Here is a 72089-nt window from a genome sequence, read left to right as displayed (position 1 = left end):
TCTAAATTCTTATACATACAATGAGGATCCTCTGAGGGGGAACAATGATGTCACAGATTGCCAAATGTTGTTATCCACTGTAGAGACATCGGAGGAAGTGAAGGAATTACAGGATGAGGTACCAGAAACTGAAAAACAAGGATTGGTCAGAGCAGGAAGATGAGGTGTGGGTGTTCACTGATGGAAGTCCTGAACTACTTGATAGTTTGCTGCCTCCTATGGCTCTATACTATCCTGGTCCTGCACGTTGGGAGGAATGCTATGATGCGTCTCTTTCATAAGACATGGTGTAACCCAAAATTCAGATTAGTGGCAGAAGCCTTGTGTCATTGTTGCGTAGTGTGTCAACTACAAAATGTAGGGAAAAGAATGCCAGTTACCATGAGTCCTGTAGGGAAATCAGGAAGTCCTTTTATCCCAATGAAGCTCGAGTTTGTCAAGATGCCGGTTTGTAACGGTTTAAAATACACTCTTCGGATTGTGAGTGTGAGTGTGTGTGTGTGTGTTCGTTCGTTCTCAGGGAGGGAGGAGGCCTATCCAACGAGATGGAATGATAATCTCACAGTAGCTTTTGAGGGAGTTAATACCGTGTTTTGTACTTCTGACATCTTTGGAGTCAGACCGAGGGAGACACTTTAGCAAAGAGGTTCTAAAGATGTTATGTGCAGCATTACTAATTGATCAGAAGCTACATTGTGCTTATCGTCCAGAAGCCTCTATAATTGGTGAGCAAATAAATGGAAAATTGAAAACCAGATTGGCAAAAGTGTGTGCTTCTACTTCTCTGAGGTGGGCTGATGTGTTGCCTCTTATGTTGATGAGTTTGAGAAGTACCCAAGACAGAGGAACATGACTATCTCCTCACAAGATTATTATGTAGAGGGCCATGAAACAGCCTGCAGTTCCAGCCAATACATTGGTTAATTTTACAGATGATTTGGTACTCAATTACTGTAAAGGACCGGCTGATGTGGTACTTTCTATCTCTTAGCAGGTTGGGGAAGCTGCCACTTCACCTCAACAGGAGCAATGCCACTACCTTAATCCAGGCGCATGGGTCCTGGTAAAAAAAAACACATGCGCAAGTCGTGTTTGGAATCTTGTCGTGGGCCGTACCAGGTTATCCTGGTAACCACAACTGCTGTGAAGTGTGGTCTTCCAAATTGGGTGCATGCTGCCCATACTCACAGAGTCCCATGTCCTCTTGAGGATACAGTGCCCGTTTCAGATGTCACTGTGGTTACAGAGATAAAGCCCTCTCAGGTCAGCCAAACTGTATAGAGGGCTCCAGCGATTAGGATTCTGTGCACTGGATCTGAGGGAGACCAGAGAGTCAGCTCTTGTAGGCACTGAAGGGTCACAGGGGGAAAAGCTGGCTATGTGTAGTCCACCAAAGGGAACAGTGCACCTGAAATGCTAGTAGCACTTGGAGACTGTTGGCCCAGAAGTCAAGACAGACTGAGGCACATTCTAATAGAGAAGAGACCCACGTACAATTACAGAAGCCTCAAGTCAGTCAGAGCATAGCGACCATCAGTGAGAAGGTCCAAATGAGCAAGAGTACCAAGTCAGAAATACGCTGCACCTGAATGGACTTATCTGGCATTGAACAACTGGGAAAAAGCATTTCATACCTTTTGCTACAACAATCCGAGCCTGCATAAGCCACTGTGAGAAATCTCTGTGTTCCAGTTGAAATACTTAAAATAAATCTGCCAATAAAAGAACTTTTGCTGAAGAAATTTGCAACTTTCGAGAACTGTGCAATTGCTAAAAGGACCTGTATTAACTAAAAGAAAGTAGCTGAAGTCTTGAAAGGAACAATAGTCAGTTTCAAAAAAAACTTTATTCGATTCAGAACAAAAGAATCATAAAAGTCAAACAATTTCATTTACAGACATTATTTCAAATTCATTTTTAAAAGACAATCTTACAATTATAACACTAAACTGTTAAAATTCATTAGCTAAAATAATCACAAATGAAGACCCCATAACTTTTACTTCCAATCAAATTAGATGATTTCATAGATTCTTCGTGCCAGGGCATACATTGAAGGGCCGGTTGAAATAAATAAGAAAATCAGAAAATCACGATGCAATAATATACAATATACATAATCAAGGGTCAGCTTCATGGTGCCAGATTTAGCCGTACCGTTTTCTAATCAAAAGTGACACCCGTATAAAATTTAACATTGCACAGCAGACACCAGGTGAGGACAGAGATAGTAAATAATCATAACCCTCTTTATAATGGCATGGTTGCTTTTCCTTAAGGATCGGCTTAATAAACCTGATTCTCGGGTCCTTGTATAGGGAACAGAAAAGAACAATATGCATCGTGCTTTGGCTATCTTTGTCATTACAAGGACAGGGGGGCAGTCTCTCACACCAACCCCCCTGTTTAGGAAACGCAAAGAGAAAGTGCAGGATGTGTAACCTAAACCTTGTCAAGTAGAATCGCCATTGCACATGGTTTGTGAAGGATAAATAAAACTGGTGCTGCAAAGTAGCATAAGGGCTAACCAGGGAATTCACAAGCGGTGATTTCCAATAAGTTGTTTTGATTACAGCTTTGATGTCTCCCTGTGTATTTTCGGGGTTGTCAAAAATGTCACCCAGGCCTATTTTATGAAGCATTTCATTTACATAAGATAGCCAGGGGATCTGTTTCATGTTTGCCAGTTTTAAACAAGTGATTTATTTTTAGTTACTAGAGTTTCAAGGGAGTTGGCGTTAAGAGAGATAAGGTGTTCCAATTGGTCTAATTTTAGATTAACAATTTGAATTTTCTCTAAAACAGGCAGCAAAAGCATCTGAACCGATTTCTCAATTACCCCCAAGAGGCGGTCATTATTATTGGTGTTAAAAGAGAAAATTTTCTGTCCCGCGTCAACTGGGTGGGTGCCCTTTTGTTTAGTTGGATTTGTCGGAACTTTAGATGGCGCTGGCTTCGCTGACTTGGATCTGGTTCCTTTTCTATGATTTCCCCCTCTTTTACTTTTGTTCAGATTGTTTGGTTCCCGCTCACAGACTACTACATGATCTTGTATGTGGATGGGCCCATTACTGCTCAAATTGCCGTCTAAGGCGTTATCCCCCGTGATACCTGATGAAATAGGTATAAGAGTGAGTGTGGGTGCTTCAGTTTGGGAGTCCCCTGGGTCTGCTATCATGATTATCTGGGAGTCAGAGAGTGCCACTAGATTTGGACTAGCCTCTAGGTTGCTATCTGCACTTTTCTCGAGAGTGGGTGCCTTATTGGGGGTAATTTTAGAGGCAATATCTCCCAGGGATGAGCGTTTACCTGTTATTAGATCTAAGGACAAACGCTTTTCGGTAAGGGCTATTTCTTTTTCCAAGATCACAGTTGCCCGAGTTATAAAATCGTCTAAAGTTCCAGTTGCTTTCCCATTGTTCGTTTTTACGGTAACCTGTCTACCCTTCCCTGAGCGCAAGGACATCATGTGGGTTCTAGGAAACAACTAAATATATAGTGCTATAACTTACAATCAAACAGTTTAAAATAAGAGATCTGGGATGGAGAGGGAGAGCAGCCCAGGTGGAGCGGGCGCGGGTTCCTGGGACTCCTGGAAAATGGAGTCCCAGCCCTCTTGCTCGCAGCCCTCAGCCCCTGTTTTACCCCAACAGCAGCTTTAGCCCGGGAAGGAGAGCGCCCCTCTGCGAAGCAGGACCCGCACTGCGGGTTCCGCGAGGCGTGGAGAAAGTTGCAAAAGTGTCCTCAAGAAATCCAAGATGGCAATGGCAGGTTTGCTAGGAGGTCCCACGGAGTACGAGGCAAGCCGGTATTTGTTCACCCGGTCTTTGGGGGCGGGGGTGGGGAGGGAGGGAGAGCAGCCCGGGTGGAGCGGGCGCGGGTTCCTGGGACTCCTGAAAATGGAGTCCCAGCCCTCTTGCTCGCAGCCCTCAGCCCTCAACCCCTGTTTTATCCCAGCAGCTGCTTCAACCCGGGAAGGGAAGCGCCCCTCTGTGAAGCGAGACCCACACAGCGTGAAGGAAGTTGGAGTTAATGTCAACAAGCAAAGAAAGGGGGGAACAGAGAAGTGTAAAACGCTCCCACAGTGAGAGGCAACGGAAATGATCACAGTACCTTCATCAACAGTCCGAGTGGAGGGGCAGAATCCAGGAACATACAAGTTAGAGGGGTGGCCCTGCCCTGGCTCCGACTGGCGATGACGGGCAAGGACGGGCCCGCCCTTGGCCCGGGCTTCGCCCGGGCGCGGCCCGCGCCGCGAGGCTTTGCTGGCGCTTTTATGCGCGTCGCTGGTTGTTGCCGCCTCCATCCTGGGAGCTATGCCTCCTGGTAGGCGAAGTCCTGGTAAAAGTGCTGGTGCCTGAAGGTGCTTTGCGCGTCCCCTGGACACAGATAGTGAATCCCAGAATGGATGAGGGCTTGAATAATGTCTTTCCTTTATTTCTTGCTTCGGGTCAGAAAGTTAGCGCTCTTCCGGTTGCTCTCGCGTCCTCTCCAGAAACTTATTTTTGCTAACGCTATTAACATCTAATCCAAATTTATAAAAAGTTGTGAGGTCTGATTCTAGAGGCAATGGATTCTAATGAGTAGCATCGAAATGCAAATGTATATGTGCTTGCATACTTGCTATATTTTCTGGTTTATTGGTAATATTGCTTATAGTTTTTAATTTCCCCATCATATTTACACAAACAAGCCTGAGCCTACTTCTGTGCCTAAAAATAGTTTAGCGAACCATAATGAATTAAGCAATTTGGTTGACAAAATACAGCATGGAGATCAGTCTGTTGGTGATTTTTCAACAAATGTGTTTACAAAATTGTTGTACGAGTATGTCAGCACCATGGATGCTAGAGATTGTTATGTGCGCTTACAACGGTCTACAACAGTTTCTGAGGGGGTGACCTATCATCATCTACCCATAACATATGGCACTTCTTGTAGTGTGCTGACTTATTTTATGGCAAAGGACTATTTCAGTACTATTATCCTAACTATGAGCTAATCTTTTCCAAAGAGCCTGGGAGGAAACATTTCAATCCTGTGCCTGATACTAAAACAGCTGAAATTATGGGAGTATTTTTCAGGCCTACACAAAGTTTCGACACAGCTTATGCACACCCACAAAATCTAACATGCCTTGTCCTTAATGTAGAAAGGAATTTGTAAAGGGGAGACAGAGAGATTTTGGCCAAAGCTGGAAGTCATTCTAGGATAACATTCAGGGCACTTAGGGAACCAGATCTCAAAGCCCTTGGAAACCAAGCTGCTATGGTCCTAGATTGGTAACATAGAGGAAAGCTATGTATATTAAAGCGTAGAACTAAAGCGGATACTAATTTTGTTGGTTCCAGCAGATGTCACCACACATTCCAAGTTATGAAAAATTGTGGACTATTTTTGGGAGGTGTTGGTCCTGTATTCCCTGCAGTTTATTACATCTGTGGGGAAAATTCCTAGTACAGGCTGCCTAAGAAATAGTTATACCCAATGGAGGTTCTCATATGAGACTTACGAGATGCGCAAGTGCAGGAGAGATAGTAGGAGATTATATTTGGAGCCCTGATACCATCTGTTGGGGTGATACTAAATTCTCACAAAATACAGAAGCTGTCTACCCTGGTAGATAAGCTGTCTACTGAAACTTCTGGAGGATTCTTTTTAATAGGTACTGAAATGATTGCATGAGATCAATGGCTCCTCAAAACTGTCTTGCTTTAGGTGTCCTTCATGCAAAGGAAGGTGGGGTCTGTCAAATGCCGACGGTGCAACATTGTTCCAGACAAGAGTAAAGATTTAAAGGGTTACATTCAGAACATCACTCACCTTGAAAAGAACTTGAAAGATTTAAAAACAGATGTTGCTTGGGAATCAATTGAGAAAGGATTTTCCTCTATAGGTAAATGGCTTGCAAATCTGGGAAATGGATTGCTTGGTAAAATCTTGAAGCCCATCTTGATAATTGCATTATGAATACTTATGTTAGTTGTCATCTTTAAGGTCTATAGACGTTTGCATACTAAGAAAGAAACTAGAGGAATAAAAAGGAAACAATATTAAATAGATTTGGGGGATAGTCAATGTGGCTATTACGATGAGATGAAGGCTGTGGAAAACTCGTGATTAAAAAATATGAAGACTACAGAATTGTAATGTAAGACATCAGAAAATGTTTTTTTGGATTACTTCATTTACCAATTGGGGGCTTGATGAAGCAGATAAACTGCTGAATCCCTACTTGACACATGAAACTGATCTTGACACCTTTTGAGAGACAAATGACAAACCTGCACAGCGTGTACAATGTACGTTAAAAATTCATGAGAAATAGGTAATAGAGAAACTTTAGTTACTGCATTGTAAAAGCATGCAGAAGAGCGTAGATTCAATATAAATGCTTGTTTAAATATCATATGTTCTTCTTCTGCCATTTACTCTTCGTCTTCTTTTGAACCCTCCCACCCCCCCTATTCTGTGTAGTTTTTCTCTTCAATTTTACACTAATACCTGTATTGGCAATAGACTCTTTTGAGTCCATTACATTGTGCAGAACTTATATGTACGTTTGCCTTTAATTTTTCAATGGAAAATTACTAAACCAAAAAAAAACACACACACACAAATAAATATCATAAGTTTGTGTTTACCAAGCTTCCATGGTGTATTCTTTTAACATGGATTGGGAATTGTGAAAGTGAGGACTCATGTGTTATATAAGTTCTATTGATCCATTCTCTTTTGAATAATTATGTATGTGAAAAATTGACGGAACTAAATGCTAATTCAATTTAGGCGTGCATTTTCTTTTTCTTACTTGATTCTGTTTTCATGAGGTGACCCGGGAACTTGGGAAATTATATCACATGTTGGATTGACAAGAATGATATCAAAACCACTAAGGGAGGGTAGAGGCAAAGGGAGGTAGACTCGTCCTCCAAACTGAAACCCAATAACCAAAGAAGAGTCCCTCCTGCTAGAGAAAAATGGAGATGCAACCTCCTTGTAGGATGGGGAAAGAAAATTTTCTTTTAATTAACCCTCACCCACCAGGGTTGCCCCATGGTGGCATGCTTTATCATATGGTTCATCCCTGACCTTCTACGGACAGGGGCGTGTTACTACCTGCGAAGACACTGGAGCACTCCACAAACAAATGTCCCTTTACACCTATGTTGATTGGAATTATGGAGTGGGTTACTTATATATACAAAGAAAAGGTTAAAAATATCTAACTAGTGGGCAAAATAACTTTATTCACTCCCCTAGTCGATAAGTTAAAATCTGGGGATGTCAGGGAAACGCTGAAGGTATATGACCCACTGTTTCGCTGGTCTATTAGTTTCAAGCCCTACTCAAAGGCTTTTCTTCAGGACCAAAATGGAGGAATGCTTCCACTCCTAGAGTTGCATGGACTCATCATGAACACAATAAACAAAATGTGCAGAAATAAACGTTATACAGCACCTACTTGATCTGTTTAAATTTCAAAAATCCTACAGAGGTTGGGAGGGAAAGAAACAAAATAGTAAAAAAAATGTACAGCCCATGGCCATCTCAATGTTTAAAAATCATTATTGATTGTAATTGGTGAAAATAGTGATCAAAATAGTCCAAACACATGAGCACTCATATGCAATAAAAAGAGGGGAAAACTTACCCACCTAGATAAACTCTATATTTGGAAACAATGGCTCGCTGGGTGATACCATATATGAGGATTTGAAAGAGACTGATATCAAATAAAAACATTTTAAAGCCAGTGGGAGGGTGGGTGTTCCCTGGATTTTATGTGAAGTAGGTGTCTCACAGCTGCAATTTGTTACCTTAGAAGTCTAGGAAGAAGATGAAATGGAGGCCCAAATCAGTCGCGCAATTCAGTCTTGAGAAAGCAATGGGCAATATTACAGTAACTTGTTGTGGGAAGACCAAGAATGGGGAGAGAAAGATCCCAGCTGGAGAAAGGTATTTTTACCACTTTGTTAACTTGAAGGTGTAAAGTGTTGTCCAGCTTTGGCTCATATGTTAGCCATTATTGATTTGTTTCCAAAAATCATAATTTCAGTTTTATCAGGGTTATGATCGAGGAGTTTTCAAACATTATCAAACTATTTCAGGGAGGAACTCAGAGGATTACATTTGAGCTCAAGAACTATTAAAAATATAATTAATGTGTTATCCATGTAGTTGTAGCACATTTGTTAAAAACAAATTATATACACATTTCATTAAAGATAACAGAGTTTAGGTATATGATAAAAAGAAAGGGGGATGTGTGGACCCTTGTGTTTATGTTGCAGGCAGACATACTCAAAATGTGCTTTCTTTATTACACCAAAGGTGTTCAATGCATTTGATGAGGGTCACATGTTTTTTTTTTGTTGAAAACTTTATTTTTCGTTTTAATACAAACAATCAAATTCCACACCCCTCCCCCCGACATCAGAAAGAAGCAGTACATACAGGTCCAATCAGCAAACATATACATATGTGGTACCTTGGAGTGAGGCAGGCCACCTGCCACAGCGTGAGAGTAGCCGGGTCCGCCCCGCTCAGTGCCGCACAGGATCAGCCTCGCCTTCATCACGAGGGTCACATGTTTGATTGTGTCAAAGGCTGCCGCGATGTCTAAGAGGTAGACCAACCTTGTTATGGAGGTCCTTGTCCAAGACTTTAAAGATGTGGGCTACCAGGGCATCACAGAGATCTTATGACTGGATGATGAACGTAGAGATGCATTCTGGATTTTGTAATTTAGCTATTACTTTTTGCAGTTTCCTTGAGAAGCAGAGTTGGAGATAGGAGTTGAATATAATGTATTTTGTTCTCTTGATGTGGTTGCGTTAAAAGAGAAACAGGCCCATTGTTTTAAATAATCTAGCAGCAGTTCTATACACTAGAAACATTTTAAGTAAGCTGTCAAAAGGCAGTTTAAGGTAACACTGCATTCCAGATCACACTATAACTATATGCGTACAGTTGGCATGGCCGAGATCTCAAACATGGCGGACGCATCAGCAAGCCGCTCCGTCCCGGCCGAGCAATTTTCCTGGCTTTTTACTGACTTTGAGACCATGACAACTGGGAAGTGAGATGCTCCTGGTGCAGCAGTCCGGTGACAGAGCAACTTTACATCACAGTGCTGATCCATTGCCGACACCAAGGCAGCCCTACAACAGGATATTGGAGATGCCTCAGTGGGATTGGGGCTCCTACAGGCCAAGCACCATAAGCTGGCAGAGTGAAAGCAGTGGAGTGTTCAGTGGTGGAGCTTCAACCGGACAGTAATCCACAAGCTCCAAGTTAGAGGATCTCACGGCTAGGGCTGCGGTCCTAAAGAGGTGGGACGAAGGATGCAGTCACAGCAACAAAATCAGAGTTGTGGGTCTGCCAGAGGGGGCCGACGGTCCGGATATGGTTGCATTTATGGAAAAATGGCTGAGAACAGAAATGGCAACGGACGGTCTCTCCCCTTTCTTTGCGATAGAGCCGGGTCCCTGCCCGACCGTCTGTGCCCAGAAGACCCCCCTTGCTCTGTGGTGGTGAGACTCCTCCACTATCGGGACTGCAACTCTATCCTACAACAGGCCCAAACACATGGCCCATACCTACTAGATAACAGTAAGATATTATTCCCGGACTTTACAGCCAAGGTTCAGGCCCAACAAGCATACTTCACTGAAGACAAAGGGCACTTCGAGAAGCAGGTCTCCAATACTTCCTAAAGTTCCCAGCAAAACTCCAAATTATTCTTGATGGAACCGCCCATTTATGTGCCTCCTCAGATGAGACATGGTGATGGCTCGAAGCTTATAAAGCGGGAACACCTTTGCCAAAACCCCAATCGGGCACCCTAGACGGGAAGAACTTCACCAGGAAGAGGCAGAAGCACTCACGGCGACAACCACAATTGCAAAAACCCACAGCCTCCCAAACGGAATAAAGCAGAAAGGCAGCACTGCAGGCAGTGACACAGATAATCACTCCTCAGAACTAAGATCAAGATACAGATGCCTCCTCATACTCAAAAGAGGTGGCATCGGACTCGGAAGACTCCGCTGGCAGCGAGATACAATGGCCAAAAGTGACCCCGCTCAGCTGATAACATTATATAATCACTAACTGAGACAAACTGGACTCCACCAAAACACCTCCAGGCAAGATGCAAGACGGTATTGTGACATATGTGATTTGTCCAATAGAGTTTAGGAAGTAGAGCGTGAATAGCTTTCTGGGGGCTGCTAAAACAGATCCCTGAAGTAGAGGTGGGCCGGGACTGGGGTCCACAGTATTGTTTTACTCTAGTCTCTCTCCCACCCCACGATAGAGTGCCCCGCCTGAGTTGGAGGTGGCGTTCTAACCAATTTGTTTTTGTTTGCAGGTTTGGGTGGCAGGCTGTTGCACGGCTGCCCTCGGGTTGTGGAGTGAATGTGTGGGACTTATTGTTAAACGTCCAAGTGTCAGTGATACATGATTTTTCTATGATACACCTGCAGAGTCAATCATTGAGACGGGGGACTTTGAGAGAGGAGGCATACATACAAAAACCATGACAACTAAGGTTGCCTCCACCGGGGAGTTAAAACACCTGTCCTGGAATATTAGAGGTATGGGATCCCCAGCTAAACACCATAATGTCCATAATTACATACGACGTAGAGGTGCACACATAGCTACGTTACAAGAAACTTACCTCATGGCTGAAGAGGTGCTCGGTCTCCGCAGGAGATGGCGGGGGCAGCTATTTGCGACTACATACACAGCATACTCGAGTTGCCTAGTTGTGGATTCAACCGGGGACCCCCTTTGAAGCAACTCAAAATTGAGGGGCAATATGTGATAGTGAAAGGCAGGTTACTGGGTAAAGAAGTGACAACAGGCAGCATACATGCCCCGAATCATGAAGAGACTCAGTTCCTCCATCAACTATCTAAGCCCCTTTTGTGTAGCGGCAGGTGATTTGATCTTGGGAGGGGATTACAATTGCATGACTGACATCCAACTGGATAGATCCCACTACATGGCACGCTAACAGCTGCAACCTCAAAGGGCCTCAGAGACTGGATGAGCCATTGGGAACTCCTAGCTGTATGGAGGTTGCAAAATGCCCAGCTAAAGGAAATCTTGTTCTTTTCCCCACTGTATTGCTTGCATACCCGAATAGACACGTTTCTCTGTTTGGCGCAACTTAGTTTAGTAGTGACGGGCACAGAGTACTTGGGACGGGCACTGTCAGGAGCAATGGACTATGATCAAAGACGGTCTCTGGCCTGTGAGGGTACGGCCATTTCGGTCTGGCGCCTTGATCCCACTCTCCTAGAAGACGCTTGTTTTAGACAATCACTGTCCACCTCCATATCGGAGAATTTCCGTGTGAATCGAGACACGGCAGGCTCCTCCTTAATTGAATAGGATGCATTCAAAGTGGTGATGAGAGGGCCATGCATGGGTCAGACAGTAGGTGAGAGACTAAAACTTGACAGAGATCCCAGTGCTTTGGAGACGCCAATCCACCCACTAGAAATTAAACTGGGGGTGGAAGAGGAGGCCCAAAGTCAACTTTCGGAAACCAGCAATAAGTACATTAAAGCCTTAGAACGATTGCTACTTCTAGACCTGAGGGCCTTCTGGGAACAACAACACATGGAGGGCAGAAGATCGTGGCGACTGTTAGCAAGGCTGGTTAGATCAGAGTCTAGAAATTCACCTGTTACTCATTTACAAACTACCAATGGGGAGGTGGTACACCCACCTAGTCATCAATTCCACATTCTAGGAGTAATACACTGCCCTGTACGGGAAACCAGGAGACATGTCCACAGAATCAATAGATGGATACTTATGAGCACTTCGCCTATGTATGGTAGACCCCACAGGGCAGTAAATATTAATATTAGGAGACGCAATCTCACAAGAAATTCAGGCAGAGATTAAAGACATGGCCAAGGGGCAGAGTTTTACTCCACTTTTATGTCGATACTGACGCCCCTCCTGGTGAAGGTGTATGCATATTCATTACACCTTGGTCAGCTACCAACCACTACAAGAGAGGCATTGGTGATTCCGCTCCCCATATATGCAAGAATTGATTCACGTTGACCAAAACGGATTTATCCCATCCAGATCAACCTACGGGAATCTGAGAAGACTAGACCATCTCCTATTTCATCATAGCATCTCCACCTACCCTGAGGCTGTGGTAATTGCAGCAGACTTAGAAAAGGCTTTCAACTCCCTTAGATGGACCTTCCTGATGCATGTGATGAGAGCGATGGGACTGGGAGGACAGCTGTGATGGGTACACTCGCTATATACATGCCCCACAGCCAGGGTCAGGACGGGAGGAATGGTCTCTGCAATTTATGATACACACAGAGTGACCATTATCCTCTCTGTTTGCCTTTGCAATCGTGCCACTGGAAGAACGCTTCCAGCGAGAGGGAATGCTAACTGGGCTGCGTCTCGATGGGAAGCTACATATAATCTCCCTATATGGAGATGACATATTGCTATACCTCAGTGAGGGCATGAAATTTCTGGGTGAATGTGCCAACTTGACGGGGCTCCGAGTTAACACACGTTTTCCCAATATCTTTGCCCAGAGCCATGAACCTTCCGACGGGCATTAACTGGAGTCCTCATTCCTTTAAATACCTGGGCAGTCAGGTGCTCCACGAGCAGACAGATCTTATGGAGGGTAACCTTGGCCGGGTGACTCAGGCTAACAGTTATGGCCAGAGTGGCACTCTCTAAAATGATTATACTCCCACAGCTATTATATTATTTTGTCAATGTCCCAGTGGTAATCCCACAAGGATGGTTTTGAACCCTGGATTCAATACTGCGGGATCTGATCTGGGACAGGGAGGAGACAGTCTCGCCGGCAGTGTTGAGGCAGCTGGGAGGTCTTGGTGCATTAGATTACAAAGCATGCTACCTTGCGGCACAGCTCCAACGGCTTGCCCAGTGGGTAGATGGGAGGGGACTGTCCAGAAGCGGACAAGCCAAAGGTTACATACAAAATTGCTAAACGCCAAATCCAAATACCATCCCCTGGGGTTCTACTGCAAGTGGCGCTAAAATACTGGAACCGAAGTACCCGGCACACCTCTGGGATTCCCCTTTATGAACCAGACCTTCCTCTGGTGGGTTTGCAACGGTTTCACAGAAGGCCAGCTAAGAGATTGGATAACAGCTGGTATAACAATGGTACGAGACTGTTATCAAGAGGGATAATTGATCCTCCTGGACTAATTACTTACGCAACGTGACCTACCACTGAGTCAGTTCTTAAACTACCATGAACTGGTGAGGACCTCTAGCGCAATGAGGGGGAACCAATTACACACACAGTGCTACAGGCAGTGGTGATGCTTGGACAGCGGGACACGTAGTGAAATAGCTCTACAGAGCCAGTATGATGGTGCAGCCATTAAACTACCTACAGGAAAAATGGGATAACCTGGTGAGGAGGGACCAGTCAGAAGCAGAATGGAGCAGAGCACGGAGTAGCTCAAAGAAAATCTCTGGAAACTCCAATTTTAAAATTACTCAATTTAATATTTTGCACATGACCTATCTCACCCCACAAAAGCTCAACATGATGTATAGGGACACACGACAGCAATGCCCAAGGCGTGGGACCCCCAAATGTGCAATTTGCACATATGGTGTGGAACTGCCCTGGTTTGCAGACCTACTGGCAACGGATTGCTTAAATACTAAACAAACATCTGGCATGTTCCTCGACCTGCAATGCTATGCTCTGCCTGCTGGGGTTGTTCCCACAACCTAAAGCAAAAAAGGTGGGCACTAAATTCGTGGATTTAGTACTAGTAAGAATGTGTGTAGCCCTCAGGTGTCAGGCAATAACAGGGCCCAAAGTGACTGACTGGGAAAGGGATGTATCCCCTGGGTAAGAGCAGAAGCAAGAACCTTGATAAAAGAGGATAATCAAAGTAAGAGGTGTCGACCACTTGCAGGATTTTGGTCTGAAGTAGTGCGAGCATGGGATAATAGAGGGCATAACAGCAGGGAGATCTCCCACAGAAATACCCAAAATGGAGACTGAAAAGGGGGAACTCTAACCTACTCCCTGTAAACCCGGAATATGGAGTCACAATGCTAAAAGTGAATCCAGAAATACCCCCAGCTTGACATGGCATTAAATCTAGAGACCGCTAATATTTCAGAGAATGATGTTAGATACATTATTATATATATATATGTAATAATTATCTAGACACTGGCCTTAGGATGCACTAGCTGTTGAGTAGTTCACTAAGTTGAATGTTATAGCTTATTTTATTGTAGTGCAATAAGACATTTCAATGCAACAATGATCCAAGGCTCCCCTGTGGAATATACTATCAAACAGGCTTTGTGTAACAAGTTTTGATGATACACCTGTGGGGAAAGGTTTAAATGACAACGGGATTCTTATGTTTGAACCGTTTACCCCCTGCGTTGAGCACACTAATGTTTTCCGTCTAATTGATTTGTGCTTAGATACAATGCCTAGAAATGTATACATTGATGTTTAAATGAAAACGCCAACCACAAAAATATTTTAAAAAACTATGTATACATAGACAAACACACAAGGTTCAATGTTGTTTGGGAGAAAATCAAAATGGAGAACGTCTAGCAAAATCATTCAGGCTTCTAAAATAATACACCAGTTTGAAAGTAATTGACAATGTTGTTATATAGTGGAAGGTACAAATTGGAGAAGTCAATGAGCTTGTTTTTTTTCATTTCTTCCAACCATTCAAGTTTATGAAAACCCCAACTTTCTAAGTAAGCTCAGAACTATTATTTAAGAAGGCCAATCAGTGGGTTCAACACAGGACAAATAAAGTATTCCCTGTGAGGCTGTGCACTATCGTCCATTAGCTGTGAGAAGACATTATTGGCAGCCATACATGAACATTCTGGATTGAAAATTACAAATTAAGTTTGCTGTGTTTACCTAACAGCATGGCATCATTTCCCAATGAAAAGGCAAAGACATAGATCTCTTAATACAAAAAATTATTCTTAACATATTTGCCTCATCTAGAATACAGACCGTATTGTGTGCCACCAGCTCAAGTCACTGATGTTTATGATAATCCTCAATCTGATTTTTTTTCAGCCAGCTATTCCCCTCAAAGGTTCATAGTCATTTATTTTTTATTAAATACAGCTGACAAAGCTGAGAATTAGGACTATGGATATAAAGAAGCCAATGTGGAGAGGATATAGCCTAATAGCTAGGGCAGTCGTGATTCTGGGCAAATCACTTAATCTCCCTGTGACTACAAAAAAAAATGAATGTGTCCTTGTGTAACGCAACTGGTGCTCATGTAAAGTGCTCCGAGACCAGATACCTTCAGGTCAAATTCGTGCCATATAAAACTCCGAAAAAATAAATGCATTGTGGCATAGCAAATTCTGCAGGTGGCAGTGCTTAATATGAGCCAGTTATTGCAGAGAGGGCCCACCACCACCAGGGATGCATCTGTTATTTTTCCTTGTAAGACTTGGTCCCTAAGCAAGAGAGGGAAAACCACACAAGGTAACAAATGAGGAACAGAAAAAAAAAGTGACAAAGGAAGAAAGCAGAGAAAGAAAAAAAACATACAAACCTGGGATAATGCGGAAAGGAGTGCATGGTGGTGGATGAAAGAGGTAGAATTAGAACTCTGTTGACTTGGTATTCGGCAGCACCAGCAAAAGGATTTTGAGAACTCTTTGGACATCTAACCATTATTTTACAAATTAAGCCCTGATAAGTGGCAACAAATATCTACTTAGTACCTGTATTAAAATCACAAGAGACTATGGATATTTCTATATTTGCCTCAAGAACAAATGAGACAGTGTCTGTGAAACATGGCTTGCATATATTGTCAGATAGGTTTATATCCATAATCGAAGCAACAGTCTATCATAGCGTCTGCCAGGAGAGTTCCAAAGCTTAAATACAATGCAGAGGATTGATGACTTCATTATGAAGTAATGCAGTCAAAATGTATTTTTTTTCTTTTAGTTTGGGTTTATTGTAAAATTCAGTTAATTTTTTTAAAGCCCTGATGAAGTTCCCTGCAGGGACGAAACTCATAAACTGGGCTATCATTGTCGGTTTTTCTACATTAAATAAAAAAAATTACAAATATAGTTTGGTTACGCCTTTTTAATCATCTGTATCGGAGACTACTCATTTGAAAGGTAGAATATTGGGAAAATTGCCAATGCACCATGGACTAACGACTTGTTTTAGATATGATCAGCAAATCATAAATGGAATTGGACTTTAAGTGCTTCCCTTTTGTAGGATTATTTTTTAAGGAGTATGGTTAACAAAAACCATTGGTGGCCCAATTATGGTAGTGTAAATTTTAGGACAGGTAACATACTTCTCAAACACCACCAAATCTGTGGGGCATAAAAAGTTAACTATAGAAGAATCGTCTTTCATAATATTTTAACATATAAAGAGACTCTGGCAATGGGTGTTTTTGTCCTTAGGCTAACAGAATACGTTCAATTTGTTAGAAATGTCCTTTCCCCAAAAACAAAAAAAAGAGACTGGATGATAACATCCCAGCTATAGGTTGCTTTTAGACCCATATACCCCGGACTGGAATAGGGATCAAACTATTAATTCATTAAGGTGAAACTGTGTCAATACAGTAGGTTTCAAAGGAGGAACCTTCCACAGCATAACCTAGTCTTTGTGGAAAGCAAGCCCTGAAGATGGCCAATTTTCCTAGCAGAGACATTAAGAAGATTTAATGCAGGTAAAGTGGTATATAGAGTGAGGTTCAAGGGGGAGAGGGGTGAAATCATGCATTATATACAGAAAATTGTGATTTCACTTTTAAATCAGAAACTTTAACCTGGTGCTCCAAAGTTTGCAGCAGGTAATATGCACATGAATTTACCAGGATCTCTCTATTTGTCAAACCAGTCCGAAAGAACATACATCGTCACTTCAAAGTAGCCTAAAGAGGATTTACCTTAAAAAGCCCAATGACAAAATATCCTATTGCTTTCTTAGTATTTTTTCCTAACAGTGCATAATAGCAATAGCAGAAGAGATGCCAAAGCAATCAGAAATTGCTACAAACCTTCAAGTTTAAGGATATGAACCTCCACGTTTGCAGTCTGTCGCATTTTGCATCCAATGGTCCACTCGCAAAAGGATTTTAAAATAAACGTTTTAATTTTAAAACATTGTATGAGCTAGAGTAAGGATTTCTTTTTCAATCATAAAGGTAACAGCTGGTCTAGAAGAACATGATGAGATTTTTACAACCCAAAAGGTATAAAGATAGGAACAATTTGGCTACTGCTTTCTATTGGTAGATAGACTCTGTACCTCTGGAAATGAGGCAACTAAAAGGTCTGCTTGACTGAACAAGCAGAGGACTTAAATTTGAAACAAAACACTGTTTTCCTTTGGAAAATCTGTGCTTTAAAGCCTTTGAAGGACTGTGACTGTTAACATGAAGATGGTGGTGAGGAAACAAAAAGGTCCTTTAACAAACTCATATTTGTAGCTTTAGTTTTTTTTTTTATTATTAAAGGACAAATCCAGCACTTAGTCCTGAACGACTGGGTGAGTTCATGAAGTACAAAGCCAAGAACGTTTATGCATGCAACAAGTAGATCAAACGAGAATATCCAAAACTTACAAAAATAATGTCAGTTCTGGAGATATAGAATGCTGTTGGCAGAATGTTTATCTCCCCAAGGAAGAAAACTGCTTTTTAAATGTCTTATTGTGCTCCACTGCCTTTGGATTATTTTCCCAGCACTGAAGAGAATTCTTAACTGAATGAGCAAGCATCTTGCCTTTTTCTAAAGCACAAGGCAGTTGTAACAAGTGCCAAAAACACATAGGTTGTCAATAACCAAAATTCTTTATCTGTTGGTCCAGTGCGTTTGGCATTTATGATTTTAGAACAAGGCCTCTCCTAGGCTGGTACTGAATGCTTTATCGCAAAGGAGTATAAGCCCAACAAGTGCTTTGAAGAACGTACCCTTGAAAAATGGCACTAACAATTTGCTTAGGAAGAGCAACTCTGGTCAATGATTGTAAAATTCAATAGTCAGTAAACAGTAGCTAGATGTCATGAGCTGACTTTCAAGGGATTTGCTGCACTTCAGCGATTGCCAGTTTACCATGTGGAGAAGTCAGTGTGATGTTTCTGTTGAACTTGAAGACGCCAGAGGAAAAACACTCCCAAGAGAGGCTGAATATTGCCTTCGATCTGGTTGACCAACACATGAATGTCTTAAAAGATGGACTGCTCAACTTAATCAGTTATCTGTCTTCCAACACACAAAAACCTGATCAAACGCAGGATCCAGAGAAATTGAAGCTTCCTTCATATGGGCAGTGGCTACTTTACAAATAGTCAAGGAAATGCTAAGTACTAAATGGAAAACATCTACTGTTGTATGTAAAGTAAAAAAAAAAGAATTTTTAAACAATTGATCAAGAGAAAATGGAACAATTTCTATCAAAACCGATACAGAAAGGTACTGTAAGCAGGCAATCAGTCACGGATCAGTGGTATGTTAATCTTTAACTTGTCTTTATACTTGAATATTGAAAATGAACACGAGATGTCTGCTTGGACTACTAGACTGGGGTAACGTGGGCAAGAACCCTGAAAAATAAGGAAACACGAAACCTCTTCTTTCATTTTTATGAAAACACTCCTCAGGTGGGGTAGCATACCAGGCAGAACGGCTAAAACACTGCTTTGTCACTTACAATGTTCATGCGCTCAGAGTGAGCAGCTCCCGATGAGAAAAAAAAAACAATCCATGGTATTAGAAACTTCTGCAAAATTCTATGCAGTTTTCTTTTCGTGTGTAAAGTACCAGGAAACACTAAGATCAATATGGAAAGAGGGGTGCTTCGGGTGCTGATTTTTTCTTCTTCTTTTAATGCTGGCCCACCCCCTAACACCCTTTTCCTGGAGAATCAAATTTGTCAAATCGGACAATTGGGATACTTAAGGATAGTATACACCTTTAGCATTTAGTGGAACTGAGGACCATGGGCAGCTTCGCTGAATATCAAAATGTGCAATTTGGCTGAAAGCCCACCAGTCTTCTTGGAATATGACAATAGCTTGACTAGCTTACAAGTGTACTGCTGTCCGGGGCATGGTCTCGCCGTGCAGCAAGATGGCCGCTCTCTGAGTGCGCCCTGCTGGCCGAGATTTAATCCTTCATAATCCGCGCATTAACGATACCAGCGGCGCTCGACACAGGAAAGAATCCTATTCCTGATGTGGTGAGGATCATATTGGCTCCGTTGCGTTGAGAAATCGGGCATTATACACTGCGCTAACTGAGTGCTGCGACAGGCCCGGCAGGACGAGCGAGGCTCGGAGGAGCAGATACAATACCCGCATCTAGCTGAGGTGTGTGGCCGCTGGTGACGCGACACCTCACGAAGGTAGCGGCTGCTCCCCTGGGCTGCTGTCGACATCTAACCGGGCCACATCAATCCCCACGCCAGTGGGGGAAGGAGGCCGCCATTGACCTGGGTGGTGTGACAGCGCGGAAATACGGGCGGCAACGCAGCTGAGACAGATCCGGCTAGGGTTGGAGCGGCCAGGGCTTCCTTCCGCGGCCAGTGCACTCTCGCCAAGGATCCGGTACCTGTGCCGTGAGAAGGTACGGGGTGGGGAGGTTGAGATACGCCCGCCCTGCACTTCGGAGCAGGCGTGGGCCTCTCCCCTGGGACGACTCCGGCAGCCTGAAGGACGCAGATGTTAGGGGCAGTGCAGGCCTAGTTTCCCGTGCTGCGCACCAGTTTGGGCAGCCAAAGAGACTCTAAGGGAGCCCTGGAAATAGAAAGCATGAGGTACTTTAAGATCTGGCACATCTATCTGCTTTTCTCGGCGGAGAGGTCACTGCCTTCACCATCACTCGGGTGACATACATGTAGGCAATGGCTGGGAGCGGATCCCACCACAAGCCCTAGTGGATGGGACTCTCTATATTATAGTACTGGGTCAGACAGCAGAGAGAAGGCTCCCTGTTCACCTGCCCAGGTACTGTACTCATACACCTTGCCCACTAACCGCTTTTACTGTTGTTGGCAACAGGTGTCTCAGTCAAGCAGAAGTGGCTTTAAGGCCATAGGTGGAGATCGCGGAGACAGACTCTCAACCAGCTGACATTCGGTCCACTGCTCGCACTTTGCCCTATGCACCACGCTGTGTGGAGACCGGGGATATCATCCGAAGAGTGCAAGGTACTATTGCCTCACACAACCATGGGCAAGACTAACCCTAAACAGAAAAAACTATCAGTTGAGATGAAGAGATCCACTAGGCAAACAGACTCTGGAACTGAGGAGAGGGGGGGTGGGGGGGGGCGGGGGGGGGGAAAGACGATAGGTTCCACTCCTAGACCAATCCTGGCCCGGCTGTTAAACTTCTGGGATCGTAATGTGGTTCTGCGCCTGGCCAGGGAAGGGGGAACTATTCAACACAAAAGGAACATATAATTTTTTCCTAACTTCACACCCGCAGTTCAAGCAGCGCATCGAGAATTTGTACCAGCCAAACGCCTGCTCTTGTCAGCGGAGATACTGTACGCTTTACTGTATCCTGCCAAACGGAGTCATTCATGATGGCACTGTCCATATTTTTACCGATGCAAAGCCAGAGATGAAGCTTGCAAAACAGTTAGGCGGAAGACGACGAACTGCCAAATCCAAGGATAATCTGAATCCAGAGAGCAATCTTAGCGATAATGACCGATTGTCTGTCATCATCGATCGACACAATGTATTCCTAAGTGGTATGCTTTTGAATTTGTTTTAGATCCAGAGACACAATGTTTGTAGGTATATACCAAAGTTTTTGCATTACTTATCTTGTACACCTCATGGGAACTAAGGCTTGTTGCCATTTAGTTCCGCTGGTACTCTGCATCTTCTTGGCCACCCCGCTTTCGGACAGGGTTGTTTGCCGGTGACCCCCACCTCCGGGGAGAGTTCCCGAATTCCACCTTCAGGTCCTGACCTGCGGCATGTTGTTGAGTTCGTTCTGTAAGGGAGGTGGTTCTGCACAACCTAATTGTGAGGTTGGTGTGGGTGGGGGGGAATTATATAGTTGGGAAGTTAAACAGGAGAGCACCTTGTTCTTATTCGTGCACTGATGGCAACTGTCACGTATTAGCCAGCCTCGGCTGGGGGAGGTCGTCGAGGAGGATGCCCCGTACGAGCCCTCATGAAGTCTGTACCATACTCTCACAGAGAGGCCTACACCAGTTCCATTCACCTTGTACATTATCATGGGGAGGGCATGACCAATTCTAGATTTCTAACTTGGAACATTTGTGGGTTAAACGACTGTAGAAAGACCAGACTGGTTCATTCATATCTTAGTAGACATCATATAGACATATGTCTAATTCAAGAGACCCACTTAAACAGTACTTCTCATCCTAGACTACACCACAGGCATTGGGGACACACCTTCTCTATTTATTCCAATTATGGCAAAGGTGTGGCAATTCTGATCCGACAAGGGCTTGACTGGAAAACGCTTGGCTCACAATTGGATCCCGAAGGTAGATTTGCCATTCTCTCAGGGCTTTTGGGTGGGGGTGAAGGTGACACTTGTCACAATCTACGGACCGAACACTGAATTTCGTCCTTTTTTTTTTAAATTTGTGAACTAAAATCCAAATGCCGGGCTGTGACAATAATATGGGGGTTTGGCTTCAATGCAGTACTAAATTATGCCTTGGAGAAGAAGGGCACCTCCTTGGTGATGCATCCTAGTTCTTGCGACGCTCTAAATGAGGTGTTGCGAGACGGAGGATTAGAAGACATCTGGCGGCAGAGACATCCAAGGGTAATGGAAGGTACATGTATTTCAACATATCATGCAGCCTGGTCCAGATTAGATTACTGGCTTGTATCGCAAAACGTAGTAGCGTGGACCTCAGACAGCACACATTTCCCTAGGACACTGACCACACCCCCTGCTTTTTACAACTAACGATTCCAGACACTCCTCTTACTATGTACTGCTGGAGATTGGCCCCAAAAGCTTTGCTAGACTCAGCCTTCAAAGAGGAGCTATACAGAGATATAGAGGAGTATTTCAACACTAACGATGGGTCTGTATCCACACACGGTTCACTTTGGGACGCATTCAAGATGGTCATACGGGGTAAATGTACATCTCGCCATGCTGGGGTGCTCAAAGCTATTAGGGGCACACTGGCTTCTCTGGAAGCCCGCATTGAAGAGCTGGAAACAAAATATTATACCATTGAGGACCCAAAATGTCTGTCTTCCATCAGGGAGCTAATTATTCAATTTGAAGAAAAGGCTCAACGTGAGGTGCACTTTCTGGGCAAACATACGCAAGCCAGACGGTATGGGGAGGGAGACAGAACTGGAAAGACACTAGCGAATATGGCTGGGGAGAGCGCATAGGGACTACTTAGATGAGACCTTCACATCCAATGATATCCTACAGGTAACTAACAACTTACCGGCAGATAAGACCCCCGGGCTTGGACGGTTTAACTACTGCTTTTTACAAGGCTTATGCAGATCTGCTGGCGCCCCGCTTACTGGCCATTTTTGAAGAGGCCTAAACTACTGCCATGCTCACCCCTTAAATGCGAGAGGCAATCGTTCAAACACTTTTAAAACCTGGGAAACCGTACCAGGAAATTGATTCGTACAGACCACTCTCTTTAATAAATATAGTTGCCAAAATCTTGCCAAACTATCAGCTAATAGATTGCAGCCTCTACTCCCTCTAATAGCAAGACCTGATCAGTCAGGATTTATCCCCAGCAGATCTACACCTCATAACCTTCGCACGTTCTTCACTGTGCCTCATTATTTGAATCCTGATGCGAAGGCACTCGTAGCGTTTCTCGATGCCACCAAAGAATTCAATGCATTAAAATGGCCATATTTGTTTGCTATATTGGGGAGGCTTGGTTTTAGCCCTAAGTTTATTGCTCAAATTAAACTATTGTATACAGCACCCTCAGCAGGACTGCACATGAATGGCATAATCTCTGCCCCATTTTTTATATCCCACGGAACTAGACAGGGCTGCCACCTTTCCCCTCTCTTGTTCGCCATAGCGATGGAACCAATAGTGGCTAGGATTCATCAGCATCACACTGCCAGGGGGTTGGGCTTTAGCACCAAAGGGCTTCTAATATCTTTGTACGCCGACAATATACGCTGTACATCACTGACCCAGAGGCAAACGTAAGTCCACTTCTCAGGGAGCTCACAAAGTTTGGCGGTCTATCCAGAATATTTATAAACTGGTCCAAATCCACCTCATTCCCACTTACCGAGGCCACTAAACCATCTGATCTAGATCACCCGCTGAAGTGGGCAGAAGGACCGGTTAAGTATTTGGGTATATGGCTAATCCGTGATGAACAAGTGATATGGAATTTAAATTTTAGCCATGCTATTACTTGGCTAGAGGGAAAGATTAAGACCTGGGCTAAGCTGCCGATCTCTCTCGCTGAATCGCCATTGCCAAAATGGTGGTACTGCCCAAATTCTTTTATTTGTTAATATTCTGATTCCTCTCACCCAAGCCTTCTTCAAAACCCTTTTTTCTCTCATGAGCTCTCTGGCCTGGGTGGGGAAGCAGGCACGTGTGTCCTGGGAATTACTCACACTTCCCCTTGCTCAGGGCAGGCTGGGGGCGCCAGACATGTCACTATATGCGTATTGTGCACAAGCTCAATTCTTACATTATTGGCTACACCCCACACCGTTCCAACCTCACCTAGCCGTCGAGACAGATATCACAGCTCCAATTCTGCTACAAGTGGCCATATATCAAAAATATCGAAAGTCAAGGGATGGGATAGATACAGTTGAGACCCTCAAATGGGCCTGGGGCAGATTGCACACCAGAGCACACCTGGATATATTATATGCTCCTTCTATCCCTTTACCACGAAACCCATAGCTGGGAGCTATGGCAGGAGTATTGGCCTGGCTAAGGCAATGGATCTAGAAACCTTTGATGAGCTCTATGCAGGGAGACACCTTTTGTGCTCCACCAGCACCTGCACCCCGGTACCCAAGATACTTCTCCGAGCTATTCCTATATTTCAAAATTAGAGACACATGTAGACAACTCCATTCCACTTTTCCTATTCCCCCTTCTCAATTACCAGCACTTGAACAGATAATCACTGCTGTCCCCCGTAGACTTATAACAAGATTATACTGCTCTATGCAGACAGCTGCACCACTGCCAACACCCAAGGGCCAGCACAGTTGGATAGCGGACCTGGACGGACAGGTGACTGATGAAATATGGGCCTTCTGTTGTGGCCAACTACAGTTGCTTTCCCTTAATTATAGACAATTCATTTTAAGTACTTGCATAGGTTTTATAGAACCCCCTCTCAGCTACATTTTATGGGGATAAGGCCTGACGAGAATTGCTGGCGATGTGAGTTGGCTCCTGCCACCTTTTTTGCACATGTCCTGGCTCTGCCCACCCATTGCTGCCTTTTGGGCTGATGTTTTTGGGTCTATTCACAACATACTAGGTGTACCCAACCGACCTCACCCTCTTATAGGATTACTGGGATACGTGAAGGGCACAAAGGCCGGGATTCGTGAGCTACATGCACTATTACTCTTGTTGGCTAAATGAAGAGTGTCTATCCATTGGGGGGATAAGACAGTACCCGTAACCAAGGCTTGGATTCAAGCGGTCACCTTTAGTCATACACAATTATCGACATATTGGGAGCTGATGCCTGCAGCCTCTAGACCAAAAGATATTTGGGCCCCCTTTTTTAGATTGGTTAAAAAATCATCAGGAAGATAATTCTGTCCACCCTAACGGTGCCGCCTCTCACAATTCACAGTCATCAGACACTTAACGAAACACACTTTCGCCCTGCCTTGTTCTCTCAAGTGGCTGCTGACACCACATTGGCCTGCCTCCTGCGACGGATCAAAGGTTACTGATCTGTTGGTGGTATTGCTGGGCTATGTGTATATCTTAGATACTGTAAGATGTATACGATGCCTCCTGTCTGTTTTATGGTTTTTCTTTTCCATTTTGTTAACTTTGATCACACATTCGTGATGAAGATGCACTTTAATTTCACAGTTTGAGTATTGCGATGCTGAATGTGTTATTGCAAAACCTTAATATATATATATATTTTTAAAGTGTACTGCCGTCCAAAAGTACCTGCATGGTACCTTTCTAATCTTGCTTGTGAGTAAATAAGTACCAATGCTTCAAAGTTAAGCATGTTCATTCTAAAGGGAACTTGCACAAAAGGATACAGCCCCTGCCCTAATCCAGATAAACAATTACTTCACCGGCAACAAAATCAGTACCACCCACAGTGCAGAGGCTTGTGAAGCAAGAAGGCGGCCTCTGGTACAAGCAAAAGCATAGTAGAGACACAGCAGCATGGAGATTCAAACTATAGACAATAGGTAGCAAAAGGAGGCAAAATGTTTTAAAATCCCAATCAATGAGGAGAAAAATAAAATTAACTATGAGCACGAAACAAATAAAAACATATATATATTGCACAAAAATGGAAGGGAGAAGCAGAAATATTTGTATTGGTTAAAGATGTTACTTTTGTCTTTTTTTTTTTTTTTTTTTTTTAACAGAAGCTGGGTACAAAAACGGTGCAACAAGTAGGGACAGGCCCTATTTGTGCAAAGGCACTGCTTTGTTCTTAAGCAGCTTTTCCAAGTCCTGCCTGTGGTGGGGGTATGAAGATAGGATAATTTGACAAAGTAATGCCTGAAAAGCCTTTTTTGCCCCCAGAAAGCTGTTAAACCCGTAAAATACTTTTAAAAGTTCGTTTCCAAGGAATATAATCATTCCACTGAAACAAGATGCTAGATACTAAACTGGGTTACGTTGTTAAAATAATTAGCTTCCTAGGGTGTTGGATGGTATTGTGCAAAATCTCAAAGCAAGAGCAAGCGAGCAACGTAATAAGACAGCTGGCAATCTTAACACTAGACCTTACATGGTTACAAGAATTGAGACTCTAATCACGATATGTAGAAAAAAAAAAATCCAGTGGAGACAAAAATAAAAAAGATAACCTTTGCAGGGTATCAGTGCGATGTGCGCAAGCTGCACAGATTCGTCCACAATCTTGCGGTGTATACAATGCCAACCAATCTAAGTGTATTACTGCTGTATGTTAGCCACGTTTCCTAATTCACGCCATGCAGTACACTATCAAAAATGCTGCAATCAGATTGTTTCCTGGAAATAGGTAAATAGACTTGAGTAGCTCTTATGTGCAAGGTACCATTTACTTAATCAGATTTAAAACTCTGGCTGTACGCCGTCCTTACAATTCAGTGAAAAAATGCAGACATGTTAAAGTTGTATTCCTTTACAGGTGGTAGTACGTTAGACCCTTTTGAATATTTTAATAAATTTGGATTATCTGACGCCAAATTAGTATGCACTCACTTTTGGCAAAAACTTTCAATTAATTACTTGAAATTTTGGCATTAAAACAGTATATTCAATCAACATTTTATTCCATGTACAATAACGTACATAAATTTCGTGGTCACAAAAGAGACCAGCAGTAAGGAAAGAGGTATATTTACAATGGCACAATAAAGTAAACCCATTCCCAGCCCGTTCACAATCATTGACAACCTTCTGATATACTGTTTTGTGCTTTCAGCCCAACACTGATGAGGCAGAACTTTTTACTAATTTTTGAACAAATACTTCAATGCTTTATAAAACATTAATCCCCACCCGAGTCAGTATCATTTAGATATTCTTCCTCAGCAGTGGTCCTGCGTGGTTCAACTGTCCACTCCTCTTCATCACAGTCTGTGCTGTCATCATGGTCTACATTCAATGCATTTAATTCGTTTTCTGCTGCGGCTGCAGCTCCAGCCTGACCAGCCAGTGCATTATCCTGTTCTTGTACAACAATCCCCTGGTGATTATCTACAGGCGCACCTTCCTTCGAGTCATCCTCTATGTACACTTTCTGGTGGCACATCGGGCAAGTGTCTTGAATATATAACCACTTTCGAAGGCAAAGTGCATGAAAGTAATGATGGCATGGAGTAACACGAGCTGCTGTTTGGAACTCATGGTAACATATGGCACACACATCATCTATTTCACTTAGTTGTGTTCCCTTTACTTCAGGAAGAGAGTTGATTTTTTTAACCGCAGTCCTACGATTCATAAAAGTCTTCCATCCGTTCTTTGCTTGCAAGTAGATGTTGAAGTAAGCATGCAGACACATCATACAAGCTCGGATCTTACTACCCGACTCAAACATCATTGTGTAGGCTCCATTACCAAACATGATTACCCCAAATACAAACTCAATAATATTGCCAGTTGAACGTACATAGTAGACATAATCATCAAGCTTCTCCCACAGCACGTTATAGTACCCATCCACCATGAATAATGTGTAGACAGTTAGAGAAACAACTACTTTCAGACACAGTTCAACACAGAATGCTGTCACCGCAAACAACCACGTATTTAGTGCATAGTAATGCCACAGCACATAGCTGAGAAAAATTGGAAGAACAAAAAGGCAAGTGGAGACCAACAACACTGGGAAATGTCTACGAAATGAGGACACGTGAGAGGCACTAAGGGACATCAAAACAGGATCAGTCATTCCATGGACAAAATGCAAGATTGCAGTTAACAAAAGGCACATGTTTCGACTTAAGCGAACAAGCCGTTCCTCTGGTTTTAGCCCGCTCAAACCAGTCTGCAGAGCCAAAATAAAAAACAGCACAGGTGCCACAAAACCTAGTCTCTTGTCCTCCTCTTCTGTGGATCCAATAAAAGACAAAATCCCCAAGCCCAAATAATGTGCTAGTGACGATATCACAGCACTCATCCCCATGACAGTTAAGGTAGAATCACAGCCACTGATTATCAGATTGCACACCACATCCCAAAAGTCATTCCACGATATTAAGTAGGGTGTGCTATTTTCAGCCATCTTCAGCACATACACCAACATGACCGCTTGTGCAGCAAGTCTAGTTAACCAGAAGACTCGCAGTACATCTGGCAGACGGATCCTTTTCCATGTATCTTCAATCAGCAACTGTAATCCATAAACACGATACATATGCTTTATCAGAAGATAAATGTACCTTGTGGAGTAGTAGAACTTTTTCATTTTCAGAATTAAGCACATGGCAGTCTGTAATATCAAAACAAGAGCTGAAATTAAAACCAAAATCTGTTGTAGGTGCGGTGCCAAACCAAGGATCAAACCTGTTACAGGAAGCAACAGATTGAGGATGATTAGATGGGAGTAGTTGGACTGTAGCTGGAGCAGCGTCACATAACCAATTCCAAAGAACAGCTGCAGTATAGCAAGTGCCATCCACACTGAGGGTCCATTGGAGAGGTCGACGTCTAGCCCAATTGCTTCTTTGTAATAGGCATGGTAGATGTTCAAGTGCAAAGTAGTGTAATAATTCACAGATACCGAAGTGGCAGCAAGAAGAAATGCAAGGCTGAACGTATAAAACTTGAAAAGTGCTCGTTGCGATAATACCAAGACAACACTGGATAGTAATACAGCTAAAAGAGAGAAAACACAAGAAAATAGTTAAGTCACGGGTTCAAACTTTACATGCCATTGATCACATAAGGTACAGCACAGACCACACCAGCATAATATTCTGCGAGAACTGCTGGCACTCCAATCACTTCAATAATGCATTTAATATAATTTGTATTTGATTCACGACACCAGAAAGGTCGACAAACATGACATTAAAAAAAAGTTATAAGAAATCTAGCACCCATAACACAAATTAGACCAGTCACCTAATACAGTCCCTTGAATTTGTGGTGGCAAAGATATAGGAGGACAAAGCTACTTTAGCATGGCACATTTTGTTAACAACCAGTGGCTTATGAATGAAAGTGCCTTTTGTAACATGGATTGGTTTAAGCTCTAAATAAGTCATTATAGAAGCACTCCGTCACTCTTCCTTGCAGTCATGTATCCATCTGTCCTTCAACGGATTCATTTTTGCATTCACTCTAGGACACAGCCCAATATATAAACACACAAACTCAAATACTTAAGACTATTTCCTCTTTCAACATTTGACAATACAATCATTACACATCAAGGCCTACATCATACGTTCTGGAACAAATCATGTTGTGTTTGTCGTGATAAAGGGGCTAATTGGAGCAGAAATACCTTTGAACAAATACCAGCAGTTTATGCGACTAAGGTGAGTGGACCCCGCACCGTGTGTCCTTACAGAAGTTCAGGAGGGACTGAAACCTACTCCCTTGTGTGGAATCTCTTGGTAGGCAAACAAGAGGCACAGCAGGAGTAGATCCCGCTTCCTACTGAGGTTCTCTAGCAGAGTTCCCACCATGCTCTTCTGTAGGTGGGAGGTACAGTTACAAAAACGTGAGTCGAGGGGTGTGGCTATGCGGCTAACCAACATGGCCGCTTGTTGAGGTGTCTCCGTGACTCCCTTCCTACACCATCAATCCGGCTCACTACTCTTCACTCCGGGGCCAGAAACACGAATCAGAGCTGCAGCGGAGCACTTAGATCTGGGTCCTGTGACAAACCGACACCCGGGCTGGAGTTACAGACGCTGACGTTTGCGGCCTTCCCTGGCGCTAGAGCCGGGGCCTTGCGTGGTGATCGGGCTGAGGTGGCAGTCGTGGTTGCCGGCGAGACTCTGTGTTCAGACTACTTGGGGCCCGGACTTTTCCCCGCTCTACATATTTTGGGGATCGAATATTGAGAGGGGGCACGGCCCCAGCGCCGCACCGCCAGGAAGAGTCCCTGCTGGAAGAACGCTGTATGCGGCACAAACCTATGGAGAGGCCAGGAACTGAGCAGTGACGTGCGGACTGGGGTAGAGTGCTGCGCCAGACCTATTGTCAGAGGTGAGGTGCAGCTTCCCCCCCCTGCCGAACCGCTCATACTGCTGGTGCTGGCTTATTGGGCCATATACTGCATCGTCAGCACTTGGGTCCCCACGCTCTGGACTAGCTTACCCGACGCCTGCCGTGCTGCGAAGGCCGGAAGGTGCTCTGAAGAGAAGTGGCCCCATGTGCACTCAAAGAACATATGGAGGGTTGCTGGACCCGGTGCATTTGAAGATCTTGCTGCCTCACAACTGGTCATCGCTTAGCGCCCCCCCCCCCCCCCCCCCCCCCAGGCTGCTCTGGTAAGCCAAGACTGCCCTTGTGGATTTCAATTCGCCATAAACATCAGCTAAGCTCCCGGGTGAACAGTAGGGAGTGTCCTTTACTCCCCTCCTCCCCGTCAGCTGTACTCAGAACTGGTCCGGCGGTGATACCACCACTTGTAGAGTTTGGCCAGAGTGAGTGTGCGGGCCCCACCATGTCTTGCGCGAAGGGCGCAAAATCAACGCAGCAGAGCAGGCTGGACCGCTACACTTGCCCGAAAGCGGATTTGCCTGAGCGTAAGGTGGTAGGGGACAGACAACAGGAAGGAGCGGAGCATGACTCTTAAGACCTTACGCTGAAAGACGAAATGGAGGCCATAAATGGGATGCGCACCTCCATGGAGCAGCGGATGGATACCCTTTCTTCAGAAATGATGCTGATCAGAGCAGACCTTGTCAAACACAGGGAAAAAGTTAAACAACTGGAGCCTACCACGTCCAGCCTTGTGGAATATACATCGCACTTGCAGACCGAAATTCAGGAACTCCAGGCGTTTCGTAAAATCACGGAAAGCAAGCTGGATGATTATGAGGGGCACAGGCGACGCAACAACGTGCGCATCCTAGGCATGCCGGAGAAATCAGAAGGACCCACCACAGACCTATTTTTGGAAAACCTAATCACTACACACTTGCAACCAATGGGCCTGTCCAACCTGTTTGTGGTTGAAAGAGCTCACAGGGTACGGGGGGGGGGGGGTTACCCGAAGCCTGGAGCCCCCCCTCGACCGATATTGGCCAGATTACTAAATTACAGGGATACTATCCTTCAAGCTGCCTCCAATCAAGCTAGACAACTCAAAAGTCACTTTCTTTCCAGACTTTACACAAGCCGTGCAAAGACAACGTCGCTCATTCCTAGATGTCAAAGGACGACTGTGCGACAAAGGCCTGAAATACGCCATGATTTTCCCAGCCCGTCTCAGAGTTGGGCCGAGGGAAAAAATCGATTTTGATCTTCCGGAGGCTGCATTAGACTGGCTGGACGGGTGGAGGAACTCGACAGACGGGAGTTCCAGTGGACATTAAGACTGGCCACCAGAATCCATCAGTAAGACTGAGTGGCTCCTAGCCGCTTACACACCCTATAGTTTGTCACTGGCCGGTTATCGGCGCATTACAAACTAATCTATAGCGCTGCGTATTAGTGTAGTCCGAATTAAAATGCTCACTGTAATTATGGCCCACCTGGGCCCGGACACACATTAAAATGGTAGGGAGGTGAGATTACAGGACGCTTAAGACTCCCCCCCCCAGTTTCTTCGTTTAGTAAATTGTAGGGCGACAGGCACTCAGCATTTGGTGAATATGGGAGTTTCGAGCCCAGAGTGCAGGGAGGGGGGGTTGTTGGGAGGGGATGTTTTCACTTGTTTGAATGTATTGGAGTTGTTTCGACAGTACAGTCAGTAATGTACGTAGCAGAAATGACACCCTAATTAGCAGTCAATGTGTGCGCAGTAGAACAAGGATATTAAAATTTGGAGTTGGAATGTCAACGGGCTTGGTGGACAAAATTAAGCACTGTGTAGTTTTGCAATAAATCAAGAGACTAGCACCAGACATTGTCCTACTCCAAGAAACTAATCTGGTTGATTACACATGCAAGGCAATGCATAGATGGAGCTACTCGATCGCACAAACTGGCTTTACGACCAGCTCTACAGGGGTGGGCATCATGCAAAAGAGAACATTTCCCGTGTCACTGATGTCCACGTGGGCTGACGGCCAGGGTAGATATGTCGGGATCACTGGAACATGGGAAGGGCGAACCATCACTTTCATGTCCATATACGCTCCGCCGGGCCTACAGTCCGCCACATTCACTGATCTCAGCGCCATATTACTAGCTTTGCCGGATGGGCAGCTGGTGCTTGGTGGAGACTTCAATTCCGTACTCTCTGGCTCACTAGATAGGCACCCCCCTCATGTACTGCCTCAATCGTCACACTCTTTCTCCGGTTTCCTAGAGGTCATGGGGCTTTTAGACGGGTGGAGAACCTATAACCCGAACAAAATTCAACACACCTTTCATTCCAGGGGACATAATAGCCTCTCCCGCCTAGATTACATTATAGTCCCCGTCCCACAGATCACAAATATTCACGATATCAGACATCTAGCCAGGGGCATTTCCGATCACTCCCAGTTATGGGTTCACATAGTTTTGGGTCATGCACAAGTGGGAAGAGCTGCCCCCATCAACCTGTGGTACTTAAGAAACCCGAAAATACGCAAAGACCTGATTAAAGCCATAGACAACTACTTTTCAGAAAAGGAGGACTCCGTTGACTCTCCCCAAGTTCTGTGGGAGGCCTTTAAAACTGTTCTCCGAGGCCAGGCCCTCTCCCTGATAGCGGGACTTAAAAAAAGACAACCTTAAAGACATCACTGACATCGAACAAGAGGTATATCGCCTTGAACAAGACATGAGTTCAGATATCACACCCGAGGCTCTTCATACACTCGGTATTCGCCAAGACGAATACAGGGCATTAGTGACAGATCGAGCCAAGACACTGGAGCAGGATAGAATGGGTTGGATTTATGACTGGTGGGGACAAGGCCGGAAAACTGATCGCTTGGCTTGATAAGAAGGAGTATGCTAGTAAACTTGTTCGAGCTTAAAGACGCTGACATGTCTCCCATAACAGACCCCCAAGACATAGTTAACCCCTTTGCAGATCATTTCCGCACAGTATACACCTCAGTGGCGCTGCACGCCGAAGACGAATCCTCAGACCTCCTACGAGACATCTCCCTCCCCAAGCTTTCGGATGAGGACCAAGCATTCATGGACAGCAACCTCTCCACTGACGAAATAGCAGTCGCGATACGAGCGCTGCATTCGGGAAAGGCCCTGGGACCAAATGGTATCCCTATAGAACTTTACAAACTCAGACCAGACAATTTGGCCCCATACTTGAAGGATATGTACAAGGAGAGCCTCAAGGTAGGGTTACTGCCTACAGACCAGAGAATTGCAACTATTGTCACAATCCATAAAGAAGGGAAAACCAAGACAGACTGCGCCTCCTACCGACCTATTTCACCGTTAAAAGCTGAACCCCAAATCCTTGCTAAATTGCTCGCTAATAGATTGGTTAAAGTCATAGGGGACCTAGCACACCCTGACCAGTCTGGCTTTATGCCACATAGGAAAACTGCATTAAACCTGTGCGGGGTCCAAGGGGTTCTGGGTAGGGCATCCAACATACAAGAACAGGCGATCATTGTTTCACTAGATGCCACCATGGCTTTTGATACAGTTGAGTGGCCCTACCTTTTCGCAGTACTCACGAAACTGGGATTGGGGACAGTCTTTATTCGATGGGTGCGCTTGTTGTATAGTGAGCCTATGGCTCAAGTAGTCGTAAATAACAAAACAATCGGAGGCCTTTACACTCAGCAGAGGGACCAGACAGGGATGCTCTCTATCCCCCCTATTGTTCGCACTTGCCCTGGAACCCCTTGCAGCATGGATCTGGAGAGACCCAGTCATCCGTGGAATGCGATGGGCCCCAGACTGGGAGGATCCCGTTATACCTCACATCCCCCAAGAAATCTCTGACCGCTGTTTGACATATTTGCCATATTTGGCAGTTACTCCGGGTTTGGTATCAATTAGCAGAAATCTCTCATCTATGTTCTCTGTGGTGGCCCGCCTCTGCTACCCCCATATTGTCCGATACAAATGGTCACTGATGGTTTCAAATACCTGGAAATATTCGGCTCTCGATCATTCACTCCGATATTCCCGTAACCTCGTCTTCCCCACTGCAGAGACTTAGACAAGATATCACAAATTGGAAGACACTCCCACTTTCCCTTTTAGGCCGGGCAGCCCTCTTTAAAACGATGTCCCTGCCCAGTTTCCTGTATGCACTACAAAATTCGTCTGACTCTGTCCCAAATTTGTACTTTAAAGAAATAGAAGGGCTCCAGCGGGAACTTTTGTGGGACAGGAAACCACGTATTGCCTTACGCAAACTCGCGCTCAATTGGTATGATGGAGGGATTGGATTGCCAGATATTAAAAAAATACTATTGGACCGCACACCTTGCAGCCATTAATCATGGCACCTACGGCCGCTTTGACGACCCGGGATTCAACATGGATAGATGGCTTCTCCCCAAGGGTACATACGACCGAGCACTTTATTCTAAACCAGGCAGATATCCACTTACGGGTCCCACCAGGCACGCAGTTGAAGTCTGGCACTCCGCTAATAAATTGCTAGGATGGAGCCAGAAACGTACACTTGCCACGCCCCTGTGGGACTCACAGGAACTGGGAGATCTGTGGAAATCAAAAGACTTTGACAGATTGGAACTAATAGGTATATCACATATCAAAGATCTCTGGGATGGGGGCGATGTGAAACCCTCTGATGCTCTCCAGCGCCAATTTGAGCAGGCAGAATCAGAATGGCTCCGATATCTGCAAGTCCGGCACACTCTCCGATCTGCCTTGCCCCGAGACTCCTCCCTTCCCAACTTGTCCGCACTAGAGGACAGGATACACGATGGACACTTGCCTGAGAAAGCCATTTCCCTCATATATAAAAAGCTCATAAACATGGAAGATCCTCTTCGCCCGCTGCGGGAAAAATGGGTAAGGGATGGCATCGAAATGGATGAAGAGGATTGGCAATCAGCGATTTTCTCCCCTAAAACTGTTGCAATCCCAGCGCATCTCCACTTAGTACAACTGAAGGTCCTACACAGAATCTATGTTATGGGTCCCCAGCTGCTACACATGGGAGGGCCAACTGACGGGACTTGCAGGGGGGATGTAACCAACTGGGCACATGTATGCATATAATTTGGCATTGTGAACCTCTCCTAGATTATTGGCAGAAGATACACGAGGTGATGAGGTAGGTTTGGGGGGTTGTTCTTCGTCCAGAGGCGCGCAGATGCCTCCTAAATGTCTGGGAGCCCACTGACCTTACCACTTACTCCACACAGTGGGTCACGCTTGAGCTTATGGTTGCCAAAAGAAACATCGCCCAGCTCTGGGGAGCTGCACACGCACCCAAACTTGCAGACTGGAAGAGAGATCTCGACTGGTGTATGTATAAGGAAACGACGGTCTACATTGCCCGTGGCTGCCCGCGGAAATTGTCTTAAGATCTCGGACCCCTGGAATGTCCATCGTGGTAATATTTGTGTCCCGCCCCGTAATATTGAGTGTGATGATGCCCCTTCCCCGTGACCCCCAATGCGCTATCCTATTTGTATTGATATCTGTCTCCACTGTACTTCAATTGTCATCTGTACTGCACTGTACGTTCATGTCGATTTTTGTTAATAAAAAGATTTTTTTTTTTTTTAATGCAAGTCGAACAATGGCGAATGCCCCAATAGTAATTGCCATCAGTTTTCAAAGCTAGGTGCGACCTGTGTCTTGTGGGCAAGCTTGGGGATGCTGGAGTTTGGCATAGTTGTCTATTCACTCACTGGAAATAGCAGTGTTTTTTAGCGGGTTTACAATTTTAGAAGGGGAGTGTTGAATAGGTGGGCATACCCATGCCAGGTGACAAGGAAGCGGGGTCACATTAGCAATGGGGACAACGTGCCGATTTCTTTTGGTCTAGTCTGAGTAAGTACTCCAAAAGAGCAGTATAATCTTTTAAGTACAAACTCAACATAAGCAAAATAAATTAAAATAAAAGGACAAAAGAAAACATGCTGTTGTCTCACCATGACTGGTATAAGCTTGCAATAACAAAACCTATCAGCAGGTGTCTGTTTTCGAAAGGTATGGTAAATAGCTATGGTTGTTTTAAAGTTACAGCATGCCCACAACATTTAGAGCCAATGTGTTGGCCATCATGGAATGGTAAAACAATGATACAGTATGGAGAAAAGCATTCTAGATTGCTCTATTGGTTTACAGGAAATGGCCATGTGAGATGACATGAGGGGGAAAACAAGCGACAGTAACACTGTCTAGAGACATGTAGTGTCCTCTTAAACATTAAAATAAAAAGAGAAGCAAATAAATTAAAGGTGAACTACAAAAGGAGAAAACAAAGGGACTGGGCAACCAGCACAGACACTGAAGAGCACTCATTTTCAGGGGGATGTACAGGTCATCAGAAAATGCAGGTATTCATAAGGCAAGAGAGCCAATAGCTGATGTGGAATGAACCATTACCTAAAGCAGTACACTGTGGAAGCAGAGTCAAAGTGACATTCAGACGAATCAATGACAGAATAGAGCTGACCCAAAGGCCTTTTGTGCACCTCCATGGATATATATGGATGCATGTATTATGTAATGATTTTATTTTTTAATACAAGATACTGGCAAACAGCTAATACGAAATTTTAGCAAGCATTACAGTGAAAATCTTCTCCCACTGGGGTTTGTCAGAGGCGGTAATCAACACAAACTCTTTCCCTACAAAGGTAATCTAACATTTCATGCAACAATTTACCTGTCTGTAGGCTGCAGGGGGTCTCCAAACTTTTCTGTACTGAGAGCTACTTGTGTTCAATGAAATGGATTGCGAGCTACTAATATTAGTGCTGTATAATTTCAATTTTTTATATGTATAATAATTCAACCAAGCAAAAGCTTTCAAATTTAATAAGCTGAGCTGCACACAGGTGAGCTACTTCGAGGTAGCTGGAGAGCTACAGTAGCTCACAAGTTATTGGTTGGAGACCCCGATGACTAGAGAAATAACAAACCAAACCTTTAATACTTATGGTATCTACCGTGTGCTTTTCAAAATAAATGTGTCAGGCCTGAGTTTCTCACAACTTTTCATAATAAACAGATCAGACCTATGGTAAGAGATATAGTGTTCCTAATGAAACAATCAGGCCTCTAACCGCTATCAATGTCTTGTCACCACAATCAACAGAGGCCTCTAGAACTGAGCTTAAGCTTTCCCACAAGGCAACAATCAGGCATACAGTCAAATTTACATAGCATACAAAAATTACAGTTGGAAAAGCAAAATGTTATGTTATTTGGGTATTTATTTAAGCGCACGTACACCAGCAGGTTTCTTGGCGCTGAGGTTCCAAAACGGAGATCTGCCAGGAAAAGAAACCACTAGTTATAGGCCAAAGTAAACAGCCATGTTTTGAGCTGCTTTCTGAATCGCATGTAATCCACCTCAAACCTCAGTGAGATGGGCAAAGACTTCCTGAACCTCGGACGCAAAAAGGAAAATCGGGTCCCATCGATACGTTTGCGTTTGAATATGGGACCCACCAGAAGATTCAAATGCGTTGATCTCAGAGTACGCATGGGGGAGTACTTGCCGATTAGTGAGGAGAATAAGTAAGGCCCTATTCCCTGAATAGCTTGAAAGAGAATGCAACCAGTTTTAAACATGGCTCTCTGCTCCAACCTGAGCCAGTGAATATCTTTTAACAATGGGCTAATATTACATTGTCCGTCCTGAAGATGGATGATTCTGGCTGCTTAATTTTGACTCATCTGAAGACGATGTTTCAGCTTTTGTGGGAGGTCGAGATAAAGCACATTACCGTAATCAATTTTTGATAAGATAAGTGCTATCACTACTCGAGTACAGGCCTCTTTGCTGAGAAAACGTCTGATCTTGCGGAGTTGGACAAAGCAAGAGGAGGTAACTGACCCAATCTAGGCAGTCATGGAGAGACCTGAGTCAATGTGAAATCCTAGACTCTGCCACAGGTTTAGGGAGAGTTTCAAAGGCCAATGAGAAGGTGTCCAGTGACTGACCTTATTATTACTGGGGATGATTAACTCAGTCTTGTCAGAATTAAGTTTTAGTTGGTTATTGTCCATCCAGTTTTTTATATACTGCATAGAATTCTTAACAAAATCTTTGGATTCATCTGAATTCTCCAAGGGGAAAATTAGCTGCATGTCATCAGTATAGTTAAAGCTCTTTACCCCCATCTGCCGGAGGCTAGTGATCAAGGGCCGTATATATATATATATATATATATATATATATATATATATATATATATATATATATATATATATATATATATATTACCTACTGGCGGTCGCCAGTAGGTAGTTATAGTTAGGACCACGTTTCCATAGGAAATCCGCAACATTCTATTTTGAATAACTTTGGCGCTGGTTGACGAATCCTCGCGAATTTTTCAAAATAGGTGGGGCGCTACGCTCCGCTCCTACCCTGAAAGTCTCGGGGTGATTCGTCAAGCGGGGGCTGAGATAAAAGGGGGGTCCCAAAACGCGTTTTTCCCATGCATTTTTCCATAGGACCTTTAGACAGGGCTACAGCCCGAACGGCTGAACAGAATTACTAGAAATTTGGCAGAGAGGTAGTCCTCAGGTCAAGGAAGTGCCTTTTGTAGGTTTGGTGTAAATCTGTTCAGTAGATTCTGAGAAAATAGCCTTTAAATCAATATATATATCTGAGCCAGCTTACGGTACGCTTACCGTACGCGTACGGTGGCGTGCGCGAGCGCGATTCTGATTGGCTGTTACATCTAAGTAAACATTCGAATCGGTCGAAACCAGGAAGCGGCGGCCGCCATTTTCTCTCTCGCACTCTGAGGGGGGGGGCTGTAAACAAAGGCAAAAAACATATAAAGGGGCTGTTTAGACAGCGCCCATGCACATAGCCATGTTAGTTGAGTCCTCAAAGATCCCCCAAGGCCAAAAACGGTAAATTTTTATTTTTTGAAAATTTCGCCGATTACGCTTACCGTACGCGTACGGTGCGCTTACGCTAAAAATTTTGATAAAAAAAAAAACACTCTCTGTGCATGGCATATTATTGTCATCACTTACAAATTAAATTTAACAGATTACCTATCACAAGGAAGCGCATAATATGTCCTCCATGTGCGCACTGTGCGTAACGTGGGCACGCGGTGAGCGTAGCGCACTGCGTGCCCACCTTGCGTGTATGGCACTAACTGCGTAAAGTGGGCGCGCGGTGCGCAAAGCGCACCGCGTGCTCACTGTGCGCACACGGTGCGCGAAGCGCACCGTGCGCGCACGGAACGAACTGCGTTAAGTGGGCGTGCACGCCACGAATGGCGTAAAGTAACTTAGCATTTAAAAAACCGTACAAATTCACTGAAAAAACCATAGGTTTCACACACGTTATAGTTAGGAATTAGCATTTAAAAAACCTTGCTAATTCAATGGATATAACTATCAAGGAAGAATTAATAGATTAACTTTCACAACGAAGCGCATAATATGTCCTCCGTGTGCGGACGGTGCGCGAAGCGCATCGTGCGTACATGGCCCATCCAGCGTAACGTGGCGTGCACGGCACTAACTGCGTAAAGAGGGCGCGCGGTGCGCGAACCGCACTGCGTGCTCACTGTGCGCACACGGTGCGCGAAGCGCACCGTGCGCGCACGGAACGAACTGCGTTAAGTGGGCGCGCACGCCACGAACGGCGTAAAGTAACTTAGCATTTAAAAAAACGTACAAATTCACTGAAAAAACCATAGGTTTCACACACGTTATAGTTAGGAATTAGCATTTAAAAAACCTTGCAAATTCACTGAAAAAACCATAGGTTTTACACATGTTATAGTTAGCTGGACATTTTACTGATAAAAAACCATTGAAATTCCCCCGTTATAGTTAGTGCAGGCAACTATAACTCACGCGACCGCAATCCTCTGCTGATGCTAATACTGTATTTAGACACTTATTTGCCCATGTCTTCTTCCATTAAATTTTAACTATACATATATTACAAATATTTTTTTTTCATAAAGACACATATGTCATCAGCAGAGGATTGCGGTCACGTGAGTTATAGTTGCCTGCACTAACTATAACGGGGGAATTTCAATGGTTTTTTATCAGTAAAATGTCCAGCTAACTATAACATGTGTAAAACCTATGGTTTTTTCAGTGAATTATATATATATATATATATATATATATATATATATATATATATATATATATATTATATATATATTTTCACTGAAAAAACCATAGGTTTCACACATGTTATAGTTAGCGGAAATTTTACTGATAAAAAACCAATGAAATTGCCCCGTTATAGTTAGTGCTGGCAACTATAACTCACGCGACCGCAATCCTCTGCTGATGCTAATACTGTATTTAGACACTTATTTGCCCATGTCTTCTTCCATACATTTTTAGCTATACATATATTACAAATATTTTTTTTTATAAAGACACATATGTCATCAGCAGAAGATTGCGGTCGCGTGAGTTATAGTTGCCAGCACTAACTATAACGGGGCAATTTCATTGGTTTTTTATCAGTAAAATTTCCGCTAACTATAACATGTGTGAAACCTATGGTTTTTTCAGTGAATTTGCAAGGTTTTTTAAATGCTAATTCCTAACTATAACGTGTGTGAAACCTATGGTTTTTTCAGTGAATTTGTACGGTTTTTTAAATGCTAAGTTACTTTACGCCATTCGAGGCGTGCGCGCCCACTTAGCGCAGTGCGTTCCGTGCACGGTTTTTATCAACTTTAATAAGCCCTGTACATTTGGTGGCCTTCGGCCACCAAAAGCACAGGGGGTGGGGTCAATGTGGATAGTGTTTTTTTTATTTCGATTTTATAATTTCATGTTGCCAAAATAGTTTTTTTACTGATGTAACACTCAGTGCGAGAGACAAAATGGCGGACGCCGCTTCCTGGTTTCGGCCAATTCGAATGTTTACTAAGATCTAAGAGCCAATCAGAATCGCGCTCGCGCACGCCACCGTACGGTAAGCGTACGGTAAGCATACCGTAAGCGGGCTCAGATATATATATTGATTTAAAGGCTATTTTCTCAGAATCTACTGAACAGATTTACACCAAACCTACAAAAGGCACTTCCTTGACATAGGGACTACCTCTCTGCCAAATTTCTAGTAATTCTGTTCAGCCGTTCGGGCTGTAGCTCTGTCTAAAGGTCCTATGGAAAAATGCATGGGAAAAACGCGTTTTGGGACCCCCCTTTTATCTCAGCCCCCGCTTGACGAATCCCCCCGAGACTTTCAGGGTAGGAGCGGAGCGTAGCGCCCCACCTATTTTGAGAAATTCGCGAGGATTCATCGACCGGCGCCAAAGTTATTCAAAATAGAATGTTGCGGATTTCCTATGGAAAAGGGGTCCTAACTATAACTACCTACTGGCGACCGCCAATAGGTAATTATTACCTACTGGCGGTCGCCAGTAGGTAGTTATAGTTAGGACCACGTTTCCATAGGAAAACCTCAACATTCTATTTTGAATAACTTTGGCGCCGGTCGACGAATCCTCGCGAATTTCTCAAAATAGGTGGGGCGCTACGCTCCGCTCCTACCCTGAAAGTCTCGGGGGGATTCGTCAAGCGGGGGCTGAGATAAAAGGGGGGTCCCAAAACGCGTTTTTCCCATGCATTTTTCCATAGGACCTTTAGACAGGGCTACAGCCCGAACGGCTGAACAGAATTACTAGAAATTTGGCAGAGAGGTAGTCCTCAGGTCAAGGAAGTGCCTTTTGTAGGTTTGGTGTAAATCTGTTCAGTAGATTCTGAGAAAATAGCCTTTAAATCAATATATATATCTGAGCCCGCTTACGGTACGCTTACCGTACGCTTACGGTAAGCGTACGGCGGCGTGCGCGAGCGCGATTCTGATTGGCTGTTAGATCTTAGTAAACATTCGAATCGGTCGAAACCAGGAAGCGGCGGCCGCCATTTTGTGTATTTCACTCTGAAAAAAAAGAGTGAAAACAAGGAAAGGGGGCAATGAGGAGAGTTACAGACCCCCTAACATTTGTAAGGGGGTCAAAGAAGGACAGAAAAGTACAAAAAAAACATTTATTGATTTAAAAAAAAATCACGGGGTACGCGTACGGTAAGCTTACGGTAAGCGTACGGTAAAAAAAAAAAAAAATAGATAAATGAAAAGCAGATTTAAGAGTTTAGAAATTAGGGAGCTCTAAAAAGAGCTGTTGTGTTTATGAAGTCATTTTTTTAGTGGTACCTACAAGTAAGTACCGATGCAGAGTCTAAGGTTCAAGAGGAAGACTCTGTTCCCTTCATCATTGAAGTGCACACCATCTCCTCTATAAATGTCTTGCATGTCATAACGCAAGTTGTTGTGGTAAATGGCACCCATACCATAGTCACGGAGGAGAGCAGAAACAGATTTGTTGACGTGCTTTCTTGCTTTGTCAATCTGTGGACAGAAATGATTGGACCAGTTCCATTTTTGCCTTTGGCATATGTTGGAAAACACAAAGGCAGTTTTAGGGAAAAGTGTAAACAGTTGTGCAAAGGTGTCCTTCATAAGCATTTCCAGACCTACCCCAGTCAAAGTGCCTAGGTCATTGCCACCACAGTGCACTATTATGAGGTCAGGGTGTTGGATTTGAATGAAGGATTTCACCAATGGCATCAATTGGTGCCACTTTAACCCTCTCTGACCAATCCATTTAATGTCTACATTTGGCAAAGCAAGGTCTCTCACCATATCTGTTTTCTCTGCAAACTTTTCACTCCAGAAGACATAGCTGTGCCCTACAATCCACACTGTGAACATCTTCAAAGGAGAACTGGATGCACTCAGGAGGTGTCTTTCAGTAGAATGGCAATAAGAAAAGAAAGACAGTTTGGAAATGGAGGCATACATATTTTTTTAAAACAAAAAGAACTGATTGGCTGTTTCATACCATTCTAGAATAAAAACTAGGCTGTATGTGAAAATTAATAGAAGCATGTTTTGTATTGGTACAAAAAAATGTGTAACCAAAGAACAGTACTATGGATTTGCTGTAAGGTTTGAAAAGTCAAGCACTCTTGCTCTGTGGAATTGAAACATTGTGTGTCGAACTTCTGACCTAACTGCACACAGCAGTGTTCCATGAGCTGTTGCTATGGTAGCAGGCAGAAGTCAAGTTGGGGGAAGGGTACTAGGCAGAAGTCAAGTTGGGGGCAGGGTACTTTTGGAAAAGGGTTGGTTTTCAACCAATAGAAATGTGTGAATACATGTGAAAAAAAGGGGGAAGCACTGAGATTTGAAACTTACATGTATATGTGTGGAAAAATAGAGGGAAAGTTTGCCATTATCTGGTTCTGCTGAGAGGAGAGAGGTGAACAGAACAGAGATCCTGGCTCTGATAATCTGCTGTTTGAGTGTCACATTTCTTTCACAACTAACTAATTTTAAAGGTGAGTTTACAGTTTGAGAGGGGATGTATGTGGTAACTTAAGAAATGAATAATAGAAATGGGAATTGTTTTTGTTGTAGTTACACATGGTGGTTTCATAATGTGTCAGTGTGTAAAAGTGATTTACACTTGCCCCGAAAAAAAAAAAGAGCAGTAAGTGTGCTTTCAAATTGGCAAAGAAATTTCGTTTTGGCACTAATGTGAAAACATGACTGTGTGCATAGAAGAATTATAGGCAGAGATTTATTGCGTCTTGCTCTGGTGATTTCACAGTTGCATTAGATGGAAAGGGGGAGCGAATTTTTGGGGGAAGAAGCAGAGGCTTAGCACACACCCATGTCCTTGCCGTGTATAGTCATGCACAGTATTTACAAGCGAGTGGGGTTTTCAGGTTTAAGTCTGTAATGCAAATACATTCAGCATCACTAAGGCTGGTTGCCCTTGGTGGAGTGTAGGCAGTCACAGAGAATGCACATGGTGGTGGTCTTAAAAAAAAACAGCTTGGACACGTGCAATTAAATAAATCAAAAATAGTGGTTTCATAATGTGTCAGTCTGTAAAAGTGATTTCAAATTGTAAAAAGAGATTTTCACTTGGCCCGAAAAAAAAAAGAGCAGTAAGTGTGCTTTCAAATTGGCAAAGAAATTTCGTTGTGGGACTAATGTGAAAACATGACTCTGTGTGCATAGAAGAATTATAGGCAGAGATTTATTGCGTCTTGCTCTGGTGATTTCACAGTTGCATTAGATGGAAAGGGGGAGCGAATTATTGGGGGAAGAAGCAGAGGCTTAGCACACACCCATGTCCTTGCCGTGTATAGTCATGCACAGTATTTACAAGCCAGTGGGGTTTTCAGGTTTAAGTCTGTAATGCAAATACATTCAGCATCACTAAGGCTGAATGCAATTGCTTTCACAATTAATAGTGAAATGCAATTTATTCTGAAAACAGCAAAAATAAGGCAAAAATATTTTTTGGTAAAAAATGTAAATATGTGTACTGTATTATTAAATGGTTTAAAAATATTAATACTTTTTTCTTTATTTTCAGATCGATATAGAAAATTTTCGGAAACTACAACCATTTTAAAAACTATTTTTTAAAAAAACAAATGAATAAATATTTTTTTGAGTGAGTATGGTAAGTCAATAATAAAAATTGTAGTCTCTCAAGGACTTTATAATGTGATAAATGATTTTTAGTGTTTTTTTTTAAAAAAATAAAAAAAAGGTACGCTTACCGTACGCGTACGGTAAAAAAAAAAAAAAAAAGTTTTTAAAAACAAGTAAAAAAAAGATGGAAGATAAGGTTGGCTCTTAAAAGAACCGTTGTGTTCATGCAGGGACAGAGGAAAGGAAGCATGGGAAAATCATTCAAAGCTACAAATGTGCTGATCTATTTTGTTGTTCACTAGGGAAACACTGGTCTCCCTATGACAAATTAGACCTTTACAAAATGTGCAATGAATATCAACCTTCCGAAATCGAAGGTTCATTTCCAGAGGGCCAGCAAAAGGAGATTCTCCCCCCCACAGATGAAGGGCTCACCTGACCTGCAGAAGAAGGAGTAAGCCCTGCAGGTGATGGTCCAGGCTGAGCTGCTGTGGATGTACTGGCTCGTCTTTCTGAAGAGTTACCTCCAAAAAGATGACCATGTGTCCTTCTGTGTACATCCTGGAGGTGTCTCTTCATGGTGTGATTCCCAAAGGAATACTTCCTGTTAGGATTACCTCTAGAAAGTACACGCTTACACAGCTTGCAAGTAACTAAGGGTGCATTCACCTTTTGCTGGCCTTCTGGAAAAGTAAAATAATCCCAAACATAAGAAGGCTTTACTTTCCTCGCTCTCTGCCTCAAGACAGTGCTGCTGGTGCTAGCCTCACTCTCAGAAGAGCTCTGCTGTTCTGCCATCGTATCCCAAAGACAAACCAGCTCCTTCTCCCAAGGGATCACAAGCAGAAATGAGGGGAATGGGTGTGGTGTAGGAGAGTTCTAGAACTGAAAGTACTTTCAACCAATCAAAAGTTGTGTTTCATGATCACATGACCTACCGTACGCTTACGGTGCGCTTACGGTGCGCTTACGGTACGCTTACGGCAAAAAGTACGCGTGCGCGTAAAAAAGACACGCGCTTCCGCGCATGCGCATAACAGTCACTCTCCGGCACTTCCGCGTAACGTGCGCGTGTGGCGTAAGCGCGCACGCGTCCCACGCGCAGTACGTGCGGCTACGCAAATTGCGTAACTATACGCAAGCAGCGTAGATAGATTACGGACGTTGCGTAAACCGTACGCTTACCGTGAGCTTACGGTACGCGTACTAAAAAAAAAATAATAAAAAAAAAAAATAATCTGGTAATAAATTTTACGTTTATTTTAAAAAAATATATTAAAAAAAAATATTTAAGGATTTTAAAAATTTAAGCATAGTCTTTATAAAATGAAAGAAAATTAAATTAAAAATATGTTTGAAAAAAATGAAGAATAAAAAAAAAAAATAGCATTTAAAAAACCTTGCAAATTCAATGAAAAAACCATGGGTTACACACACGTTATAGTAAGGAATTAGCATTTAAAAAACCTTGCAAATTCACTGAAAAAACCATGGGTTTCACACACGTTATAGTTAGGAATTAGCATTTAAAAAACCTTGCAAATTCACTGAAAAAACCATGGGTTTCACACACGTTATAGTTAGGAATTAGCATTTAAAAAACCTTAGAAATTCACTGAAAAAACCATAGGTTTCACACACGTTATAGTTAGGAATTAGCATTTAAAAAACCTTAGAAATTCAGTGAAAAAACCATAGGTTTCACACGTTATAGTTAGCTGGACATTTTACTCGTAAAAAACCAATGAAATTGCCCCGTTATAGTTAGTTCAGCTAACTATAACTCGCGCGCCCGCAATGCACTGCTGATGACGTCACATATTACATCACTCATGACATGGTCAGTGACATCACTCATGACATCACTGATGACATCTCAAATGACATCACTGATGACATCACTGATGACATCATCCTTGTGATAGAGTGGCAGACCTCCTCTCACCTTAATATAAGCTTTGATACACACATTCAAAAATAGAGACTAAAATTTTCAAAACAATGGACATACCAATACCAGTTACAACAACCTCTTCAGTAATTCTAAGATCAACATACACATCCACTCATTCACCAACAGTCCTATACAGTCACTCATACATGTACTCACTCATCATATGTACTCATACACCTATACATCCTGTTACATAATGCCACTCATCCATAGAGTTACTCACACACATAGTCACTCATGCTAATAAAGAATCAAACATACATTCACCTGTATATACAGTTATACACACACCACCACACTTACTTCTACGGAAACTTACACATACTTAGTCTTTTAAACAATCACTTATAGAAACACATACTTATTCATACAGGAACTCTCAATCTCTCCCTCTCACATATACTCACATATATACACCAATAGTCACATATACTAGTTTAAAACATATGTAGTTACTCATAAAGACACTATTCAGACAGTCATTCACTCACTAACACACCAATACACACACGCATCCACCCATGCAGTCCTGCACACATGCTCTGTTCAACACATACAAACAGTGAGTCACTCATTCATGCACCTATGCACTACGTCATACCCCCCACCGAACCATGCAGACACTCAGACTAATACTCAAAAAAACCAACTAATAACCTATATAGCCACCCATGTAGCTACTCACCAACCCATGCAGCCACTTATACACAAAGTGAAAAAATGATACAGATATTTACATATTTAAATATTACTCACTAAGCCATGTATTCACCATGATACACTTAATCAGTCAGTTACACAATCAATTTTTCAAAAAGAAATCATCCATTTAGACAGTAATATACCCATTTATTCTTCTATCAACCTTGAGATATACATATATAAAACATATTTAATTTTCAGAAAAACACACATTCACTGGATGATGTCATCAGTGATGTCATCAGTGATGTCATTTGAGATGTCATCAGTGATGTCATGAGTGATGTCACTGACCATGTCATGAGTGATGTAATATGTGACGTCATCAGCAGTGCATTGCGGGCGCGCGAGTTATAGTTAGCTGAACTAACTATAACGGGGCAATTTCATTGGTTTTTTACGAGTAAAATGTCCAGCTAACTATAACATGTGTGAAACCTATGGTTTTTTCACTGAATTTCTAAGGTTTTTTAAATGCTAATTCCTAACTATAACGTGTGTGAAACCTATGGTTTTTTCAGTGAATATATATATATATATATATATATATATATATATATATATATATATATATATATATATACACACACACACATATACACACACACACACATGCATATATATACACACACATATATACACACACACACATATATATATATAAATATACACATATATATATATATATATATATGGATTGGTGAAAGAGCAGAGCCCTGCGGGACACCACAACTCACTTCTACCATGTTAGATTTGAAAGGAGAGAGCCACACAGACTGCGGTCCTCTAAATAGGATCTAAACCAATCCAAAACTGGACCCCCGAGACCTGCTGCGGCTATTCGCTTCAACAGAGTTTTGTGGTTTACAGTATCAAATGCCGCAGATAGGTCGAGAGGGAACAGAGCCTGAGAGCACTCAATGTCCGCATGTTTTTTGAGGTCATCCATGATGTACAGAATCACAGATTCAGTTGAGTGCCCGGGGCGAAAGTCCGCCTGGTGGGTATCCAAAAAGCTGGTTGCTTCTAGAAAAGTACTGAGACAAGAGGCTACATGAGCCTCCAGTAGTTTAGCAGGGAAAGGGAGTAACGATATAGGCCTATAGATCTCCAATTTTTTCGGATCCACACCATACTTTGTTTGTAGCGGGATGACCACTGCTTCCTTTAAGGCCAGCGGTACAGCGCCATGAGACAGGGACAGATTTAGGAACTCAAAGATAATATCAGGAAATGCCCAATAGATTACCTTAATATGTTTGATTTGATTATGTTAATGGGGCAGTCTTCCTTAGGGGAGCCAGACTTAATTTTCATAACAAGGTCTAGGAAAGGTTTTCTGTCTTTAAATTTAGGGAAAATATTAAGGGAGGATGGGTTGAGGAGGGCCAGACTAGGTTCTGTATTCAAGTTGTTAGAAACAATGGAGTGTTGAATTTTCCTAATTTCAGTAATGAAAAAAAGAGTTCAAGACGTTGCAGAGATCCCGATTAGCCGTGACGGACGGAGTCACACTGCTAGGATTAGACAGCTCTTTCACGCCCTTGAAAATTTCTTTGGAGCTGTTCTCCGAAAAAGAGGACCTTATTCGTGAAAAAGGTTCCCTTAGCCTCCAATATAGCATTTTTATACATATACAATTTTGAGGTATATGTCAATTCATCCTCCACTAGATACGATTTGCGCCACTTCCGTTCAGCTTGGCGAACATGAAGCTTTTGGATTTTCAGTTCCTTGGTAAACCATTTAGATGCTTCATGTTGCCTTAGGCGAGACGTTTTGGTCAGTGGGGGAGAATGAATATTAAAGGCTTTCATTTGCCAATAAGTAATCTCCTTTTCACAGCTCTCCAATTCGCATATTAAGGCAGGATGTGCACAGGACAATGTGTCTATAAATGCATTCAGGTTCATACGCTTCCAATTTCTGAAAATGCTTTTTTGACAGGGAAGGTGTTTCGGCGATGGCAAATTGGTCAGCGTAAAGCTGATGATAAAATGGTCTGACCATACACAAGGTTAGACGACCAGATTATTCAAAATAATGTTGGTAGACCATACTTGATCAAGGGTATGGCCTTTAACATGCGTAGGAGAATAAATGTGTCGAAGAATAAATGTGTAAGGGACTCCGTGAGTTCTCTAGAGAGCGTTCCCTCGTCTGTCTCATTAGCCCAATAGTTCAGATCTCCAGCAACCAGGACTTGATCGTAATCAGTGGTCAAGGTCGCGATATAGTTTGCTAAGACTTTAGGGAAGTCAGGCATTGCTGTGGGAGGTCTGTACAGAACTACACATATAAGTGTACTGTAGTGCAAATCCAATTTGATGACTGAGTTGTCAACTGCCGGAATTTCAAAATGGGGCAGGATGAGGAGAGAGCTCTTTTTTGACAATAGCAGCCACTACCCCCCTCTTTTCCCTGAGGGTCTATTAGTTTGCGAGAAAGAGTAATTATCGGGGAGTGCAGCTAGTATCTCAGGAGAGGATTCCTCTGTGAGCCAAGTTTCCGCTAAAAAAAGCATATCGGGAGCTTCAGTGACCAAAATATTATAGATTTCTAACTGATGCTTGACCAAGGAACGCGTATTCAGATACATATTGTTAAGGTTTTTTACTAGCGAATTATGTGTGGCGGTACTAGCTGAGCTAGACAGACCCATAGACTGCCCGTCCACCTCTGGGAAGTCGGTGAATGGAAGAGGATTAGTCTTAGATTAGTCTTAAGGATCTATAAGTTTTGCAGAGTTTGCCTCGTGCGAGATTCAAGCGGTTGCAGATGGTTTGGTGCCATGCTTTTGAGGCTAGCTGCTGTGTACGAGTGATTTTGTCCATGGTAGCATGCCCCGGCGTGGATGGGCTTGGCTTAGGCGTGCCACCGACATTGATTTGTAGCCTGTGCTGGTGTCAAGGGCTACGCCCCCCTCCAACAGAGATCACGCTCTCCTATAGGTTAAGGCAGGTACCAGGAGTGACCTGGTCGCCAGCCCGGAAAGGTACAGCAATCAAATTCATTTCCATTTCTCATTAAAACATGCGAGTTTAAAAATACGGCGATAGTGCAATTTTTAAAAAGCAAGAGTTCTTAAAAAGCAAGAGTTCTGAAATAGAGTGGCAAGGATTCTGGCAGAAGTCTTGATTTAGACTAGCTATACTAGCTCTTCTCAGAGCACCTAACAAGAATTCCAACAGCAGATATCTTATATATTTTAAAAGTTTGTAATATGGGGTACCCAACACCAAAACATGGTAATTTGCAAAATTCATTGAAACAAAATACCTATCTGTAGGTTTTAATACAGCATAATAACCATCTACTTTTAAATGCCTATAGATTTGAACACATGCTTTTCACATTTAATATTAGAGCTCTGTCTTTATTGTAAATGTTCATTATAAATAATTGGGCATATAACATGTATCATTGGCTTGTCTCCATAACCAACTCAGACTATGTTGGACATAAGCCTTCCCCCAAGGCAACCATCAGGATTGCCAAATAAAATGACAAATAAGTACAAGATGCAGTTGTTAAAACAATATAAAATACCTGCTAATAGATACCAAGATGGATAGACAATGTACAAATCTCCCATCCCCATGGTTTGTTCAGGTGGATGATCAACACCTAAACACCTGCCAAATACAGTACACTGCAACATTCCCTGTAACAAAACACCACCTGCAAGCATTAGTACACTGTACCAAACAAACAATCAACCCTTAAAAACATATTGCCTTTAACACATTTTTTTCACAATAAGTCAACCATACTTGGTCCCAACTTTCTATTATAACCAGATCCCAACTAAGGAATGTGACATAACTTTTCCCAGTGAACCGATAAAGTCGCTAGCCTTTACCAATGGCTTGGCATAATGCACACACAGGCCTACTGAAGCACCCATACACTACCAACGATCAAGCATGCATTTATAAAACTACAAATATGTACAAAATTACAAATGCAAAACAATATAAGGTCCCTCTCTAGAGTGCCCAACAAGAATCACCACAGTGAAATTCTGCCCCCAGGGTTTGTCAGAACGGGTGACCAACTCCATAATCCTTGCATATTATAGTATATGAAATTACATGTAACCAAATACCTTTGTACAACCTGAAAAATCTGATATTCCACTGTAAAATGTTTTTACCTTTTGCTTCTTACAATAAATAAGCCAGGCCTACTGCCTTTGTAATAATGTTTCATAATAAACAGGCCAGACCACTGGCATCTGGCATAACATTTCTCTGCACACAAATCAAGACTGTAGCCGTTATCACTGGTTTGTCACCCTAACAATTCATGCCTACTGTAGTGAGCATAAACTTTCCACAAGGCAACTATCCAGCATACAGTCATACAAGTGTAAAAGTATATAAAATTACTGTTGTGAAAGCAAAATACTATCGGTCATAAGAGGACCTTACAAGGATTATTGTAGTTCATATCTTCATCCCCGAGATCTGTTCAGGTGGATCACGAACACCAAAAACCTTGCCCAATAAAGTTATATGTGAAATTCCATGTAACAAAAAACCTGGCTACAAGTTTAAGCACAGTGTGATAAAAGTTAATCCTTAAAAGCCTATTATCTTTAACAAATACTTTTCACAATTATTAAATGAGGCCTACTGGCTTGGTCATAATGTTTAAAAATAAAAAGATCAAATCTATGAAATCTGGCATGACTATTCCCAAGGAACTGGTGAAGCTTTTACCACTTGTTTCACACCTTACTCAACACCGAGCTATTCAAGTGCACATAAACTGGCAAGCATCATAAATACAATTAAAATACTACCAATATGTAGAACAATTCAGCTAGCAAATCAATATACAACCACTCCTAACACGGCCTAACAAAAATCATCACAGTGAAAACCATCAGGGTTTGTCAGAGTGTGTTGTCATAGCCCCCGTCTACTATGGTAATCTGCGAGATTACATGTAACAAAATACTTTTCTATAGCCTGTAAAACAATATGACAACAACCAACTCGTAAAGGCTTACTGGCTTTAACAAATTGTTTTTACTATTTACAGGTTGGGCCAACGTTTCACAATAGTGCACCACTCAGGCCTATAGCTTGTCGCTATAACCAACTCAAGACTACAATTTTGAGTGTAAGTTTTTTCACAAGGCCGAGCCAGACATACATAATATAAGAAAAGCCTACATAATTAGCATTGGCTAAGCAAATTACTTTCTGTCCTAAAATGGCCTAACAAAGCTTCTCACAGAGCAAACTTATAGCCAAGGTTAGTCACACAGAGTAACCAACACAAGAACCATTAGCTACTATTGTAATCTGAGATTCCATGTTACAAACTATATCTGTAAGGAAGACATTAATACACAGCCATAACAATCCACACTTGAATGCCTATTCACTCTAAATAAAGCTGTACACAATAAATATGCCAGACCTAGTGCCTTTATCATAGAAAGTCAATCAATCTTTTTAAAGCGCGACAAATCACCAGAGTGTGTCTCAAGGAGCTGGAGTGGTTAGCTGCTTCATGGAGATAGCAGTTAAAAAAACAAGGCAAAGGCAGGAGAAAGCACTCAGAAAAACGGGGGAAGGAAGGAGAAACCAGCAATAAACGAGGAACAAGAAAGCACTCAAAACGGGGAGTGGAAGGAGAAAGCAGTAAAAATGAAGCAGGAGAAAGCACTCAAAAACGTGGGGAAAGGATGGAGAAAGCAGTCAAAAACGTAGGGAAAAGCAGGAGAAAGCAGTCAAAAACAAGGGAAAAGCAGGAGAAAGCAGTCAAAAACAAGGGAAAAGCAGTCAAAAACAAGGGAAAAGCAGGAGAAAGCACTCAAAAACAAGGGAAAAGCAGGAGAAAGCACTCAAAAACAAGGGAAAAGCAGGAGAAAGCACTCAAAAACAGAAGGAAAGAAATGAGAAAGAAGTTCAAAATAAATTTTTTAAAAAGAGACATAACCAAGAGAAAGCACTCAGAAAAACGGGGAGGAAGCAGTGTGGTGCAGCAGCACGGGAGAGCTGAGCTTGAGCCCTGCTCAATGAGATCACGCTGCTGTCTCCATTAAGTAGGTCCTGGGAGAAAGGACGGGCGGAGGGGAAGGCTAGGCAGGAAAACTGGCAGCAGACAGGAGCATCAAACGAGGAGATAAAAAAAGAAGCAGTGATAAAAAGAGGGAAAACCAGGAAAAGCACTTGCAAAAAAAAGGAGGAAAGGAAGGAGAAAGCAGAAAAAAACAAGGGGAAAGCAAAGAGACCGCCAAGAAAAATAGGGGGGGGGGGGTGCGGAAGGACAAAGCAATGAAAAACCGAGGCAGGGTGGAGCACTCAGAAAAACAGGGGAGAGGAAGGACAACACAGTAAAAAAAAAAAAAAACACAAGGCAAAAGCAGTGGAAAGCACTCAGAAAAAAGGGGAGGAAGCAGAGCGGTGCAGGAGCACGAAGAGAGCTGGGCCTGCGGCCTGTTATGTCATATTGGTTTACGCCTACAGCCATGATTGTGGGCTTGCCACCATAACAAACTCAGTCCTGCTGTACAGTGTTTAAACTTTAACACAAGCCAAAATGTACAATATAATCAGTCTTTTTAGTGAAGGCACAAATTTAGCATAACCAAATCCTTTACACAAGGAGACCAACATGTGTGGAGCCCAGGCTCCTCTCTTAGCAGTACTATGAAAGCTTATTTTAATAACATATGTTAGAGCACCAATTGCACTCAGAAGCCAGAACTACAAATCTATGTATCCCATACTGCTCTGAAACACAGAACTGTTCTCTGAAGTCTAAAAGACAAGGATAAAAGGAGAGGGAGCTGGGACTGAAATTTCTCATACCTGCCCTTCAACAATCTGTGCAGTTGCCAAGAAAAACAACACTGTAAAATATCTAGTTATTTAAGACACTAACAGCATTCCGATGTCGTGGGTGCTCCTGAAAGTTCAAGCTCAGACAGCCATACTGCTGCCAGCTCTGCGGTCTGACTTCCTACTGATTATGCGGCATGTAGGAAAGTGCCCCTTTTTGCATGGTTACCCCCCACTTTTTGAATGACATCAGATGCAATCTGACTTGATACGCCCTAGGTCCCTGCCAATGAGGTTACCAGGGCCTGTGCTCTTTCCCAAGACTGTACCTTTGTATCCACAATTGGCGGCACATCCCTGGCCGCAGGTAAGCCCTTGAAAAAGATATCATGGGTACCAAGGGCCCTGTGACCAGGGAAGGCCTCTTAGGGCTGAAGCACCTATTGTGCCCCCCTTAGAGGCCCTGCACCTTAACACACCCACACTGCCACTGCAGGCTGTGTGTTTTGGTGCAGTGAAGAGTCGACATGGCACACATCCCTGTGTATCTGAAATAGTAAAATGCACACCGACATTTCATGCCCTTCAATGTATTTGCGATGCTCAAGGCTATACTAGATGCATGCTATCCTGGAACGCAATCAAGTCTGTGCGTGTGAATGTAAATCTCACAGATGCTGGAGACTCATTAGGCACCCCAACCCAGGATGCTCAGTCAAAATGTGTCTGTGAAGCATCCAATAAAGTTCCAAACTTTATCCATTTGTAAACCAATTTATTCCATCAGTGATCCAGACGTAATCCATGGTTTTTGTTTCCAATTTCTGTTCAAGTTCAACAAGTGCCTTCCAAGCTTTACTCAGACACACAGAGGTTCAAAATTGTGCATACTCCAACGTAAAGAGTTAAGTCTCAATGCATTTTGGGCAAATATTGCCCTTTCTCAGGAGTAACTACAATGTGAATCAGAGTAGAACCATGTGTTACAAATGTGTACTGTTGAAACGTTTTTAACAATACCTTCAACTGTGTCTTATTGCTGTGCCCCATATTAAAAATGCAATACTCTGAAATGTGCAACCTCCCCTGTGAAAACAGGTTTTCCCATGAGACGTGCCCTGAACTCAAAACCCGTGCTACATACATCCATGCATATTGTGATCCGTAAAAAGACAAACCGTGCTCCTACCAAGGAAGGGACCCATTGGTCCAGACCTGCACACACCATTAAATGCCCCTAAATATAGTATTTAGGTGCGACCCTGAACATTGCCTCTTCAAATTCGAGGGATAAAGAAGGGCCGAAAAGCCGTGCTGAACCAGGAAGGAGAAGAGGACACCAACTGCCTTGGCCCCAGCCCTACCGGCCTGTCCTGTCTATGATCTGCCTATAGCAATAACCCCGGAGTCTCCAACAGCCAGCATCCCACAGAGCCCGGAGGACCTGCCCTGTGAACTTCCTACAGACTGTCTCCTGTGAGCACCGGATTTGCTCAAACAGACTCCCTTCCGGAATCCGGATTTTGTCGACTGCGAGATTCTGCACCCGACAGACACGGCCCGAGTTTGAGTGGCCCAACTCCCCAAGGAGATTACCCCCAGCGATCCTGACCTGGGATTTGGTGATCCCCAACCTGCCTCAAGCCTCCAAATGACGCTTGCAGCCTCAACCTGAAGGTTCACCCCGACCACACCCAGAGCAGGTAAGAAAACCTGACACCAGAAGACACCCCTGCAGCTGATGCCCCACAACCTTGGGTGGCCCTACCAGCAGTGTCCAGGCATCCTCCCACATCCTAACTTACTTCTCCAGCCAGTAGTCGCCTTCAGGAAGCCTCCCTGCCCGAGCCTGCATCTTTTCGAAACCAAAGGTCTCCATTGGAAAGCACAGGGTCTGCGCCGTCCGTTTTGCACCCTTCACCCGACCGCCAGATTGCCGCTGGTGGTGCAGCTCCTGTACTGGTCGTTGGCCCCTGCAGTGCTGACCTTAGCCCCAGGAGCTTTGCTCCCACAACCGAATGGCCTGCTCATCGGTGGTCCCTAACCGAAGTCTCCGTAGCCTCATTGGCAAACATTGGGCCCATGCACTCTGCACCCAGCCGCCCCAGTGCGGCTGGTAGTGCATCTTGAATGCCCATCTAGACCTTGGGGAACCTTGGTCCTAACCCCCAAAACTCACCCTCATAAGTGGTGTATTTACCTGTGAAACCGCTAACACTTTTTCCCCATAGAAACCCATGTAAAGAGATGTTGGTCCTAAGAGTTGTCTTGTTGAATTGTGTTGCATGAAGAAAAAAGAATTATATTGCAAAGTATAAAAAGTTGTACTTACCTTGTATGTAGAGAACCTATGGTGTGGTATCTAGGCATACCACCCCCAGCACTCAAAGTAATCCAAAAGTAACTGAAAAGTAATCAGAAAGTACTTACTTCTTAATTCCAACTGCATTTTTAAATTGATATACAAACCTGTAACAATTAGAATTTCAAACAACTGCATTTCCTTGAACTGTCTTGCATTTGGAAGCATATTTTACTCACCTGTGCCAACTCCTTAGTTAAAATAAAACATAAGTATCGCTTTTTTAATACTTACCTAATTGGTCTGGATTCTGTCTTTGAGAGTGTGTAATCAGTCCTTGATTTCGTGAATACAATAAATACTTAACACACCCTCTGGATTAGCCTAACTGCTCGCCCACAATACCACAAAGAGCTGTTAGTACTTACATAATTTAGCCTCTGTTATGCCTCTGGGGACTCCCAAGACTCTGCATACTATGCCCAACTTTGGTATAGTATATACCAGGGTTACTCATAGTACGGCCCGCGGGCCGCTGGCGGCCCGCCCGGCCTTCATTGGCGGCCCGCGGACCAATTACAGTGTAGTGTATGCAGTGTAGTGTACGAGTAACCCTGGATTACACTCTGCCGCCCGCAGTTCCTAAACAGGGAAGATGGCCGCAGGAGCAAACGTTGCGAATACGCATTCACAACGTTTCCTCCTGCGGCCATCGTCTCTGCAGACTGCTTGCCTCTCATTGGCCTGCCTCTGACGTCACACATGGACACGGGCGCGAAGCTCAGGCCCTTTAAAAGTCAGCTGTAACTAGTGCTAGTTACAGCTGACTTTTAAAGGACCTTTTGGTGAGCTTCCTGTGTCCCTGTTTACGACGTCCTTCCAGCCCACAGCCCCGGAGAACCTTCACAGCAGCCCGGAAAATCTTCGCCTGCACAGGTATGTTTTTCGGTGACGAATTCACAAGACGGTGCTGTCCTGGTTTTCAGCTTACCACCATTTTAATAATGCTTATGCATGTGTGCAGACGGAGACTGACTTTAACATGTATGTGCAACAGTTTCATGAACTACAGTGGTGTCGGGAGAGGCCGTGCACTGAAAACTGCTCTTCAAACTGGACACTGACGTGAAGCTGACATTGTACTAAGACGGGCAAGGGGGCGCGAGTCAGCCTCTTGCAATAAATCCAGAGGTCAGTCTGGGTTCAAGCTCATTACTGACGCAATGTAGTGCTATGCAAAGAATTCCTTCAGCCATAAATGAGCCCTGCTATTTATGCTGTTCATTTTTAATTTATAAACAAACGTGCAAAGGAATGTGAACAGCACAAACTGCCCAAAGGATTTACACATATAGACGCTTAGATTGCACCGAGCAAAGTCAGTCCAGAAAGGTAGCATGTTGGTTGGAAAGGCCAAAGGCAAACAAACATGGGCCCAGCGATAGCTTATCTTTAGTTTATTGTAAGGTTTTTTTTTACTGTAGCTCCGCCCCCCACTGATCCCACCCCCTCTGACTCCACCCCTACCAGTGCAGCCCTCGGCCACTAACCACACTGTAATTTTGGCCCCCGTCAGAAAGTTTGTGAGTACCCCTGGTATATACAAAGCCAGCTTTATACACTGGTACAAAAAGATATGTCCCAGTGGAAATCAAATGAAACAGAAAAATGGATAAAGCGTATTAATCAATAGAATCTACTCAAAGTCAAACACCACCTTGAATTCCTTCCAAACAATGGGTCTACTTTAATTGAATCATAGTATTTGAATAAATCAATACATACAATGGAAAACAAATCCTAAATGGATATATTCTTTAAAAACAGGTGCACAGGAGTGAAGTGATAGGTGTATAGGAAGGATTGTGAAAAAGGACAGTGGTGCATACATATATACATTAATCATAATTGTAAACTATCCCAACAGCGGCCAGTCATCTAACAGAAGAACAATGGCGAGTCCTCTACTAGTAGGGCGTCATGTACCAGGCAATCACTGCTTTTCCCGAAGTAATAATACTTTTCATTCACCATCTTGTTTCCCCAAGTTTTCACTAGCTCACCAAATCAGAACTTACATAATTTCTAGTCTTAAATCATAAATGAACTCTTATGCACCTAGTGCCTCTGACCTTTCTGCTCCAGATACAACATTAAGATCATTTACCCTTTTGGCTTCTAAAACATGCAACACTAAGCTCTTCATATAACTTCAAAGCATTTCTCAAAAACAACCTAGAATCGTTCTCTTTACTTCCCAAAAAATGTTTTAGTCTATGAATTCTATGCAAAAACTTAATTATGAAACAATTGAAATTAAAAGTCAGCAGTCGATCCACGTGCCAACGTTTACACGAGATTATTCCGGCATAGAAGGAGGGCTTACTATAAAAGAAATACCTGCCAACAGTTCTAATTCACGTGTGAGACTGCCGTTTATTTAAGCCAAAAATGTTTGTTTTACCAGTTTCCTGTCTGAAATTGCCCCTTGTTCAACATATGTCAATGGGGGGGAAAGCATTCCCCTGATTTACTTTTTTTAAACTCCTACTTCCCAGTTGTATAACGTTGGCATGTAGGAAAATACGAAGACCGATTTACCACGTGGAAACAAAGAAATCCAAATCCGTGAGACTACACCCCCCCCCCCCCCCCTTGAGTTATGTGCCTCCACAATGCCCCTACACCTAGGATGGGGGCCAAAAAGATGTCGGTGTAAGCTAGAGAAGATGATGGCCTGGGTCCCTATTGAAAAAGTCAAATAACCTACAGACAGTATACATCCCGTTTTCACGCCAATGAAGGTGGTGTTTGAGAAATACCCTCTAGTCATAACAGCAAACTGTTGCATAAAACTCGAGGCAGTCTTGCTGTGATATGAACAAACCCGCTGTAGTGTTATGAGCAGGCCCCTTCTCCAGCAGCGCCCGGGACGGAAGGATATTTGCTACCCTTGCTACTGCTGGTGAATAAAATGTGACAATAGACGCTTTTCACCGGCCAGACTCCAGCTGGTTACATCAGATCAGCAACTTGTCTCTACACACGCATCTTACCCAGTTCACCTGGCTCGGACACAAAGTAGCACTGTGAGGCTGGATCCCAACCGTTTGCTGGGTTAGGGAGGGGGTGTTGATGTGTGTCCACATTAAGTTGGATATAGATAATTGGGGGTGGGGTGAAGGTACAGGGCCGATAGGGTGCGAAAACAGCGCCTGCAGCACAATATAAACTATTAGTAAGAAGCATTTTAAACAAAATCACCCGAGCCAAGGAAGAGGGGTGCTGCTGTTTACCGGACCTTAATGGAGACTTATTTTCGCCCAGCTGAAGCTGGATTCCCTGGACCTAGGCCGTGCTCGCCCATGCCAACACCGGCCCCCTGGTTTATCAATCCAAGGAGCATTATTTATCCCGGCGCTTGTGTGTCTGAATACGTCGGCAGATGAACCTATCGCCCCCTATCCCCGACGGGCATTCACTCTCTCCTACCCGATGTTAACACTGCTTACCGAAGAGACGCAGCAGTATCTGGGCGGCGATGTCCAGGCGACCCGCACTCGGGTCACGGTACGAGTTGAAGATGGCGTCAATGATGAAAATGCAGGGAACCCGCAGCGCCACGTCCAGCACGGCGCGGATCCGGTCGCCCAGCGGCACGGCCGCCATGGGAGCGGGTGGGGTAAGGAGAGCCGCAGCGACACGACTACTCCCCGGTGCCGCCCACCTCCCCCGCAGCCCGACGGGCCGCCTCCATATTGTCACCTTCCGCAGTTGCTAGGCCCGGAACGCCGACTTCACCTCGCATGACGCCATAATTGGGCGCAGCCTGGTTCTCCTGTCACCCCTAGACACAAACGAAGGACAAACAAGTCAATCCTCAGCATGAGTACTACACGTTATTATGATTTTACCTTTGGGCGTTTATTACCTATCATAGACAGCTTCTAATATGTAAAACCTACTTTCGAAGTAAGTGTAACGTCAGAAATATTTAAATATGACATATCTTTGCATTATAGATCATTTATTAGCAATACGCTAAAGAAAAACGACATGGACTAACTTGTACAAGTAAAAAGGATACGTTTTTATGGCTCGGCGACTTTAAAGGAAATTAAGTTCATAACGTAAGCACCTTCTATAACATAGATAAGACTGGGTTGGTTTCCTAGCCCTTCAAAACAAGTACAATTCCAAAATGGTCGCATATTTTTTACGTGAAAGAAAGTCACCTGCGGCACCTGCCTGTATTTTTATGTGTCATGACACTTCACCTTTTCATACGTGTAATGTGGCCATTTTGAGATAGTTTATGAGTGATCAGGAAGCATGGCTAAAGCAGTGCGTGCTATATTGCAGCAGTTGATCACACAGGTTCTTCTTTTGAATTACATCTGATTTGTTAAATACTGAAGCTTTGAATATGCACGAAAATTAAAGAGTCAAACACAAGAACGGGTAGGAAAAGAACATGACTCAGCTTTAAGTATGATGGGGGAGTCTAAAGAGGCGTGGCACACCTGTTATAGGGGTGTGGTCAATCCACGTAGGGCGTGGCCTAAATCGTGGGAACTAGCATTGCGTGCTTAAGAAAAGCATGAGGTCTCACTCAGCAAAAGATAATAAAATAGCAAAAATTTATATTTATTAACCATGCGAAATAAAACCAACAAACGCTTAAGAAAAACTTATACAAATGATTTACATTTCTTAGAAATTTACTGCAGGATTTACCAAAACCCTTGAAGGTAGCCATTGTGTCTATTTTGCTGGGGTTTCTCACAGCAGTTGGGGAGATGGAGTAAGCAAAATTAGAGAGAACGAATGGTGAGGGCTTGTGAAGGAGAGTAAAATGCCAAAGGGAGAGGACGCGAGGCTGAAGAAGACTGCATGATGTAATGAGTTCGCAGTGCAGTTGTTTAACCCGGCATGTGCTGGATGTGTCGCACCCACGCGCTTGGGCCAGGCATGGTCCGAGCGCAGTTAATAAATGGGGGCGTGGTCGCACGAGGCCAGTCGCCACCTAACTAGCATACAGTGTGCGGGTGTATTTTATTGGGGTATGCCTCCATGTGCTTAGGCCGTAGTTGCCCCGCATTGCTGCACATCACACATGTGATAAAAGGACTGAAGGCAGAAGAGTCAGGGTTGAGGAGAAGGGCAGAGAAGCGCTGAAGGGGGAAGAAGAATGGATGAAGAGGAGTGAAGGAGAGGCTAAGACAAGAATGGAGAATGTTGACATGAAAGTACTGAGGGGAAGTAAGGAGCAAGAGGGATGAGGAAGAGGTATCTTGTAAAGAGAAATGAAGAAGAAGAACATTGTAGGGTGACGAAGGACTAACTTGTGGAGAGTGGGGGAGTTTAGCAATAACCGACCACTTGTTAGGAGTAATGTGTCAAGGTATAAATTCCACCTAACCAGACACTTTCATATATTTATCACAATAATATATTTCCTTGGATATCTAATTATGGCGTATGTGGTGATATTTTAGGGAAGTAAACACAAGGAGATGGTGGATGGAGTGCTGAAACCTTTCAGACACTAAACCCCAGTCACAGATCTGGGTTTAATTAATCAGCGTTCTTTAGCTCACTTCGCCACCCCAGGTCAGACCCAGCCATATGCAAATCAGTCTTGACCCTGTTCCTTATGGGAACAGTCCAGCCCAAGCTGCCAAGCCCGGTCTTCCCTGGACCGGAACCAAACATCCTAGAACCGGTTTCAGGGTTTCATCCCTCATCAGCCAGGTTAGCTTGAATCCAGTGGCAAAGTGAGCAAGGGAGCCACGTCTAGGCATACCCTGCCAACTTAAGGCAACCAAAGCAAAGACAAGGAGATGATGGACAGAGTGCTGAAACATTTCAGACACTCACCCCTAGATATTTAAGGGAACACAATGCAAGATGGCGGTTGGTGAGAAGCTCGTGAAATGAGCTCCGGGCTAGGGATCAGATTTTGTTAACATTTCCCTGTTAGCCTCGCCACTTCAAGGTAATTTAAACAAGGCAAATCAACAATGGATTTAAGGTACCCTATATGTATACAAAGGAAACATCTTCTGTGGCGACAGAGACAACGGCATTGAAGGGACACTCATCCATGGCCGCACTGGGCATTATCTCGGTAGCTCTGCTGGATGGGCAGTGCTCACGAATAAGTCCGACGCCGAGGGGGAAGAAATCGACATCGGCGCTACACAGGCAGCCCGCACTGCAGAAAGCGGAGACCATCCCAGCAGGGACCTTGTAATCGGTGGTGACGATCTGCCCTAAGCCCAGCCACTTCAACGGAGGAGTACAGGTCCTCACGGGATTTTTCACCGCTGCAGGAGTCGCTACGGGGGCGAGCGGCAGCCCCACGCTACCCTCATCACCAGCTGGGACAATAATACACGTCTGGATGCGTCGCCTCGAAGGAGGTGTTTAAAAAGGCATGGAAATTAACCGTGCTGAAGGGGCTCAGTGCGAGGCGGGTGACGACCCTCCCTCCCTACGTCCATCGCGGGAGAATTTCAGTCAGTCATGAAAGAGTATCGAAGCTGAATGCGCCCGTCAACCAGTGGCGGCACTTCAGTCCCAAGGCTGTTTATCCCCAAACTTTACAGGAGTGCCTGTACGTGAAAACACAAGTAATGGAACAAGAAATGAATCAGGAATGCACTCTTTCGCACTCTGATTAGTCGCCCGATTAAAGGACTGAATATAAAGTCGTACCTCGGAATTCCCTCTAGTAGCGGAATAATTAGGCACAGAAGAGAATCACTGGTTTTGGGAGGCGATCTCGACCGGCGGACAAGGAGCCCAGGAGAACAATCTGCCAAGTAAGAATGGGTCATGCTCAGACACTATCACTAATCACTCTGTCTGAGCTCTGAATTGGGGACTGGGAAGTAAATGTGTAGGAGTGGTCAGTTCTATGGGCCCTTAGATTACCCTATTTTACAAGCACATTTAATTAAGTATCATGCTCAGTTTTCGTCGCTTTTGTTAGCTTGGGGGCAATGCAAGTTCCCCTTTGTAAGTATTAGGTTGTTAGTTGAACTACACCGATGACCACCACAAAATGGCTGGCCTTTCAATTTAAACAAAGATAGGACTATCCACTCTTCAACATAGCAGGGAAAAAAAGACATAGGACCACAACTTAATGAGACAAAAAGAAAGAAAGAAATTTCTTCTCATCTCTCCACCAAATAACAACATCAAGATTGATCTGTGACTGAATCACCTTACAGCTCTCAATTGCTCGCCCCACATCATAGACTCGGCCAGATCCTTAGGTATTACATTAGACAAACACCTAAATATGCAGAATCACATTAGTACTGCCACCAAAGGAGCAAACTACCAACTGAGCATTCTGCGGAAACTGAAACCATACTTACCTCATGAAGATCTAAAACAAGCAGTACAAGCCCTAGTATTACCCAGATTGGATTACGGTAGTGCCACACTGTATGGCCTACCTAAATACAAACTAGCACCACTAAGAGCCTCTCCCAATGCTGCAGCAAGATTGGTCCTCGGAACAAAAAGAAGTGCACACATCTCACCAGCCCTAAATACCTTAAATTGGCTACCATATGAAGCAAGAATCCATCGAAAAAATTGCCTGCATGACGCATAAAACGCTACACTTCAACACCCCCAGTTACCTGGCACTAAAGCTAGAGAAATCAGGGGACTGCAGATCCTCACAAAGTGCGCACACCTTGTTGCTGAAACCCCAACGAACCCACAAAAAGAAAACGGGGGCTAGAGCATTCTCAGCTGTCGCTCCCAAGTTATGGAACTCTTTACCACAGGACCTTCGCCTAATCTCCTCCACCTACGCCTTCAAACAAGAAACCAAATCATATCTACTGTCTAAGTTCTTACCCTAATTCAGTAACTCAAGGACACTGAATTGATTCAGATAGCAAACTTTTATGTAGTTTATTTTGTCTTAGATGGGTTTTATTGTTCTCCAATCAATGTTAACCTATTCTTAACTGTTGATTTGTCTGTCTCACGCATATGTTTGCCGGTTGATCAGACCAAGTGCTAATTGTGTTACCTCCATGTAAAGCGCTCTGATACCCTCGAGGGTCACGTTCGCGCTATACAAAATTTCTAAATAAATAAATAACACATCCATTCTGATGAATTATCTGTTATTTTATGTATCCTCTCCTATAGAACTTTGGGGTCACCACAAGGTGGTTAGTAACATTTAATCAATTTGCCAAATAAATACTTTCAAAAGGAAAATTATCTTTTTAGCTAAGGCAACTGGCTGCAATTAATGCAATTACAGCTTCTAGAGTTTTCCTAAGGGAATTGCACTTGTCAGCAAGCAAACATCACTTTGTAACTATAGATTTAGGAGTAGCACAGAAATCCAATTTCACAAAGACATAATTAAAAGTAATATGAGAAACTCAGCACAATGTGATATCACAGAATTGTATCCGTGTTTCAAAAGCACAGATATGTCGTTAAGAACCTGGACCACAAGACCACGGGCCTCACTGATGATGTTGCGGACCTGCAGACCGAGGTTCGGAAGCTGAGGGCCGAGAGTGACCTCGCCGCCCGCCGGCTGGAGGACTTCGAGAGCCGGGCCAGGCGCAACAATGTGCGCGTCATCGGGGTCCCGGAGTCCTCGGATGAGGCTTCGGCGGACCTGCTTGTGGAGGATTTGGTCCTCAATCATCTGAAGCCTAAGGGCCTTGGAAAGTTTTTTGCGGTGGAAAGGGCCCATAGGGTGCCGGGCGGGCGGCCCAAGGCGGGTGCCCCGCCGCGGCCGATTGTCGCCCGGCTCTTTCATTTTCGAGATCGGGACGCTATCCTGCAAGCTTCGAGGGTGACGGGCCCAGTCCCCTTCCAGAATGCGTCGGTGAATTTTTATCCGGACTTCACCCAGCAGGTGCAGAGACAGAGACAGAGCTTCCTGGGGGTGAAGCGGAGACTTCGGGAACTGGATCTGAAGTATGCCATGCTTTTCCCTGCCAGACTACAGGTGGTGCATGAAGATCGGACATTCTTTTTTGACTCTCCTGTTATGGCCGACGAATGGCTGGACGCTTTGCCCCGGCGACGGACGGGGGATGACACAGCCGAGCATGGAGACAGTGGCCGGGATGGACAGGGCTGAGATCTCAGAGCCGGCCTGACTTGATTTGACCATACTTGAAGATTCGAACAGAGTGCAGTAACTGTGGAGGGTTGCGGGAGGGCGAGGGGTGCTCTTTTCCTCCCTTAGGGTACTTTTTGTAGATTTTTTGTTTTTGTAGGGCGACAGGCACACTGCAAGTTGGGGGGGCTTTGTAAGCTGCAGCAGGGGTGCAGGGTGGGGGGAGTTTTGGGGATTTTGAGTTTGTTGTTGGGGGGTTTATTTCTGCAAGGCATGATGATTATACTTAGGGCTATTCCATGGTGGCTCCTCGGGTGTGGGGTGGGCCTCTTTCCGCTTGAGGATGGGGGGTAGGGGCTTAAGTGTTATAAGCTGGAATGTTAATGGTTTGGGGGATCGCATCAAGAGGGGGATTGTTTTGCAATTTTTGAAACGCTCAATGCCAGATGTTGTCCTGCTGCAGGAGACGCATCTCATAGGTAATATGTGCTATGCCTTGAATAGGAAGGGGTATAAATTCATTGCACACTCGGGATTCTCTTCTGGGTCCAGGGGTGCGGGCATCCTTGTTAGAGCATCGTTGCCTTTTGAGGTGGACTCCACCATTGTTGACGATAGGGGGAGGTTTGTGGCGGTGGCGGGGCGGTGGGAAGGAAGGACTTTGGTTTTGGTTTCGGTTTATGTCCCGCCGGCCCTGCAGGCCTCCACACTTGCTGAACTGGGCAGGGCTTTGCTGACTCTCCCGGGGGGAATGCTGGTAGTGGGAGGGGATTTCAATGCTGTGGGCTCCGGACTGTTGGATAGATACCCGCCCAGGGACACAGGGGGGGCTCAGAAATGGCTTCCAGACTTCCTGGATACGTTTGGTCTGATAGACTGCTGGAGGCTCCGGCACCCCACACAGAGTCAATACACGTTTCACTCCGGGGCGCACGGTAGCCTCTCCAGGATTGATTACCTGCTCACTCTGGCCGCACATGCCTCGTTGATATCCGAGGCGAGGCACATGGCACGCGGTATCTCTGACCACTCGCCAGTGTGGATCCGGCTGGATCTAGGTCGGGAGGGAGGAGGGAGGGTGGCCCCCATCAACCCATGGTATTTCCGAGACCCCAAGATGCGCAGCGCCCTGGTAAAGAAGGTGGATAATTACTTTAAGTACAATCTGGGAACCGTGGACTCGGCGGTGTCGCTGTGGGAAGCCTTTAAGACCGTGCTTCGGGGGGAAGCCCTCTCCCTGGTGGTGGCTGCCAAGAATCGGAGGGATGGCGAGGTGCGGCAAGTGGAGGAGGAGATCGCGGCCCTTGAGGGGGCTATGGAGGAGGAGGTTACAGAGTCCTCACTGCATGAGCTTTGCTTGAAGCAGGCGGAGTATAGGGACCTGGTTACGGACGCCGCTAAGACCCTCAGTAGGGAACAACAGGGCCGCCTGTATGACGTTGGTGATAAGGCAGGGAAACTCCTGGCGTGGTTGGACAGGAAAGAACGGGTCAATAGAGTGGTGCCAGAGTTGACGGGAGAGTGGGGAGAGGCGATTGTGGAACCTGAGGGGATTGTGAAGTGTTTCGCGGAGTATTTTCGTAGGGTTTATTCCTCTGTGTCGGACAGGCCGCCCGAGGACTCGTCTGAGCTCCTCCGTGATATCGAGTTGCCCTGCCTCTCTGATATAGATAGGGATGATTTGGATGGTGACATAACGGTTGACGAGGTGGCGGGGGCGATTCGCGCGTTAAACTCGGGTAAGGCCTCTGGACCGAATGGACTGCCGATCGACCTGTATAAACTGTTCCCGGATAGGGTCGCCCCTCACCTGCGCGCCATGTTTTTGGAGGCGCGGGGGGATGGGATCCTTCTGTTGGATCAGCGGCTGGCGTCGATCGTGGTAATACATAAAGAGGGTAAACCCCGAGATAGGTGCGCCTCCTATCGGCCCATTTCACTCCTCAACGCTGAGCCGAAAATTCTGGCCAAACTCCTGGCTACCCGTTTGAGTAGGGTGCTTGGCGATTTGGTCCACATGATCAATCTGGCTTCATCCCGCACCGAAACACAGCATTAAACCTTAGGCGTCTTCATGGCGTCATCGCCAGGGCGGGCACGCTGCGTGAACCGGCTATTGTGGCATCTCTTGATGCCACGATGGCCTTTGACACGGTGGAGTGGGCATACTTATGGGCCGTGCTGGCCAAGTTTGGTTTCGGTCGCGGTTTTGTGAGTTGGGTCCGGTTGCTGTACTAGGGGCCACTAGCGAATGTTGTGGTGAATGGTCGGGCATCTACTCCGTTTCAGCTTGGTAGGGGTACTCGGCAGGGTTGCCCCCTGTCGCCTCTGTTGTTCGCCCTCGCCCTTGAACCGTTGGCTGCGTGGATACGTTGGCACCCGGATATACGGGGCCTTCGGTGGTCGCCTGACCACGAGGACCGTATTTCGCTTTATGCCGATGATATCTGTTAGAGTCGGGGATCTCTGGTTGGCGCAAGGTTGCCCTTGTGTCAAGCAGGAACCCTCTCCTCCACGTCAGGGCGCAGGATAACCCCTCGCGAATGACCCTTGCTCACCCTCTAGGTGCGTGGCGTGAGCAGCCAAGGCGATTCCTCAGGCGTTGTTGGTTAAGCACTTACAATCGTACACACAGTAAATACATCAATCCCCCCAGAAACGGACACCAGACTTGGATATATATAAAAATACGATTCTTTATGTAAAAATAAGGTATATATATCTCAACAGACTTATCACAAGACCAATAACGTTTTCGCTATGCCACCAGGTTGTACAGCGGGCAAATGTTCGTTGTTCGTAGCTTCAAATGGATACTTGGTAGTCTCTTGCAAATGTTACTTGTAGTTTCCAGTACTCACAGGGATCGACTCCTGCGAACGGGGAAATAAGGCGGTGCGGGCCCCGAGCCCGATACTGGAACTTCTTTCGTGATGTGGAGAGTCGGCACAGGTCGGTGCGACTCTCAGCTTGGGAAGTGTTCTTGGGTCCTCAATCAGCAGGTGTGGGCACGTAGGCAGGCGCGGCCAGCGACCCTTTAGCACGGCGGTGCAGGAGGGTCTCCACAGCGGGGGCGGCGCGGCCTGAGATGTCCGGGGATAGCGAAGCGGGGTCACAGGGCACAGTTAGTGCAGCTGGGTGACCCGGCGTAGATCACAGTCGTCGGACGGCTTCCGGCAGGAGGGGTGATAGCGCGTTCAGCGCACTCCAATGGCAGGCGGTGACAGGGATGCAGGCGGCCTGGCCCGGGAACAGAGAGCGGCTCCGGACGGAGCGGGGCTCTCACGGGTTGGAGGCAGGCGAGCTTCTGAGTGTCACGGCCGTAGGAGGGGCGATGAGGGGCGCAGTCTCTTTTCCAGCGGGATGCACACACGGCTCGAATTGGAGGACGAGCAAGAAGCACAGAGAACCCACTGTTCCTGGGGTTCAGTTCAGGGGGCAAGCTCAGATCAAGCCCTTGGAGAATGTTCAAGCACAAAGTAGCAAAGTCTTTTCAGTAAGTCTCTTCCTCTCCTCTCTCAGCAAGGCAAGCAGCAGGCCAGCTCCTCCGGCGTCTTCTTCTCCTTCTAGTCGGGCAGAGGTTCTTTGTGGTAAAACAGGATTCTGATTTCTTAGGAGCCAGGCTCCTACTTTTATACCATGATTCTTTTGTTCTTTAGCGCCAGGGGGCCTAGGCCTGGCTCAGTCCAGTTCTGGAGCACTTTGTTATGGTGAGTCTGCTCTTTCCTTTCAGCAGCAGGGCAGAGACATCAGCCGCCCCACAGGGGGTGGCGCCGGCTTTGTGGTGGCAGAGCACAGGTCTATTCAAGAGTCAAGGTGTACTCCTCCCACCCATCCAGGTGTAATCTCTCTACCCACCACCTGGCAGCCAACCTGTCTCTGGGGATTCCCCAACCCTGCTCCTTACTGTTGCTGGGCAGAACACACACACATACAGCAGAGGCGGACTGAGATGGTCAGGTCAGTAAATACTAACTTTCTAAAAGTAGTATTTACAAACCCAGGATATTAAAATAAACTTGACTACAAGAAGTATTTTATCATCCTGAGTTCAGGCATACTAAACTTGACACTTCTACCATGCTCTCTGAGTCCACTGGGGTCACAGCGTTGGCGTGATCCCAGCAGCCCATTCTGGCCTATGGAGAGCAGGTAGCCTTCAATAGTGAAAAACGACAAGGGCTGTAATTCACTACTAAGACATGCCACACACACCAGGGCATGTCTTACCTTATGCCTACAATGCACCCTGCCCTTGGGCCTACCAGAGGGGTGGCTAATATGTAGGTAAGGGAAGGTTTAGGGACTGGCAAGTGGGGGCACTTGCGCAGTCAGCGCGACGGTCCCGGACCGCGCACAGGGTCTGCGGTGGCAGACCCTAGACACATTTTACAAGGCCGCTTCCGTGGGTGGCGCAACCAGCGCTGCAAGCCCACCAGCAGCATTGGCATTCACAAGCCCTGGCACCCCTGGTGCACTTTACTGGGGACTGACAGTGAATCCAATAACCCAATCATGGACATCAATTACAGGTACACCTTACCTAGGGAGCACTTGCACTGCGGCACGGATTAGCCGTGGCGCGGTGCCCTGAGCGGACAACACCAGCAAAACAATCGAGGCACACCATCAAAAAGTGGAAGGGAAACTCACGCCAAGGTGCCAGGTCTAACACGTGTCCCCTCCAGCTGAAATGTGGGGAGAACTACCCTTGCCCAGGGGGTTCCTCGTCACTAAGGCGGAAATACCTGGACAGACCGTCAGCGTTGGCGTGATCTGTACCAGGACGGTGTTCCACCGTAAAGTCCATACCCTGTAGGGAGATGGACCACCTCAACAGCTTCGGGTTTTCACCCCTCATTTGCATCAACCATCTGAGGGGCCTGTGGTCCGTCTGAACCCGGAAGTGAGACCCAAACAAGTAGGGTCTTAGCTTCTTCAGCGCCCAGACCACAGCAAATGCTTCTCGCTCAATTGCACTCCACCTACTTTCCCGTGGAAGTAACCTCCTACTGATGAAGGCTACGGGTTGGTCCCAGCCCTCCTCAGTCATCTGTGAGAGAACAGCCCCTACACCATGCTCTGAAGCATCTGTCTGTACTAGGAATTCCTTGGAGAAGTCAGGGGCCAAAAGCACGGGCGCCGTGCACATGGCAGTCTTCAGGGTGTCGAAAGCTTTCTGACAGGTGTCAGTCCAAATCACGTTCCTGGGCTGCTTCTTCGAAGTCAGCTCTGTCAAGGGGGCAACGATCGTTCCATAGCCCTTGACAAACCTCCTGTAGTACCCAGTGAGCCCCAGGAAGGCCCTCACTGCGGTCTGCGTCTTGGGGGGTTCCCAAGCCAGGATGGTCTCAATTTTGGGTTGCAAGGGTGCCACCTTGCCACTCCCCACTTGGTGTCCCAAGTACACCACGGAACCCTGCCCGATCTGGCACTTGCTTGCCTTGATCGTGAGGCCTGCTCGACGCAGCGCCATCAACACTTCCCAGAGGTGGCGCAGGTGTTCAGGCCAGGTGGCACTGAACACTGCGATGTCATCCAGGTAGGCGGCACTGAACGCATCCAGCCCAACCAGTACCTGGTTGACCAACCTCTGAAAGGTGGCAGGGGCATTCTTCATCCCAAATGGCATGACTCGGAACTGGAAGTGCCCATCTGGTGTAGAGAATGCTGACCTCTCTTTGGCCCCATCGGTCAAGGCGATCTGCCAGTACCCAGACGTTAAATCAAACGTACTGAGGAACCGGGCAGCCCCCAGCCGATCAATGAGCTCATCAGCTCTGGGGATGGGGTGCGCGTCAGTCTTCGTGACTGAATTGAGTCCTCTGTAGTCCACACAGAACCGGAGTTCAGGTGTGGCTCCCGGCGCAGCAGCTTTGGGGACCAAGACCACGGGGCTGGACCAAGGACTGCTGGAGGACTCAACCACCCCTAGCGCAAGCATTTTGGAGACCTCCTCCTTGATGCAAGCTCTGACCCTGTCAGTTACCCTGTAAGCCTTGTGCTTCACGGGTAAGCTGTCTCCTGTGTCCACATCATGGACGCACCAATCTGTGACACCAGGAACCAGGGAGAATCGGTCGGAAAATTGTCCCAGCAAGTGGCGGCAGTCTTCCTGTTGTTCGGGCGTCAGGGTGGGTGAGAGGTTAACTCCATCCACTGACCCATCTTTCTCAGAGGCCACTAAGAGGTCAGGAAGAGGCTCGGTCTCCTCTTCCATTCCATCATCAGTGGCCAGCAGCATGCCCACTTCGGTCCTCTCTAAGTGGGGCTTAAGGCGGTTAACATGTAGGACCCTTAAAGGGTTCCTGGGAGTCTGCATGTCCACCAAGTAGGTGATAGGACTTTTGCGCTCCACAACCTCAAATGGACCGGTCCACTTATCCTGAAGTGCACACGGCTCCACTGGGGCCAAGACCCACACCTTTTGTCCAGGTTGAAGCTCTACCAGAGTGGCATTCCGGTCGTACCACCGCTTCATCTCCTCCTGGCTGGCTTCCAGATTTGCCTCAGCAAGTTGCCTGAAACGCCGAGTCTGGCTTCGGAAGGCCAGCATGTAACTATATACATTCTGGGGAGGTTTCCTGGGAGATTGCTCCCAGCCTTCCTTTACCAAACTCAGAGGTCCTCTTACCGGGTGACCATACAGAAGCTCAAAGGGGCTGAACCCTAGAGACTTCTGTGGCACCTCTCGGT

The 72089-nt window shown here is 44.8% G+C and overlaps 1 protein-coding gene across 1 annotated transcript; it reads right to left on the bottom strand.

The window, feature by feature from the left end:
- Positions 1-26549: 26549 nt before the first annotated feature.
- On the bottom strand, positions 26550-60126 carry RNF139 (ring finger protein 139). The gene is made up of 2 exons (XM_085604983.1): positions 59785-60126; positions 26550-28616 (listed from the first exon to the last, which is right to left on the bottom strand). Exons 1-2 carry the CDS (start codon positions 59939-59941, stop codon positions 26785-26787), a joined length of 1989 nt encoding a protein of 662 aa, XP_085461109.1. The 5' UTR covers positions 59942-60126; the 3' UTR covers positions 26550-26784.
- Between the last annotated feature and the right edge of the window lie 11963 nt (positions 60127-72089).

The sequence above is a fragment of the Triturus cristatus genome, chromosome 5_1 (assembly GCF_964204655.1).
Source record: "Triturus cristatus chromosome 5_1, aTriCri1.1, whole genome shotgun sequence".
Taxonomy (NCBI): domain Eukaryota; kingdom Metazoa; phylum Chordata; class Amphibia; order Caudata; family Salamandridae; genus Triturus; species Triturus cristatus.
Note: the sequence above shows the minus strand (reverse complement) of the source record. Positions and strands in the feature narration are given on the sequence as shown.

Bases quoted from the DNA above. Each gene is read 5' to 3' on its own strand.
- RNF139 (XM_085604983.1), bottom strand. From the start codon at position 59,941: ATGGCGGCCGTGCCGCTGGGCGACCGGATCCGCGCCGTGCTGGACGTG. The intron at 28,617-59,784 runs GTAAGCAGTGTT...TCTCTCTTTTAG, and splicing joins GATACTGCTGCGTCTCTTCG to CTGTATTACTATCCAGTGTT.